Below are 53,947 nucleotides of genomic sequence, written 5' to 3'. Positions count from 1 at the left end.
ACAGTCTCAGACTTAAGTAAACTAACTAGCTTAGATTTTGGCAGTACAAATTGTTCAGCTATTGTCCAGCCAGTTAAGCTTTAAGGTGTTTAGGCTGATGAGTCTCAAGCGGACACCAGACTGGACTTAGGCCAACTCACAATTTATTCACTAAGCAACAATCCAGACTGTCTGATGGCTTTAAGTACATTTATTGTCAGCCTGAGGTCCAGCAGCCGGACCCAGAGAGGGAAACCTCCCTACATATTGGTCGCACTCTCACTAAACATTTCACCAACTAATATTGTAAAAGAGGTGGATGGATCATCACTGAATAATTATCTAGGCTAACAGATAAAGTAAATTTAAGAGCTAAAAGCAGGCTTCTCACAGATTTAAGTCAGTGCTAATTTTCTTCCTTGAAATAATTCCTTGAAATTCCCTCCATAATCCCCCTGTGAAATGTTTCACCAAGGTGTGGTATTTCTAAATGGAATGAGCAATCATTGGAAGCACTGGGAGATGAGAAGACAGACATATTGGTTAGGTTGCGTGTGAGATGACCTTTCAGTTCATCTAAGATGAAACGAGGCTGCTGAACCCGAAATGATTCAGAGTGTCTAAACTGACAGGCGAGGGCACGGCCACAGCAGAGCGTCATCCGGCTGCCTGGCCTCTATAGGCATCTCTCGTGATTTATTGTGAAATTGCCAGGGACTCAATGTGGCGTGCAGGTGAATGAGTTTTGCTAATAAGAGAAGCATTTCTGCTCCACAGAGCTCTTTTTCTGTTTGAGCGAGCGTGTATGAAATCAGTGTGCAGCCTCCCAGTACCACATGCTCTGGTGGAGGCGGCTAGCTCATCAGTCTACAGCTTATCTGATGTTTTAGGTGGGTGGAAAAGGTTGGGAGTGAGGCGAGAAAAGGAGGATAAAAGCGTCAACTGTGAGTTCCTGAAGGTACTTGTGTTGTTAAACATTTAGATTGGGTTCATGTTGTGTTCCTTATCTTCTTGTATAGTGAGACCATGTCTTACTGGAAAAATCCTACCGAGAAAAATAATTTTTTAACAAAGAAGACAACATATTTTTGATGGCTTGATGTTAGAATATAGACCAGGGATCTTCAACAGGGGGTCCAAGAGTCAATGCAGGTGGGCCTCCAAATTATTGTTAATTAATATGAATCCAACATATTATACATATATGTATGTTCTATACAAAAAAGGTATGTATAAAGGCTTTAGGTCCCCCTACATGTTATTGTAGGCCCAGTTTATTACGCAACTTCAATCTATACAATATACGTATGTAGTAGAGGGTCCCTGCTCCGTCTCTATTTTAGTTAGGGGTACTTAGCTTAAAAAACTTAAAAAAGACTCTTGATATAGACTATTAATGGTGAAATTAAAATATAATGCAAAACTAAAGCACTAATGTAGTTTGTTAGTCAGGTTAGTGTATTTTTGGATGAGGCATATGGAGCAAAAGAGTGTGAACTGCAGTAAGAGACAAATTAACTGTGCTTTGTAACAAATTACGTTAAGATAAACTTATCGTATGACTTAAATGTCCAGGATTCAGAGGAGAACATCAAGTCTTGGCCACAAAGCAATTTCTTTAAATCCTCATCCAGGAAAAATGTCAATCATCCCAACAGTATAAAAGGATACTGTGGGTTGTTTTCCAGTGATACTTTGAGGCCTTACTGATCCCGCAATACACTGCTGCAAAGGTGAAAAAGGTCAAGTGAGCAACAGGATTGTAGAGGCCGGCATATGGCGGTGATGTGCAAAGTGAATCTTAAGACTAATATGCTTACCTTCATTACAGTAAGGTCTCGTCCAGAGTCTTAAAAAATGTTTAAGACGATGTTTACAACAAGGGACAGAGAAGAAGAAAGACCACGGATGAGTAAAGCAACAAAAGAGGCATAGAAGTCATCTGCTTTATTTACTTATGTCAAACAATAATACATAAGAGAGGAGAGGTAAAATGAAAACCAACCATCTACATTAAAATAAAGACATTTTAGTCCTGAGATTGACAAAAAGCAGGGAACAGACAAAATATCTACTGTGGTCATTGGGATGGAGGGGGAACAGTGGCAGTTTCAGCAAATTGAAGATGATGGTTGTGGGGAGATTAGGGGCAGATTACAGAACTGGAGAGGGGTAGAAGGTAAGCAATCACTGGGATGCTTGGCTGTAGGCACGTTCAAAAGTTGAAAACCCCACGACTAAAGGATTTTACAGCTCTCTTTATATTCCGACTTCTTATTTCGAAATCTAAGACTCATATATATAATTTTCAAAAAAAGCAAGGTATTCTTTACATTTTTTTATCCTGAGGAGACAAAATCATTTTTTAAACATAAATACAACACTGCAGGGAGAACAATAAGAGAGATGCTTAATAGATTTCCCATTTCCATATATATTATTTTCTCAAGGTTGCGGCACCCTCAGACTTTGGCAGGGTTGGTGCATTTGAGATCATTTGGGAAAAACAGCCCTGTTTGTTCACAGGAACATTCGGAGAGCCACACAAACAGTAAAAGGAAACAGGAAGAAAGAAAGCAAAATCCCCAGACTTTTGTGTTTAGATTGGATACAGCAATATACCCATCGCATAAACTAGATGAATATTTGGAGGCCATAAGCTTTTTCAGCTGAACATACATAGTTGTGACGCTGAAGCAATAAAAGCTGTAAGCTCCTGGAAGTACGACCTGCTGCATTGCCTTTTTTGAATAAAAAAGGGCTCTGGGGCTGTGCCTTTGGAAAAGATCCTGATTTATTTTGTGATCTGTGCTGATTTTTACCTTGTGTTGTATTTAATAAATGCTTAAAACAACATTTAAATTGTATGGTGCTCATATGCGACCCATCCAGTTTTATTCAGTAGCAGAGATGGCAATGTGCTGTAACTCTGTAGCAAAACAACAAATCTTTTAGTGATATTGTGCAATAAAGCTATAAGGCTGGTGGGTTAACTATACAAGCCTCCTCAGGACCAACCGTATTATTGATTAAAGTATTTTCTTTCTAGGTCCGGACTGGCCTCATGACTTTATCTTCTGCAGACGGTGATGAGGGATGCTGGGAAGGACTCTGAGATGAGAGCACCAGGGGCCCAAGGGCAGCCAGGGGACATGACTGAGGTTGACCAAATCGGTGTGGAGAGGGACGTCACCCCCCTACTCACCCCCCTTTGTCATCTGTAGGTTAGAGAAGCAGCGCCAAGACTCGACAGAGTGAGCAGCTGCCTTTATTTTCTCTATCCCTCCCTACCCTCCCGTCCCTTCTGTTTTGAGAGTGAATGAGCTGGTCTGTCCACTCTCCTCCCTTCTCAGCAGTTTTTAAGGCGCATAATGTGTGACTTGACCTTTCCACTGGGTAAGTGTCTTCATGGACTTACTGGGATTTACTAAGGGATTTTTACAACCAGCGTACGTCAATTCCCCTCCACTTTGCCCTCAGGCCATCCTTGTGAGCGTCTCATTGCCCTTGAAAATGTGTTAACAGTCGATAGTCTGTATCCACAGAGATAAGTTATAGATTGAAATGTCCTCCCTCGTTCAGACAGTGTGTGATCGATGTAATGTATAATTTCCTGGGCAGCTTAACTTTAAAAAGTTAATTTCAAATGAAGATTTCACTTACTAGAATTTAGTAAATTGAGGCACAATAAGTCTTTCAGGGAGGAATGTGATTTCCTCAGAGCTTGAATCTGAATGAGGCCGCAGAGCCAAAGAGGGGACGCTGAAACTAGCAACAGGAACATGGCAATTATCCTGATTACTGATGCTTCGAGGCTCCTCTGACCCCAAAATCCCTCCCTGTATCTCTTTCTTTCTTTCTTTCTTTTGCTGAGATCTGTCATATTGCACAGGGCCCCTCAGCCAGGCAGGGAGCAACCATGTATAATCCAACAGAAAACAAATCCCCTCGATCAAACACAGCCCAGCTTTTTAAAGCAGGCCTCTGAGCCCAGGCGCCATGGTGCGGTGCTGAGGCCCTCTGAGACGCTGTGGAGGCTGTGATTTAGCAACCCCCCTCAACCCCCCCCCCCCCCTTTAAAACCCTGCTGTCCTCCCCTTCAATGCCAGCCAGCCAGTCCTAACCTTCAGTTTGTTTAAGCACTGCTGAACCCTGTTGGCCCCGGACAGGGGGAGGGTGGGCTTAGATAATGACATGCCATATGCCACTCTGCCTCTGCAGCTGAGTGAGCCACGCATGGATCAGCTCAGGCACAAATCTATTTGAAATTTAATTCTATTATCCTAATATGGGCTAAGCGTCCATTGTCCAAATCGGGAATTGTGGAATGGACCAGAGTTGCAGGGCTAAGATGCAGCCCATCAATAGGAGCTCATTAATGTGTGTAAAGGCCCAGGGGGGGACAGACAGTTTGGAGCCTGTACAGTAAATACAGGTATATTTATCTTAATACCACCTTATATTTAATGCAACATGTGAATTAACATTATATTCTTTTATATTTCTGCTAAAAAGGAAAGAAAAATGCTTCATTTTGTGTTGTCTTTTCTCTGTTTCACTCAGTTGAACTTAGCTCAAAATGGCCAGATTCCTCGCAGTGTCTAATAGGAAATCCCTTGCTATTTGAAAAGGGTTTGATTTCAACCCTTTGAGTGAATGAATACTCTCCACTGGCAGTGTCCAGCAGCCAGGCGTCACCCAATATTCCCATTAGCAGAGAGGCCTGGTGCCTCAGACCTCCACTGGTGGGAAAGGCCAGACACCAGAAACTCCACTGCCTCAAGTGTCTCCTCTTCACTTCAACATCATGTGACAGGGTTTAATGCTTGGATGCAGAAGCCAAACGGAGGGGATTTAGGGACGGGATGTATCTGAAAATCTGTCAAAATATTTCTACAAGACAGAAAATATGCTGGAATCACAGTGTGGCTAGGGTATTAAGCTGTTGAAACAACATGAACATTTTTCACTGGAATGTAAAGGAGGCTTACTGTGCAAATTTAAGCCAAGGGGGCTTCGTATTCTTTCCACTGAAATCTTTGTCAGCCTTCAAAGACAGTAGCGGGTCTACAAACACCATTAGCTCAAAATTAAAGGCGCATAGTTAAGATTAAGCAGGGGTTATCTTAAGGGGAAAATGGGTCTATTTATGGAGTGCAAATGATCACGGAAACATTATTTCCTGCTTATTTCCTATTCCTAATTCCTATTATTTCCTGCTTTAATGTCTGTGTGTAAGTCCTTTCTTTTTTCAACAATGCTGAATTAATTTCCCTTATCTTTAGATGGCCAAAGTCTCAATTAAATATAGTAGGTTTTTCTCAATGGCAGAGGTACAGTACAGTAAAGGGTCTACGACACACATCACGCTCCACTCTGGATCTCACAGAGCTGCTGCTGAAACGAGGGCCCAATCTCCCGCTGACTTCTAGAGGACATGCGTTAAAAAATAATGACAGACTTCAAAGCCGAGATGTGGCTTCTGAATATATTCTTAAAGAAATTTATTTTACACCTCAAAACAAAAAAAGGATAGGGATTAGGGATGTGGTACATTGGGAATGTATTGACAACTGTAGTTTACATTTTTTTGGTGTAAGCTCAGAGAAAAATGTTAATACAGTCATAATAATTGCACTTCATAAATCTAGACTGATGCCAGTATTTCCCCACAACAAAGCTCCGGCTCCTTCTCTCCAGTTACTAAATTCAATTTACCATTGAAATTTGACGGACAAAAGAAATGCTAATTTAAGACCAGAGGACTGCTGCACTGATCCAATTTTTCTCTTTCACTTGGGTCCCACAAGGCAATAAAACATCGCAGTAATTTAAGTGCAGTACATTCAAGAGAATCTCACAGTCATAATAAATATTTCACTGCTCTGAATCATCGATTTAAGACTGGCCCTGGCTAAATGTATCCCAACCAGGGGCTGAAAAGGACAAGGCAAAGCAGTGAGCCTCGTCTCATTTCATCTGATACCAGAGGACAGGGCATGATTGTTTCCATTTTGTATGTTTGCAGGATCAGAGGTGAATAGTACCCCCAAACTTCCGTTTGTCCCCATGTCTTTCTGTCATAATGATAACATTTGACAGAAGGGATGTAGCACTGTAACTACAGGTAGAAAGGAGTCACGTGAGAACTTGATCTCTACTCTAGCTCCAGAGAATATCTAAAGCCTCTGAGAAAAGGGAGCGAGATTTGCAAAATATCTCCTGTACATTACTCAGATATGATGTTGATGGGACTGGTTAATCAGTTTTTCAGTCTTGATGGTAGTATTCTTATAATGACACAATTACAAAAAAAAAAGTCTGAGGATTTTGATAAACACAAACTAAAATGCACACACGCGCATGCACCCAGCCACATACACGCATAAACATACATGTAAGGTTATGTAAATAACCTCCCAATCACATTCTTCATTGTAACATTTCTTTTTCATGGTTGTTTTTTTTTGCGACATTTTCTTTTTTAAATAAGTATTTCAAGATTTATTGTAGATTCCAGTGTTGGTTAGGAAAAAGAGCTCTCCGACCAGGTTCTTACAGAACCAAAGCAGCGACTATGCCTCACACCAGGACATAAGAAACTGCACATCAGCTTGAGGAGGAATTAGTAAATCATAAAAACAAAAGTGGAAAAAAAAAATGAAAAAAGCATTTGAGAAACTTTTCCCCATAGCAGCCAATGCATATAATATACCTACAAATATATAAAACAACAAAAAATAGGTTCAAGTTTTTCAAGTTTCTTAAATATATCATATCCAATCTACCCAATTCCAAACTTCAAAGTTAACAAGATTCAAGCAGTGCAATTTATGTATCAATTATAACAGCAATCATAACTAATATTGTACTATCCTTTTAATTCAACCTTATGATCCTTGTACATACACACCCGAGTATTATTGTGTATACATTGTGTATCTGTATGTGTTTGTCTATGTGTGTGTTTATTTGTGTATTGTTACAGAGTTTTGGATTTTGAAAGCAGCCCTAAACGTCGGCCCTTTTAAGACCCTTTCAGTGACAACCTACACAGTAGCTTCATCCTTAGTATTTGGAAGGTGGATACAAGTGCCATATGCACTTCATGTCAAGTTATAATTCTCCTCACTAAGTTCAGGCAAGTAAAACAACAGCAAAAAAAAAAAAAAAACGAAGAAAAAATAAATCAATCCAAAATTCCTATTTGCAAACCACACAATGGAACATCTGGAGAATCTTGAAATCCCTTTTTCTCTCCCATTGGCAATCACTACCACCTTTCATATGGGGATTGCCACAGCGTGCCTTGAAACCACCAAACCTAGGGTCACATAGCACAACAACCGCTCTTCTATAAGCTCCCACACTAGTTAAAGCAGTGCCACTCACAACAATCTGTTCCCATAAAAAAACATCTCTGTTCTTTAACTTTGATTTTCTTCACAAATTCAAAACTCTTGATTCTCTTCCTCCTCTACTTCCCCCTCTATCTGTAAACAGGGAGGCGGATGTGTGCATGCTGGTGGTCTAACAGACGTGGCACAGACACAGTCTCGTAGCCTTTGCCAAGCATCTGCTCCTTGATGCAGGGTGGGTGGATTTCGTTGATCAGGTACTCCAGAGACTGCAAGCTGCTGCTCAGCACTGATGTGTTGCACAAGCTCTTGCTGGGCAGGCTGCAGCATAAGCCTCCCCCACTGTCTATAGCAGGGTGATGATGATGGTGGTAGTGGTGATGGTGGTGGGGGTAGCCCATCTCTCTGTGCCCCGTGACCGGCCCTCCTGTGGAGGTGGCCAAAAGCTCCTGGGGATTGTAGCAGTCACTGTCAGGTGTCACCAACACACTGTTCCACGGAGGGGCAAAGTATTGACCCACTGAGAAATTTCCATGCATACCCACACAGTTCAAAGGGGATGAGCTGACTTTGTCCATCCCGCCTCCTCCGCTGGCACTCGCTGTCAGGTGGTAAGGTCTGGAGGAAGAGGAGGACATTTGTGCCGCCATAATCCCTCCCCCCGGAACACAAGTTTCAGGGGACTTGCTGATGGCGCCCCCTCCTCCGCTACCTCCGCTGTACATGCGGAGCACAGCCTGTTGATGATGATGCTGCTGCTGCTGCTGCTGCTGCTGCTGTTGTTGTTGCTGCTGCTTCTGCCAAAGAATGTAGTCCATACTATCTGCGTACACACCAGACTTCATTGCCTCTGCATTTTGAGCCGACAGCCCAGGCCCTGTGTATACCATATTAGCCTGGGAACCCATTCCTACTACGTAGCCTCCTCCTGAGGAGCTAGATGAGACCCCCATGACAGTTGTGCCCTGCTTGGAGGGGCTGGAATTTGACGGTGCAGCGGCAGCCCCCTGGCACACCTGCTGCAGAGCCTGGGCCTGGCAATGCTGGTTGATCTGGTAGATGATGCTCTGGATGGAGGGGAGGTTGGACTGTGCGGGCAGGGCCAAGCCTCGGCCCCCTGTTACAGGAATCACTGAGCCAGCTACAGTGACATTTGGGGGAACTGACAGTACGGGGCCTTCTGGAGGCTTTGATGGCCCAGTGTGGTATACCATTTGGCCGCGGCCACTGGCTAAAGTGCTACTACTAGGGGGAGGGTATGGGGCGACAGCTATGTGGGCTGGAGAGAGCTTAGTCCGTCTGCCTTCGGAGTTCTTGAGAACACCTTTTGAAGGGCCAAAGGTGGCTGTTGATAATGATGATGATGAGGAGGTCTTGACGATAGCGAGCAGGCCCTGGTTGCCCCCTGTGTGGGTATAGGGACTGTAGCGTTGCCCTGTGGTGTCAAATCCATTCACAGTCCGATTAAGGTGCTTGTGCTGAGGAACCCTGATGTTGGTGGGGAAGATCTTGATGGACAGAGGGCTGTTGGCCGTTTTCTGAGCGAAAGCATTAAGTTCTGCTGCAGTGGGGTAGCGTGGGGAATGTGTGGGCACCACCAGCTCACCTGCAAATCAAACAGAGAGAAAAGTATGAGTGAACTGACAGATTGAGATAAAAAAAAAAAAAAAAACCTAGCTGTAGTGTGTTACAGACCAGGAGTTTAATTACCAGAAATATCAAAGGAGCCAACAGAAATGGCAGCCACAAAGTCAGATCAATCAATCAATTGCAATAACCACCACTCTGCTGCAACAGTAAAAGCTGACAGCATTACAGTGACTACATCTAAAGCAGACTAAAAAATGAGAGTGTTCGACAAGAATAGTTGAATGAAACCAGATGCAAAGAGCGGACACACTGCAGAACAACCCAAACAGAGTTTGCAAATAGTAAATCAGGACTGACATTAATTTATGTTCCATCACTCCCCTCCTTCATTTGAGCTTTCTTTCCATCTCATTTTCACACCTTCCTGTGGAGGTTCATCCCTAGGCAAATGGATCTTTTTTAAAAACTCATTCTGTCAAAGCCTGGTACCTTAGGCGCTGTTAAATCAGTGCATTGTGAAATTAATTCGGACCCTCTTTATCATTGAATTGGGTTAGCCTTGGATACCAGTCAAGCACGGACGAAGGGGAGGGGATAAAAACTTGTTTAATTGCAGTGGCACATTTGAGATTTAAAAGTGGTATCACTTACTGGGTCTTACCCTTGGCCACAGAATTTCAAAAATTTTTACTACAGGTGTACGTGGAGAGGCCCTCACAAAAAAACATCTACGAGGAATTACAAGCCTGGTTAAGGTGAACTACATCAGACCGGAGCCAAGTCAAGAATGCTACCATGTTGCTATCTGCAAACTTGGTCAAGGATAAAACTGGAAATTGGTTTGAAGATGAGCATATGCTGAAAAGCATTTAAAAAGATGGAAACACATCATTGTTGACATTCAATAAATCAAACATAAGACATGCCAATGGTTTGCACTTGTGTGTCTATGAAATATTTCAATGATGAACACAGAGTAGCAAAAGGTTTGCTTTTGTGTTCATGTAATAGAGATGTTGTATGTTATTGCATGTATTTATTTTACATTTACAGAATAATACATACACAGACAAAATACGTTGCTATAGATGCACATGTAAATGCTGTGTATTTTGCCATATGAAACCAATCCAAACTCAAAATTCAATTCTGCAGTAAACACGGCGAGTAAGACTAGCAATGGCCCTCGCTCAATGAGCCAAGGCTTGGCCATTGTGAATTGAGGTGGCAAACAGGAAAATGGCAATTTCTAAAAACCCCACCATGTGTCATTGTTTGGGGGCTGGGCATGGAGGTGAGAGGCCGCAGTGAGATTGGATTTAAACGACATTATTCAGGCAATTTCATGGCTACTTAGCTCAGTGTAACAAAAAGGGTGGAGGGTTGGAAAAAGAACTCAATTTACAAGCAATATATCAGCTGCCACAAATGACTTGCAACACTTCTGTGCCGTCCAAATGTTCCGCAAAGGAAGTCTGCGGTGCACGCTAGGATTCACAAAAATGACTAGGACTCATTTCTCCATTTTTTTCAAAACATTCATCATTTTAAAGAGACTCCACAGCCAAGTAGTCACAATTCTCATTTCTTTACTCCCATTACAGATAGCATGGGGAGTTCATTTCAACAACCCTATGGGTCTCCAACTGTGAAAATGATTAAATCTACAAGATCCATATCATAAAAGAAATAAATTGGGAATTTAACAGCAGAGTGGAGAGACTGTGAATATCCCAAGCCAAATTAAGTGCCTATTCCAGTCAGTTTGGTTCATCCTGCAGACAGCATGCTTTCTAAATCAGAAACACTCTACTTCAAATTAGAATTTAGATTTGTAAAAATGACCTGGGTTCAATGACTTAGTTTTAATCAGAGTGAGGGAACCTGGTGCCATCCTAATGGGCAAGGCTGAGTGTGCCAGGCCAGCCTATCTAAGATCTTACCATCCTTACTGAGGCAAAGCTCTGCTTCCTTGGTGACGGCAGTGCCATTTGCTTTGATGTTCTGAATTGCGGTGGAAAACTGACAGAAGACTTGTTTCATTTGCTCAGAAGATAAAAAAAACATGCTCATTTCAAAGCACATTGCTGGTCCACATGCAAATGGAATGGCAGCATTTTTTCTGATGTTCTTTACATGAGGGCAAAAAAAGATCTTTGATCATCACATGGTCTAAATGAGGAAAAATACTTGTCTTTCAGGCATATCAAGGGCCTGTGCCCTGCCGTCCCTACAAGCCCCCAGCTGCAATATGCCCATCATTCCACCTAATTACTGCCACATGAGGGGAAAAAAAACTATAAAATCAGCCAGGAAATTCATTAAAGGGTGGCTAATTCTATTCCTTCTCACTGACTGAGTCCATATTTTCCATGCCTGAGCCTGCATTTTCTTCTGAGAGAGACGAGAAAGCCTTCTCCCTCAGTCCTTTCCCAGCTTGGCCCTTGTTTGTCAATAGGCAGAGCCTTTGGCACACCAACCTGGCATCAAAGGGTTTCACACTTCACAGGCCACAGGGATTAGAGGCCTTTCAGGCCTACAAAACCCATCTCAGCTCCACAAAGGCTTCCGGTTATTAGAACCCACAGGCATAAAGGAAGAAGAGGAGGAGGAGGCAAATGAGCATCTGGATGCTTCTGATTCCAGCTTCCTCAATAAAAAGTTCCATGGTATAAATTTTATAGCAAAGTTGATTACAGTTAGTTTGACCAGAAACTGGGGTGTAATTTCACTCTCATACATATACTATTATACATTCTGTGTCTTTGATGTGCAGGGTCTCCACATCTCTCTCCTCCAGAGCAGTAAGTCTATACATGTGAGTGAGGACATGGAGGTTAAAGGAGAGTCTCTTTTTAGGCTGGCACTCTGTGACTTATTGGTTTAGGCTGCAGTAGATCATAGCTATGAGCAGCAGCATACAGATGGTGCTGGCTGATAAACACCCTCTGAGGCAGCCAGCACTGCCTCCGTTGTGTGAGCCCTCACCTCCTCATAAGGTAGGGGGTTTCCTGCACCTGTGCACACTCTCCAGTGTGGCCGTGCATGCAAAAACAATGCATGAAAATAGAAAAACAGGCATAACACACACACACACACACACACACACACACACACACACACACACACACACACACACACACACACACACACACACACACACTTGCATCTGCAGTTGTGTGTCTCATTTGCCATCAGTGGAGCATGTTGTTATCCTCTGCTCAGCTCTCTCTCATGAAATGTAGGGCAGGGACAACAACAGGTGCCTGTGCGGGCGACAGCCTGCAATGCCTCCTGGGCTAAATGCCTTACACTCGCTTCATTTCGACATGCGACAGCCTTGTAAGGATTAATTATTTCCCTGGGGATGGAAGAATATGGTTTTTCCCTTCCTGTGAGCAGGAGGCTATGTGCGCTCACAAGCACATGAAACAGCTTATAGTAAATGAACAGGGAAACCTGGGCTAGCACTGCTTTAACAATAAGCAAGAAAAAAAGTTTTGCATGAAAGGAATGTAAACAAACCAAGCATATGATTGAACTGCATTGCAGATGAGATAAAAGCTCAGGCAAACACATGCATTAGTTCTGAGAGATCAGGCGCCAGGGAGCGAAGATGGCAGGGAGGCAATTAATGGGCTGACCTTCGTCCTTAATCACCCAGTGCCTGGCACACAATGCCCATGTGTCAGAGCAGCACATCTCTAAATGCCACCCCTCATTAGTACCATGCACGTAGTGAGAGAGGCTATCTGTGCAGCGTTACACTCTCCAGCGGTCAGACAGTGATAGCAAGGCTGAGATAGGATAACATGGCAGCCCAGAGCCGGACTGAGCTGCAGTAGGCCATGATATGATCTAGAAATCCCATTTCACTTGGAGGATGGGCACTCTCCTTTCTCTCTATTTTTGATTGGCATGAAACTCCCCATGCGCAACGTCCTTGGTGTACCCATTGCTGTTACTGTGATTGCATGTGTGCTTATGTGTATGCACGTGTGTAAGTGCGCGCGCGCGTTTGGTAAAAGGGGTACCCAATTCTGAACACTCAATTAACACTCCTTTAATTAGCAAGCAGTACATTTTGAATTCTGATGAACTAATTTTCTTGGTGTGAGGGGGGAGGGCTGTTAAAGATGAGGTCCACTGGGTACAAAACAGCAATAAAGAGGGAACTGGTTAGATTAGACTGTAAAAAATCCATTAAATTCTGTGCACTTCTTCCAAGTGAGAGGTCAAATTGTGTTGATCACAAGAAGCAAAGGCAGACAGAAAGAATATGAGAGCAGGGAGTTAGGTGAGGTGGAAAGGGGAGGGGGGTCAGCAGGGGAGTGGAGAAAAAGGGAGAGGAGATAGGGAGTCAGAGGCTGTGCGAGAGTGCAGCACCAAATCCAGAGGACCATGAGAATGCTTTGCATTTTAATTAGAGGTTTAAATGAATAAGCTGAGGGAAAAGTCTGAGAGAACCGCCTGAAATGCCCTTGCTCCCATTTATTAGTGTTCCAAGTGTTCTAAAATTACGAGCAGGTTGGAGTAGTTTCTTCTTATTAGTGGAAAAAAAGCTCCAACACATCAAAAAGCTCTCGCCGTTTCCTCACTCACTCCTGCATGCCCGTATCCCTACTTACTGCATATTTTGATCCCCTCTGACCATGTACATTGGTGAGCAGTGGGGAAAAAAGTGCTTGTTTAAATGAAGGGAGAGAGCCGTTTGGTTGAACTGCAATTAAGTTTTCACAGAACGAGTGCAAAGTATACATAACTTTGGCTAAACAAACAGAGCCGTCTGTGATGAGGTTAGGGCAAGCAACAGGAGCAGAGACGAAAGAAAACATAGGGTCAGCCTCAGTCCAACATCAACCAAGTTCACTGGGAGCCATTTCCCCCTGAGAGGGAGAGTTTAATGTGTGTGAGCCAAGAGGGGATATTAGCTGCTGAGCTCATCATAGGTCCCTTCAATCTACATGCAGCATGCAGTGGGGTAATTGCATGCAACAAATCATCCTCACAGGATTCAAATTGGGGATTTCTGAAATATGTGGTACACGTTTTAGCCCACTAGGCCAGCAGGTTGCCCCTTTTATTCACATTCCACCACTAATGGACACTTTTCCCTTAACCTCATTGTAAATTATTCAAATATAATAATAATTCATGGCTAAAACAGACTTCACCCCTCAGCTTGGAAAAATGTCTGACCTGTCAAATGTGTTGCAGCCTAGAAAGGGCAGATACGACAGCATTGTTCCATGGAGGAACCCTTGACCTAAGTCTATTGTTTAGTTCTTAGCAGATAGGATCATGGTCTATGACATCCTCTCCCCACCTCCGTTAGCCTGCTGTAAAAGGATGGGCAGGCGGGGGGAATCCAGAAGCAGCTTTGCGTCCTGAACAATACCTGCCTTGTGCTAATGGAGGTGTCATCTGGCACAGGGCTGATTAGTCAGCGATTACAGCCAGGCCTCAATTGCCGTGACAACTGCTGCAAACACAATGGGCCCTGATAGAGCCAGCTGTTTGGTCCTCTGCAATTAACCCTGCATCCCACTCGTCTCCGGCAGTGCGCTGCCTCTAATTGACTATCGGGCACACAAAGCAGGGGCTGTCGGCCAGACCCCCTGGACCTAGCCCCCCACCCCTCTGCCGAGGTAGAGATGATAATAATAGAGGCGTCCTGTGGACTCGGCCATCAGTCAATCAAAGCCTCAGTGCCCCACAGGAGCTTCCTGGGGAGAGAGGGAGCAGAGGAAGCACGTGTATGAGCCAGTGATGAACAGGGTACAGCAGCGTTGCAGGGGGGCAGACGTGTTGAATATGCCCTCAGCCGGGGTACTAATCAATTCAAGTGCAAGTGAGGGGAAAGGGAACCCTGCTGCTTGCTTGATATCAGAAAAGCCATTTTTAGGAACACTCATCTCCCTCTGTTCATCTCAAGGTTGATTTTCTTGTGCAACAACACAGCGAGAGGATAAATCAAGGCAATTATTTGTCAGGCCTTTGCTATCTATAATTGCAAAGATAAAAATCAAACTACAATGATTTCTCAGAGGATAGAGCTGTCTGAATTCACAGCTGCTTGTGTCATCATAATCATTAAACAACTGCATGTTGTCTTCACCAAACTCCTCTGTGTCGCCTCTAAATTCTTCACATTTATTTTAAAATTTTGCGAAGTGAACAACCCGTATATTTTACAGTTACATAGTGTTACGTTTAAATCAAATGTTAGACACTAAATAACAGGAAAATAATGTAATCGAATGAATCACTATATAAATAAAATCAGTAGTTGGACAACATTTTTCAACAAGCGGTGGCATGCTGTTATCACATATTGGGCTTTTAACCTGCCAACATGTTTCACGAATAGCAAAGAGGATAATGAGAATGTTAAAGCAATCTGCACACTGATCCTTCCAGGCACACAGGCATGGCACAATGTCAAAAATGGATTTATTCATTAAAAGAGATTAGAAAAAACTTGGACAAAACTCCCAAATCTAATCTTTCATTTCATTAAAACCAATCTCATCTCAGATTTAATCTGTTTAACCTATTTCCTGCACAAGCAGATGGAAGAAATACCAAATTGAGAGCCTAATTTGGGCTTCCTCCTCACACAGACTGCAGCATGAGGTCATTTAGTTAGCCTGCAGTGAGGCAGTCCACGTGTGCAGTTAATACAGTACACAGGTACAGATAACACTAGGAAGGAGCAGAGGAAAAACAAGATCCGTTTTCCCTTTCTGCACGTGTTTGCCTATCAATATAATTGCTCTTTTACAGTTTCACATATATGTATAACGTGATGGTGGACAATGTGTCCGATCAAAACAACTAATTAGGTTTCTGTTATAAAGGCTTCCTCCCAAGAAATGTGAAATATTATACCACCAGGACACTGTTGTGTTTTCATTTTCTTGTTAGAATTTATCTCTAAAGCCAGATGTTCCTGAATCAGCCATGAAAATTAATTAGCTGGTTTGATGTGGCAACCTCATGCTCTTTCCAGACAGACCTGGCTTTTATGAGCTGTAGGGGAAATGACTGAGAATTGATTGATCCTGAAGGACTCTTCTGTACAGATGGCATGGCAGACACACACACACACACACACACACACACACACACACACACACACACACACACACACACACACACACACACACACACACACACACACACACACACACACACACACACAAACACACACACACACACAGACACCCTGCTACCAACAGCTGACCCAAACTATTTACCCTGCTGTTGATCCTTTCTCTTTAATAGCTACAACATCAATAACAATTAATCGTCAAAATCCATTAATCGAAGCTCCATACATGTTCTTTATTTTTAGTTCTAAGTAGCAGGCAAATAAATGTGATACACAATTAAAACCAGGTTCAATTTCCCTCTATATATGTCTCTTTCTCTCTTCTTCATCCTCATTATCCCCTCTCTATATTGTGTATGTCTCTTCTCTTGCTTCATCCCCCTCTCTGTCTCTTCAGTCTCCCTCTCTGAGTAAGTGAGTTTCATCTGGGGTGCTTGCCGGGCGAAATCACCTCAGGGTGAACACTTTATTATCTGTAGTCAAAGCGTCACCACAAATACCATTCTACACACACAAGTGTCACTTTCCATTTGTCTGCACTCTGGCTGCATTAGCGGAGCCTAGCCGGCCCAGAGGCTTGTCTCAAACACGCCCGGCAGAAGAAAACTAACAGCGTGGGAAAGCACTCGTCCTGCATTCCTGCCCCATTAACACCACTGGCATCACCAGAGGAGACCTACTGCCTCTCCAAAGTATTAAAAACAGTAGCACTAACCTTTGTATAGATATCATTTGAAAAGGCAGAAAGATAAAGATATTTAGGCAGACATCTTACAGTCTTGGCCTTTTATGTTATGTTTAACACAAGAAGTCATAGCATGCATGAAATAGAACTAAACCAAGCAGAGCACTACACATACACACACACACACACACACACACACACACACACACACACACACACACACACACACACACACACACACACACACACACACACTAATTGATCTAGCTGACTGTCCAGCAAAAACAACACCAGTGAGTAGTTTAAGTCCTCTTTGAGCCACAAAGGAATGCAGGCCAGCAGCAGCCATGTCAGGCCTTTTGTGGGACACCCGTGCACCAAACAAACACAGAAACTAGGGCAACATGTTTACCCAACACTACACACTGCACTCCATAAACAAAATGGACAAACAAAAAGAACGGGTTTCATGTTTGTTCCAATGACGGCCAAAAAAAAGAAAGAAGCCATTTCAATAGAAAATATCAACCCTGAATATTTCACGGAGCAGCTCACAGCCACGACCTCATTTCAGGCACGACTTTCACCAGGCTCTTTCCATTTGCAATAATTTATGGGACTGGATGGGCAATGTAATAGATTATAAATGGAAAAAAAATAACTATATTCATCACAGAACTGCTCTCTGTTTAATAATCAAGTTTGGCCAAAGGGCTTAGTGGAGTGCAGTGTTCTGTTTAGATGGGGGGACCTAGCCCCCGGTTGGTTGGCTGCCTGTGATGAGCCAGCCCTCAGGCCTGCCTGGGCCACCCTCATTGTGCATACAGCATGGTCTAGAAAGCAGAGCTTTATCAGCAAATACCCCGAGTCAGCACAAGCAGCGGGGTGGTTATGCGTTGCGACTGGCACACCAGCCGATATTGTCATGTGCGATTAGGCCTGTGCTCATGGGCCTGTGAAGTTATTCCTATGGCATCTAAAAAGTCAACCCCCCCCCCCGACTGTCCTCCATTTATATCCCTGCCTCTCTGCTGCCCTCTCCTTCTCAAGGTTTTTCCATTTTCCATTTAACCCTGCCACTTCACAATGTACCCTTACTGAACCTTGTGAAAGGCTGTGCTCCAGTACAAACAGATACAGAGTTAAAATACATCAACAGGTAAGACTGGTTTAATTTCCAAAACAAATCTCTGCAGCTTAATTAACTCGGCCCACAAGGGTCACCCACAAGTTAGAGCTAGCTAGTGCACCAAAAAAGCAGCCGGTGCCAGTTGTTTTGTCTCGGTACACCTTTCCAGATGACAATGCTGATAAAGAGGAACAAAGGCCGGCTCACGGAAGAAAGAAATTCAAAGTGTGAAGCGAAGGAAGAAGAACTAGAGATTAAACCATTCAGTGATGAGGCAGAGAGCAGCGCAGGGCATAGAGCCAAGAAAGAAATACAACAAGCTAAAATCCTGACCTGAAAGATTTATGTCAAGCCTTCCCTATCCTGTTTTTAAGAGAATATGCCACACTGTGACACTATTTTCTCAAAGGGCTACATGTTCAGCCAAAAGCAAGCAGCATTCACAGTGATGCACAAACTCAAATGGACACAGCAACAACACAAACACGCACACACACAGGTTTGGAGTATGGGACCCCAGAGGTAGAGATTGTAAGCGCATACACAGATAAGCAAAGGAACCAGTGCAGAGAGCGGAGAAGGAAGAAAAAAGGGAGAGAGTGGGAGAGAGAGATGAGGGGAGGCTGGAGGCGCCTGGGCAGGCCTGTCAGACTGGAGGAAGTGCTGGTGCGCAGGCCTGCAGGTAAATGGAAGAAGAAAGGCGCCTGCAGGCTGCCTGAGGCAAGCCTGGGCCCTTCTGTTCTATCATTTAGGAGACAAGTCCTCCACTGATTCCCAATTAATATTTAACACTGCACAGACAACAAGGCACTCGGCTGCAGTACACATGGAGAGGAGAGGAGAGGAGAGGAGAGGAGAGGAGAGGAGAGGAGAGGAGAGGAGAGGGAGAGGAGAGGAGAGGAGAGGAGAGGAGAGAGGGTACATTTTCAGCAAAAAAGAAAAAAGATTTCAAAAGATTTAATGTCAATAGATTTGTGGAGGCAGAGATTTAACAGAAGCTATGTGTTATATTTTAAGTCTTGCTGTTTCTTAATTGATATTCTTTCATTGTATCCATCTAATGGACTGAGGTGAAACATAAAAACAGACATAGCTTGAATCACTTCATTAAGTAACTACTTTTGCTTTCATGTAACCTAGGTAGGTCGATAACATTTTTAGTGCCTAGCAACATCAGAAATCTAAAAGCAACTTTATGAAGTAGACACTTTGGAAATCTGTTCAAAGGCCTAAAGGTCCAGTGGAAATTGTTCAGAGTTAGAACTGGCAATCAGAGGTCAGCAAAGAACACGCCCTGCCTCTGAACCTATAACCAAACAAATGTGATTCAGCATTTCTCAAATCTAAAATGATGATGCAGCCAATGCATGAGAAGATGGCCTTCATGAGAATGAACCCAACAAGCAAACTACAGAAGAAGATTGGTTTCAACACTGTGCTGTGGTCAGTTTGCCCTATACAGGGGCGGATCTACAGGGGGGCAAGGGGGGGCAGCTGCCCCCCCACTGTAGGGCCTTGCCCCCCCAGCTGCCCCCCTAACTTTGGCATTCAAAAAACTTTGCTTGTAAAAACAAACTGCCACTATGTGCACAGGCTTCTTAAAACATTGAAAAAAACAATTAATTTATATTAATTCATAATAAATAATAATTGTAGATGTAATCTTAGTCCCCTGCCCCTCAAATACTTAGCTACGTCCCTGCATCAAACGTGCAGAGCAGCGTTCGCACATTCAGGCTCGCACACAGCGAGTCTGCTGCGGTGTGGGGCCCTGCATCCCGGCAAAGACTGGAGCGACTGAGCTGCCCCCCCTCCCCGAGCCTCTCAAAGTGAAGTCTGTTTCCCAGGTGAAGTTAAAACACACGTTTCATCTAAAGTTAAATTTGTAATAATTATAATGTCTGCTAAAGGCGAGTCAGTATCAACAACAGCGCGTCTGTTAGCCAAAAGTCAAATTGCTCCCTCGTGGGTTGTAAGCGCATTCTGCTGTTTGATTAGTTTGATTTCAGTAAAGACAAGAAGAGCATAATACAGAATATTACAAACTGGCATGTTTGAATTCATAACGTTTACAGAGGGTCGCCGTTTCGGTGGCGTTACGTTACAACACAACACAGTGCTTGCTGAGACCGATCATTTGTATATGATTAGTTAAGGAGTAGGCTACTATAAAATCCACTTCCTCTCACATATCACGGCAATAGCCGCGCAGCCAAATTAAACCAGGCAACATACTTTACTGTCAAACTGGGAAAACAACAAATACAACGGGATTAAGAAGGCTAGTCTAAACATAACTGATGTGTGCATGTAATAAATCTCGTCTGATGTTATGTTTTTTAGGCTACTTATTAGCTACAGGGCCATACAGTGTAATGTAATACAATAATAACAAGAGCTTTTCACATCTTGACTTTTGCAGGCCAGAGTAGCTGGAGATATTAGCTGAAGCCTAAAAGTGGGGATATTGCCAGCCAAGAAAATCTTGAGTAGTGCACAGGAGGAAGAGGAGGAGGGAAATGAAGAAGGAGAAGACAGTAAACTGGAGAGACCAGGCAGGTCAGAGCAGGAGAAGACCACAGAAGGAGATGCAGAAATGAGTGAAAGAGAAGAGGGAAAGGGAAGAATTGACTGTGAGGGATGAAGAGGAGGCTGCAGGTTCAGAGAGAGGTACAGAGGCAGAGAGTGATCAGGAGGATGAAGATGACAGAGAGGAAGAGGAGGCTGCAGTAACCCCTGGACCATATGGTTGGTTTATATTCTCCTTACATATAAATTGCAGTACAGTAACATAACATGTCCTGTGACATGATGTGTTTTCAGTTTTTGGCTATTTCCATTCTGTTGTATATGTTATAGGGTTAGATATGTAAATATTTACATATACAACAACAGTTCACTCTTCTCAAGACACTTTACAGATAGAGTAGGTCTAGACCACACTCTTTAAGTTACAATGACCCAACAATTCTCCCAAGAGCAAGCATTTGGTGCAACAGAAACATCAGACATATCCAGGGTCTTGGTGGTCGCTGGTTACATACAGATGGATACAGATATAGAGAATTATGATTCATAATAATGGTAATTATAGTAACAAAAAAGATAATGGAACTATGAATAGAAATAATAGTTGTAGCAGTTTAGGGCGTAGCAGTTTAGGGCATAGCAGGGCGTTGCGGGGCGTAGTAGGGCATATCAGTTTATGTATGAGGGTTTCCATGTACCGTCTTCCCCTGCCACCCTACCAAGATCTCTTGCTACCCCTTTGCCCCCCCATGTAAAATTTTCTAGATCCGCCACTGGCCCTATACACTATTAGAGTGTACTGAAAAACCACAGCCAGGGATGCAAGTTCACAACTGGTTCGGACCAAAACACCTAATTCTACTGCTGTCGGCTCTGTAGTTTTAATTTTGTTCACACAACACTTTTCCCAGCGTAATGGCACTCTTTACAGGTGACCCCTAGCAACAACATACTGATCAATATTCACCTTCTGTGAATTCAATCATGGCCGAGAGCTTAGAATGTGTGGGCCAATTAACTAAATTGAAATTAACAGATTCAGCTATGGTTTATCTAACAATAAACTGTGTGCGAGGGTGTAACCCAGTGACACAAAGTACAATGTTGCTGAATGAGGACTTTTTTTGAATACTTATCAAACAACATAACAACATTATACAATATTTATTTAGCAGACATATAGATATAATGAAATTGTGACTCATACTTTTAAATGTGCTGTAATTTCTTCACGATTTGGATGGAGTGACAGGACAGAAATAGAGTAAAGGCTGGAAATCTAGTTAAAAAGGTAATACAACCTTTCTTCCTTACTTACACACTTTGTTAGTCCAAATCTTGGCCCAAAACTACATTTTTATTTTGAGTTTTCTATCGAAGAGACCACTCCAAAACACTAAGAGCGTGCCAGGAGCGTGCGACACCTCCTGAACACCTCTCATGGTCAGTCTGTGGTGGGCTCAGCACTGAGATGGCACAAGCTGTGTGTCATTTCCTGTGGGACAGCAAGGGACTGCGGACACTCTCTGTACACTCGCTCACATCCCCCCAACCCACCCCCACTCTCTGGCAGGCGAAGACAGAGGGTGTCAAAGCCTTGCACCTGGGATGCCCAAATGCCAGCTCGAAGGCTTTGGAACCAGGAACCTGTTTTTCAACCCAAGTCCCGCTGTGACAAAACTAAAGCAGAGCCCCTCTTCCTCAAGCTCACCTCCCAAGGCAATAAGATTGCTTCGCCCCCTGTGTTCACAGCAGAAGGCAGAGGGCAGAGAGGGAAGGCATGGCACCGTGGGATGCCACCAGGCGGAAATGATCCTCTGTGTGCCAGCGCTGAGACGCCAATGACAGAAGAGCCAGTAGTATGCATGAGGTAAGTAGTACTAGTACAGCCAATATCACAGGGCTGTCCCTCAGAAATAAAGTGAAACCTGATGAATGATGATGATGAGTGAATACTCTGGATTTTGCAATATAGCAATGTGATGAAGGTGTGAATGACATATTTCATGTGGCTATGAAAACCCAGTGATCCCCAAAATGAGATTGCATAAGTAGGCACCCAGGAGGAGGCAGGCCATGGATAGCTGTCAATCACCTTTCACTATGAAAAATACCTCATGACCTCTGCTTCCCTGCTGCAGACTGTGGAATAATGACAGTCTCTGTGGGCACTCTGCGGAATTCCAAATGGGAGTTAGGAACGAGGTAGTTCAATCAGTGGGAAAAGGTCAAGTGCATGCATAATCTCTCTCCTTCCCCCGTCTCCATTCGTTTTCCCCAAGTTCCACTTTATGCCCTCCACCTCCAGGGTACTGAGGCAATCAGGGGAAAGGTTGTTATTTCTGCTGCTGCTTGTGACCACATTTAAATATTCAACAGAAAACGCTGCCCACGTTTTTTTTCTTCCTCCCCTACCTAACAGCCGTTGGAAAATCATGCTGCAATTTGATACAGACAGCTAATTCCCCTGTTATGTCTCACACTGCCTCAGACAACAGTGGAAGAGAGGTGGCTGGAGGTCATTACCTGAGCATATTCCCTCTCACTAGCTTACGGAAGGGAAGCTGCTAGAAGCAAAGCAAACTAATGGCTCTGGCAGCTCCGCCTGCAGAGGCACAGGGCTATTAGGAAAACTACAATCCCCAGGTGAAACCCCATGTCATGTCCCGAGGCGGTGTGTGACATGGCCAGGTTGTCTCTGTCGATCAAGCCAAAAAAGGGCTGAACCTGGCCTGACATGGCATGAACCTGGGATATCAGGCCTTCTGGGAACTTCTCATCTCCACCCAGATGATTGGCACCTCAGGCCTCCTGGGTGGTGTCACAGAAAATTACGGCTTCAGGTGTGCTTGTGTGTATGTGCATGTGTGTACATGTGTGCACTCCTCTGTTACAAGAAGACACATCCTGAACCTCACACCAGTTGGTTGGAGACATTCAACTGGGGAAAAAATGGTTTTCTGAACTTGTTTTCACCGCAGTTGCATTCATCATGATGTGAAATAGTTTATCTTAATTAGGGTTACATAAATCATTGCAATGCAACCAAAAGTATGCTGAATCACTGTGTGTGTGTGTGTGTGTGTGTGTGTGTGTGTGTGTGTGTGTGTGTGTGTGTGTGTGTGTGTGTGTGTGTGTGTGTGTGTGTGTGTGTGTGTGTGTGTGTGTGTGTGTGTGTGTGTGTGTGTGTGTGTGTGTGTGTGTGGATTGCAGCCAGGCCCTGCTGGGGTTAGAGACACAAGGGAACACCCAGGTTTAGCCCAAAGTCTGATCCAATCACAGGACAAATATGGGAGAGGCAGCGAGCTGTGTGGTTAATGAGGGCAGAACCTGCAATGGGCCAGGATAAAGAGCACAAACACGCACACAAAGTGTGACAATGACAATCTCGTAAAATGTCATGCCTGGCTCAAATGTAACCACTAAGTAATGAATAAACAAATGAAAACCTGCTGAAATCTGAAAATATATAATTTTGGAAAATACCCAGGCAGAAATATCCCCATCAACCAGTCATGTGAGGGATTCTGGACCTGTTATACTTTAGCTGACATGTGGCAAAGTAATTGCTGTCTGGGCCAGAGAGGAGACAGAGTAGTGGTGGGGGCTGCTGGGCCTCCTGTCCAGCCATCTCAGTGTTACTCGTCACTGGACTAGTGCACCTCCCTGTTCCCTCCAGGAGCAGTGCTGTTACGCTCACCCCTGCTCCCCGGACCTTCAGACCCACAGTGGAGGACGACGATCAAGAAGAGGGATGGGTAGCGAGGGAGGTTGCCGCTGGCCGAGGGTGGCCAAGGTCAGTGGCATTCATTGAACCCTTTCCCCTTGCAACCCTTTCTCTCTCATCTGTCTGGATGGGTGCCCTCTCTCTGGGGCACAACACGATGAGAGGCCCTGGCTCCGCTGCAGTCTCTGCCTTTCATGTCTCCATCTAGGGCAGTGGTAGAGAGACGTGGAGGGGAGGACAGAGGAGGGGGCAAGCTACAAATGTCACCCATAAGGGGGGATTTAATTAAAAATGACAGGGGCTGGCGCTGGAGAGTTCAGCCACATATGTGCGGAATTTGGGTGCAGGGAAAGCAAGTGCCTATGATTTATAATTCAAGTAATGCTCTGCACTCCTTTTAATTCTAAAAAAATATTTAAAAAAAATCAAAAGCCGCCTCTGTGAGGCTAATTCAATATGATATTTTTAAGGGCAGGCGGTCCTCTCTCTCTCTCTCTCTCTCTCTCTCTCCCACTTGTCAGTCTTTCCCCTCTGCCACTCCCTCCTTTTTCTCCCCTGCACTCCCTGCTCTACAGTACCTTACCCAACCCCCCCGAGTCCAGACACAGAGCGGGCTGTGATAATGGAAACATCCCGGTCTCCGCCTCCCGTTTCTCCCGCTAAGCTCTGTGCGCTTGGGGGAAATTGATTGTCTGGCGAGCCGATCTGAACGCTTCCAGCTGATGGTAGAGCCAGTTAAGTCCTTTTTTATTGAGGGTATGAGGGATTTTTAATGGGAGTCGCATCAATGATCTGTGCAGCCACTCGGCATCTGCATGCAGGGGCTTTTGCTAAAACCCTCCTCGCCCTCTCATCCCAACTGCTCTGCCACCCTAGTCCTCACACACATGCACACTACTTTTGTGTAAAGGACAGCAGATGCAAATAACACACCTCACCTCTATCTCACTGCCAGGTAATCCCCCTCCTCTGCTCTCACTCACTCGGTCTCTTTGAGGGGTGTATTCTAGTATTCAGCCTCGTGTTGAGAGCCCAGGTCACCTTACCCACAACCCCCATTCCACGTTGACACAAACTGGGCCACAAACAATCAATCATGGGGACCTGCTCAGCATGGTGACCTGAGTGTGCCCACTTCTGCAGCCAGACCCACTGTCTGCCTTTCTGCACCCCTTCTGGGCCTGGATGAACAATTGCCTTATTGAGGCCAAGAGCTACACAGTGGTGGAAATCCAACACTTGCTCCCCCCGCCCCCTCCAAGGACAGAAAGGAGGCTATTATGTTCAAACATCCTCATTATGAACCTCAAGTCAGTCGCTGTGGTAGTCTTTCAATCAAAGGGTTTAACAGGTGGAGAAAGAGAGGGAGAGGAACAGAGAGGGTCGGTAAGAGGGAGGGCAAAGGGAAGACTGGAGACTGTTCTTTTTCTCTATTGATTTGAGTCCTGACTCCCCCTGGCTGCTCCTCAATAAAGGACCCTGAGAGGAAGTGGGCTAATCCTGTGAAATTGGAAGGAGGGAATCGATTAAGACGACTGTTGAGGACTCCCTCCATTTCCCTCCCTTCCTTTCCATATTTACCTTCTCTGATTCTATTTTGTTCAGTTTCTCTTGTCCTCCCTTTCACTTCACCTCTCTCTGAAACCTCATTAGTGAGCCCGGTTGAACCCCACTCAGCTGAAGAGCTGCCCCTTCCAAATGCACTTGGAGCTCTGTTTATGTCTCTTGTTTCTGTTTCATAAACATCTATACAGCTCCATATGAAACCTCCATACAGCCTAGCAACATACAACTCCGGATCTGAGGACAGAGGCAGCACCTAGTCACCTTGTTATTTGTGACTCTCCTCTCCTCTGTAGGAGGCGACTGGAGTGTGATGTTGAGCTGAGAAGTAGCTAATTGGCCAGTGAGAAGCTGAGAAAGAATGCAGGCAGTGCTTTATTTCTTCGTCTTTCACTGGGATGGTTACAGGCCTAATACAATGCCCCACTGATGAAGAAGCACAGAACCTGCCATTTCCACTAAGCCTCTCTAAGCGGAGGTAAAAACTGGTAGGTTAGTGTTCCCCTGCCGTCCTTTTAATCGGCTTGAGGTAGCTCGTAGGCCTGCCATGTAAACAAAGGACACTAAAGACTCTTGGAGCATTCAATAAGGAGGAAAGACCTTTCTTTCCCACATCGGAAAACATACTCTTACTGTAAAAGGCTTATCCAAAAGCTTCAACAAAATTAGGGAGAAATTCACCTTCCAGATGCCTGACTCCCATAGCTCTCTCTAATCTCAAACTGGTTAGAACTAGTTTCGCCAGCTCTGTAACAGTTTTCAGCTCCTGCTCATCTCTGTCCCTTTACACCATTTTGTGAGTGGACAGAGGGTGCTGCTCGGGGAGCAAACAGAGCAGCTGTCATGCTTTACAGGCGGCCGGCACAGCCAGGGCCAGACACTGTAAATGTTTACAGACCCTCAGGGTCACCCAGGGCCAGTGAGGCAAGTTAAACACTGTCTGTTCAGCCCTGTTGCCACGACTGCACAATCAGCACTGCTAAACAGCCCCCCTCACAATGAGTAGCCAAACAACATGGAAATCCAAGGTCTAAGTGCAGAATGAAACTGTTTAGAATTCCTCAGAGTAGCGAGGGAACACAGTGACAAACAACAGAAACCGGAAAGTCTATTTTCCTTTGCTTATTCAGAGTCAGGGTTAACTACCCGTTTCTATCATTCACCATGACCGATTAAATACAAACGACAAACACAAGCCTCTCTCATTCCTTAGCTTTGAGCGAGCTGAACACCTGACCTCCAGCGCTCCCTGTCACTTTGTAAACTTACATTTCCGTCCAAGGGCTTGCGGGGGCTCCAGGGTCTTGCTGGCACACACCGGGTGCTGGGGTGGAGGGTTTTGCCTCCTCTGCAGACAGGCCAGCATGGCGAGGTGGGCACAGTACTATAGCCGGGGGAGTTCTGCGGCAAACCTGGAGCAGAAAAAGAGAAAGAGAGGAACGCTGAGTATGTTAAGCAGGATGATTCGAGGTCAAAGCTACATGGCTGTGTCCGGTAAGCCGGCAGGAGCTGGCCCTGGGCTAGATGGTGTAGGTTTCTCACCCAAGCTTTAATTGGGAAAGCATGCCTACAGCTGCCTGCCTCCCAGCTCTGTGTGCTGAATGATAAACACACACCTGCACTGGGGCACCACGGTTGACACGGGTTCAGAGCACAGTCCAGGCCAGTCACTCTGCAGCTTCAAACAGCACATCCACACAGCCATTCAACCGCATCTCCCGTCTATGAAACCATCCTCAAAACAAACACACAGGCACACACAGAAAGTAGCAGCACTCAGGCACATTCCTTCCAGGGCAGTGTGTACGTGGTGATTGATGGCGTTATCTATGGACAGCAAAAAAATGGTAATGCTGAGAAAACAGCAGTCTGTCTGCTACAACTTAACATGCAACAGCTCTGGGGGACTGTCAGGAAAAGCCTGGGGGACTGAGCGGTGTCTAGATGTATGTGCAGGTGTGTGTTGAACCGTATGGTTCCATGTGCGTGTGTGTGTATGTGTGTGTGTGTGTGTGTGTGTGTGTGTGTGTGTGTGTGTGTGTGTGTGAAATGCGATGGGTTGGGAGGGGGAGACTGCCAACCGTACATCAGGGCTAGTGACGGCACTAATCAATCTCCCTCTAGGCCATAAATCTCTAGCTCTACACTCCCCCTTTTCCCCACAGCCACCTTCACTCATGAACAGGGAGGCAGTTGCTGCTAGTTTCCTCTCAAAAAGCCCATCACAGCCCCAGTGGAAACACAGGACACAGTTATATATATATATATATATATATATATATATATATATATATATATATATATATATATATATATATATATATATATATATATATATATATATATATAAGAAATCCTACTTCTCCCTCACCAAGGACCGTCAACAATCGAGAAGCATTGTAGGTATCATTCATCAGCAACATACCAGTGTCACATAGCACAATGATGACTGATTACTAAGTCTTCTACTTGGATTATGTGTCAGATGAGCACAGCTAAAGCAAACCATTTAGGTCCAGAGAGCGTTTTTATGTGATAAGGATCGAGATTCACTCTTCTATAGTTCACTTAATGGATATTGTTCGGTTTGAAGGAAACAATGTGCCTTCTGCAGACGCCCAGTCTCACCTAAAAAGCATGGCTGTCTCTGTATAAAGCATTGCTGCCTTAATCTTAGCTCTGCATGTCTCTTGTCCAAAATGCATCGATATGAAACACTATCGTTTCCATCTGGGCCGTTCTCCTCCCATATTAAAACAAAGAACAGAGGCAAATATTTCATCTGTGCTGTCAGCGCCAGCGTCTCCTGCCATGATGCGTGGCAGATTATTGAAAAATGATTTCTCATGCGCCTGTCACAGGCTTGTCCCCTGTTATTTATTTTCTCAGTGAATCACTAAATGAACATTTAGCCACCTGCCATCAGTCCATTACTTAGTTTTATAGATTATCATTTAAAGAAAGCAATTATAATGATTACGAGATAAATTAATGACAGTCCATAAAGCGCCTGCTCCTGTTCTTTCCCATTAAAGGAATAAAGCAAAATATAGATCACCAGAGAAAAACATCAACATATTAAACCACTAATAGAAGCATTCAATCAAACTAACCTTTACACAACATGTTCCTGCAATAGTTGTTGGTGGAAAACCACCATTTAAAAGTAAGATGAGTTTAAAAATACATCTATACAATATATGTATGTGCAGTTTTATGAATGTTAGTGCTGAAAAGGTTTAACAGAATCAAATAATTCACACATATTCAAGAAGGTTATTTTAATTTAATAAATGTTTACTTTTTAGACCATGCTAAATCATCTGACCATTAACAAAAATAACGATGATACAGTCTTTTGTTTTAGAAAATGAGTTTGACAAATTTCTTCTTGTGAGTTCTTCTTCTGAGACATTCTGCACCCACTAAATGTGTTGACTTGTAAAATGTAGATAGTACCATTTAAAATATACTGGATTTTCATTAACAGGTGCATGTGTGTGGACCTTAACTGCCCTCCTTACACAGATGGTGTGTAAAGTGCTAGAGTTTTGATGAGAAATGGAGGAAGGAAGCAAGATCAACAACCACAACACAATTTACTGCCTATAATTAAGGTTAAATGCTGTTCCTGGTTTGAATAGTTAGAAAGGATTAGAAGCAGGTGTTACAGAAAAAAAACACCACCCCTGCAAAGGATTCAGTCTATCTCTAATTAAAAAGATTTTATAATAAAACATTTTTTACAAGACATTTAATTTGACCTCCGACCCTGAGGCTTTCACAACACACTTAACACTATAGGTCAAAATAATTTATTTTAAAAAACATGTCAGAAGCAGCACAAAGCAACACTTTTAGCACAAACCTGACGGTGTGAAAATGGTGTTTCACAAAAAATGCTTTTCCCTGATAAATGTAACTATATTTCATCTTTAGACTCAGAATGTATTGTTAATTACGCAGTTCACTGTTTCTCTCTGTCTCTCTCTCTCACACACACACACACACACACACACACACACACACACACACACACAAAACACACAAAACACACACATTGCAGATGGAATAGAGGGGCCACTCTATTTCTCGCCAGGTGCTTGAGCAAAAAAGGTCGCTTGCAGTGCCATTTCCTCTCGCACACAGGCAGGCCTGGCCCAGACACACTGGCACTTTGAGCTCATTACTGGCCATTCACATAATCCTTTCTCTGTGTCCTCTCTGTAAGGATACTAATTTCACAACGAGCCCATCCTCACAGCCAATTTGTTAAAAGATAGTGGTTGAGAGAGAGGAAAGGGACACATGGTGTAGATTGAGACTAAAAGCTAGTCTTAACGGGGGGATACCTCCACAGTTTTTCCCTCTGAAATGAAAGACAATCGTGTAACCACCCTCCATTTTTCTCCATTTGCTGCTCACCAAATGTATTCTGAGGCATTATACTTTGCTGAAAGAGACCCACTTTTTTCAATTCAATTTCAAGAACCAATTTTCTCCTATTATTGACTTTAAGAGCGAGGCAGAAGGAGCAAGTCTTTGGCTTGTTTGTTATGTTACCCCCTTTCCCCTCATCTCCTCCTATTTAGGTTATTGTACTACTTAGCAGATGTCTATCAGAGGCAGGAAATTATCTCCAAACCAAAAACCCCTGTGACCCATCATCCAGCTGCCCTAAAAACATGCCCAGGTCATGAAGGTGCTGGTGTGCACACATGCACACGCGCACACACACACACACACACACACACACACACACACACACACGCTCGAAAAACCACCTGCACTTCACTCACTCATCAAATCCACTCACAGGTCTCCTATTACACCAGTGCGGGGATATCTCAAAAGCCAGGATGTCTATCGGCTCTTTGCCGTTCTGCTAACGCTGCTGCGGGGTTTGCAATGGGGGCGGAAGATCAGTCCCATGAGATGAGCGAATAAGCTGGAATCAAGAGGCAGTGGGCTTGGCAGAGGGCTATTTCTAAGTTAAAAGGTTCTTAAACTGCAGAGGAGATCAGAGGAGATGGCTCCACGCGCCCAAAGCTGTCTGCCCAGATAAGCTTCCTGCCGAGTGCGGGGTGTTACAGGGTGGTCATGGGTGAATAAACAGAATATGTGTGTGTTTTGAGCTAAACATGTCAGGTGAAAGACAGAGTGAAGCAGTTGATACTGGGTATTAAAGCTCAACATGTTTTTGTATAGGCTGAAATGTGTCTGAGTATCAAAAACTGTACCAAATGATGGCATTTAATGATGGCATTTAATGTTTGGTCAAATTCATTGTTTGCTTTTGATCAGATGGTTCATGTATGCAAAGTTCTTGTATTACTGCTTTTTTTTGAAAAACATTTAACATTTGTGACCTTTGGCTTCTTTTGTCAACTGAAATGGTTTGGTAAAAAAAAAAAGCTTAATATCCTAGGAATTATGTTCATATTAGGATTTATGTGTAGTGTCAAGTAGCGTGCCCTATATGTAGCGAGGCTAAAAGCTAAGGTATGGAGGTCGCAGCTGGTAGCTGGGCATGTAGCATGTCTGACAGGAAACTGGAGTTCGCCTCCCGTTACAACCTGCAACTGATGTCTGCCTTTTTATTAACTTTCCTAACCTTAACCATGCTGTAACCTCTAACTGATTATTTGCCATAACCACAAACTTTACATAGCGTTTACCATACCGTACATACATGTACAGCTGCAAGAATTTCAAAATGTTATTTTACGGTTATATTTTATATTATTATACGGTTTTGCAGAATCGTCCAGTGCCAACGTTCTTGTCTGGCAATAAAGGTGTTACAAACCATGCTAATACTTCTCAAAGTAACATATCAGAAAAAGGTATCATGTTGGTATTGATTTTGAAACTCAAGTATTGTATCAGCATTAGTAGCAAAAAAATAAATATTCCCAGCCTTACCTAACATTATCCCTCAGTGATTTTGATAGAGAGCAAATCACCAAGCTTCTATAGATGTTTGACTATTTTGGTTAAAGTGTCCCCAGTGAAGCTCCCCCTTCCAGTGGAGGACCAGCCGTGGTCCGGGAGCCTGGCAGACAGCCTCCACAATGAGTGAAGGCGGGGCTTCGACCTAATTGAATGGTGACCCTGCCATCTCTCTGTGGGACGCCCCATGCAGTGCTTTTAACAAGCTGCTGTGTCTCCCTTCTTAATAAGCCCAAACAAGTTAATCCAATCGACACACTCAAACCCTTTCTTTTTCTTTAACAAGGCACTGCCTCTACCCCCTTAATCCCCAGCTCCCCCTTTTCCGTCACCATACCGTCACATGAATAGAAGGAGAGTGAAAGGCTCCATTAGGAAGGACTGGCAGTAAACCCCTACAGCTTGGCACTTTTAACACATCCACACTAAATAATTTGCACTCATACTGTATATTCAAAACACACACACACACACACACACACACACACACACACACACATACATACACACACACACATACACTAATACTAACATGTGCCTGATATAAAACTGGTCTACTTGGACGTGGCAGACAATGAGAGGGCTATGTTCGCTGACCCTGATCCACACACCAACAACAAAACAACACACAAACAAAAATTCTGAGGGGACGATTGCCGACAGGCACGCACTGTGGGACATAAAAAAGGCATTGTTAACAAACCCTCCCAGCTCCACAAACAAGAGCCACTGATTCCCTAACAATACAAGCCCCTGGATGCACTCACCCACCAGCTCTGCACAACCTCAAACCAGCACAATAAATAACCTGCACAACAAAAGGCCATTGTGTGTAAAAACGTACAGTACAGTTTATGTATTATTGCCATGATATACTGCGTTGGAATAACATATTGGCAGCTGATTCTTATATATATATATATATATATATATATATATATATATATATATATATATATATACAATGCAGCATATCACAGTTATTGGGACTTATACAACATTGTATGCCGTGCAGTCGTATTTTAAGAGGTTTCTCTGCAGATTAGGGGCGTCTTGGCACTCTATACACTTCTATATTCCAGTCAGCTTCAATAGCTTCACCCATGGGATGAAGAGTGAGGAATGTCTGGCAATCCAATAGCAGCGAGTCGTCTGTCATCTCTAATCAAAACACGCCTGCCTAGACTAATGTCAACCCTGTAATAGCAATGACGACTAATTGACTTCACAGCCAACTGCTGCATCTTTGCACTGGGCTAGGTTTCATTAATAGTAAATAACAGGCTCAGAAGGCAGCGAGCCTTCATGACTGTGTGGTAACTACATTCAAAATTTTAAAAATGCAAAGAGCTGAAGTCAAGCAAATGAAAGTCTGGGGTGGGGACTGATAGAGCATAGTATGGAAAAAGGGTAATAAATTGCAATATATTGCAGAATATCGCAATATGTTTAAAATCGCAATAATATCGTATTGTGACAAAAGCATCGTGAAAATATTGAATTGTGGGGCCTCTGGCGATTCCCACCCCTACTAGCCTACAGGAGGTTATTGTGGATTGTCTTTTTTTTTTCTTCTTTTAGGTTTGGTCAATGTTAGTGAGCATCCCCACGGTGGTCCAGCTCACATGGCACGTGCATAGGTTTATAACATACTCTGCTTCCTTGTGTAATTTGGAAAAAATAAAAATAAAAATCTCCATATTTGAAACATTGTAGCAGGATTGTTCCTCTATGGCTACCCAAGCTAGTGAGGAAAACACTGCAATCTTAGAAAACAACCAGGGATGGCAATTCTCTAAAGTATTACATGTGCAGCCTTTGGTGGAGCTTACCACAGAATCAGTTATGTAAGTCTCTGCATACTGTTCTTTTTACACCTACACTATTAGGTGAGCAGTGCACAGGGGCATAAAGTAAGCTAAGCCCTGATCAGCTTGACCAAGACATGAGCTGATCACATCATTCCCATAAAGGTGCCCTGAGCATATAAACTCATTATGCTTGAAGCTCAACAACACTGTACAATAAAAATAGCAGTGTGACAAGACATGCACAGTACATTACAAGAGAAGAAATTGAATCTGCCATTTGTAGCTTTAAAAAGCGGCACACATTTTTTTACATTTCTCAAAAAATAAAATAGAGCAAAGTGCAGCAAGATGAAAAACACCACGACGATAAACAAATCAACAAGTCACAATTGACATGTAGCCTTGGCTTGTATTTCTGATTTTTAAAGCTGTATATCCTGTGCACCAATAACCATTCTGGAACCCAACACATGCATGCAATCCCACGCTGGGAGAGCCCCTTCGGTAAAATCTGTTGGTTTCCAGCACAATATAACCAAGGTGCACTTACAACATGACTGAGCCTCTGTGCTCCTGCGGATGCCAGGGAGGGACTTTGAGCAATGAGAGCGTGGCTTAAGATTGTCAGACAAACCACAGGGGAAACACATCTCCTTCTCCTCTTATTGCCTCAGCCTTTGTTGCATTGTTTTGCGAAGCAGCACCATCAGTTGTCATCTAACACCACTTTCACACAGAAACCCTGCGAATGTTGTGACATATTAAACAGATGTGGAGAGTAGCTGTGGAGTTTAAACTGAACTGTTGAGCGCAGACACGCCAGAGTGTGTGAAAATACCTCTGCAAAGGACAATTTAGATCAAATCTGGCTGCAATAGAAACTAAATATCACTATTTAAAACTGCTGTAGATGCAACCTCACCAGGCAGGACTTCCAAACATAAATCACAAACCCTACACACTAACTTCAGCCAAATATGAAAAATTAGCTGTGCCAGCTTGGTTTTAATGCTAGGCAGTAAACCTTATTACACACAATTTGTAAAGCATTGTTGATATTGCAAAATTTCTTATCCCAATGTGACACAATCCTTTATTGTCTCAGACAGGTCCATTCACAGCTTAACACACCAACAATAAACAAGGGTTCTTTTTTTCCTTTCTACCCATCCTATGGTGGCTAACTTGAATATTCAAACAGTGTTCATTGTCTTTTTGTGTTGTGTTCATTGTTTGTTGTGCTGTCATTCCTCAGCTTGGCTCCTGAACTTCAAAGAAAGGATTATGTCAATGTGTGATGAAATGGAGTGAGCAGGCGAGAAAAATGAGGGAGCGAGAGAGAGAGAGAGAGAGAGAGAGAGAGAGAGAAAGAGAGAAAACCTTCACGCAAAATGGCCCTGCCTCGAAATGTATGCTTATTAATGGGTGTTCAATAAATCAATGGAATATAATTAAATTCAAACAATGTGATTTCGTCTCTCACTTGCCGAAGCCTGACTCCAAACATCGCTCTCTGCAGGGCCTAAGGTGACCCCAATTCCCATGGTCCAAAGGACGACTCCGCCGTCTTTCACTGGAGAGTGTCATAGATCCAATAGTCAGTCATGCATAACATTAGTGTGTTGTGAAGCCCACAAGGCAATCAAATAGTGCACCGTTGAAATGTTGACACTGATCTCATTTGATATATCTGAAGTGTGACAAAGCCATTTTTGCTCTGCTGTATATAAGGGACTATGAAAGAGAAGATGACACACGTGCTCACAGCTAAGCTTGCTGGAAGAGGAAGCACATATTTTCTCCCCTTTGCAGTTTCTGTCTTTCCCTTTACTCCATAATGTGTGCTATCCAGCTGTTGTCATCCTGCTCCCTCTCAAAACCAGCCCTGACCATGCCAGCAGAGGGAATCCAATTGGACAGAGTGGGAGGTGAGTCTGCGGTTGGTAATCACCTGCTGGCTAAAAGGCACAGATGGCACAAACACCAGCAAGATGTTGTCGTGCAGCAGCAATCCAAGAAGTCTTTCTGACAGGCAGATAGACAAACACAGAAACCTGAGAAACTCACAGCGAGCTGATGCAGATTTGATGCAGAAACCTGGCAATCTGGGAACCGGCGAGCTACCTCAAGTGGAAAGAGTTAAAGCATCGATCTTGTGTTTTCACAGGCAAGGTCTTGGTGTCACTGCTCAATGATTGGGGAAAGTGAAAAAAATGGGCAGGTTGTAATGATTTAAAATGCTAGATGCTTTCCATGACAAAAGCAACCGATAAGGGCTCCCGTTATCAGCGAGTTTGACCAGCCACGGAGAGAATAGAGAAGCGAGGTCATCGCAGAGATAACAGCACATGTGCAGACTGATTATCTTTTCCCTCTCAAGGATTTTTGATACATTTCGTCGCTCCTGTGATTTATGTGTTAGACCAAAGACATGCCTTCCTGTTTCAGGTCTCAGAATTACACTTCAAGGAGAACACTGGCTGGTCTCCACCTGTTAAGATTTACTCTTGAGCTGCCGTGACTTTAAATCTTCTGACACACGTGAGACAGTCAATTTAAGTTTCCACCGGGATTAACGGAAGATATACGCTGATACATTTAACTACAACAGTTTGAGCGACCGCGCAACTGTCACTGAACTCAGCTGCAGAGCCTGTTAGCTTTTCTCTCTCAGCTAGAAGAAGGAAGTTGGACCAAGTCATTTAGTTTATTGATGTTGCTAGCACAGATTTGTTATGGTAGTCAAGGCTCCCAACACATCAAACATATCAGAGTAAAAACACCCCGGAGAGTGTTACTGCTCGGTGCCTTGGTTTGTCCTTCACAAGAGACAGGTAACACTGCCAAGACCCAGTAATTAGTGCAGATGGAGACTGTAATACTCTCTTCCCCTCCCTGCAGAAATGCCAAGGGAGGCAATCTATAAATTCCTGCATATTAATGCAATTTAAAACCACTCCAGACACCTTGCTGGAGGCAGGTGATAAAAAAGGTGAAAGGCAGACTACCTGGCACACAGCTGCTGATATTTCAGTGACATCTGTCCTTTGATAGCAACTTCCTGGCCCTACAACCCCCCAAAACACACACACACACCAAAATAACTTGATAGTCTATCTCTTTTATTAGAAAATGCTCTCCAAATCCTGACCTTAAGCCTTACAACTCTCTCTATCAATAATTAAATGGTAATCTAAAAACCCATTTTAGTTGGGTCATCTTTCTGCGCCATTGTCCTTGCTTCTCTTCTTCCTCCGTCTATTTTTTCCTCTTTCTGTAAGATCTAGTTAGAGATTCCATTAGCATGAGAGAGCAGGCTGGTAATTGTCTTCACCCTACTGAGTGATCCCTGGATAGAGGATTAGGCGGAGAGAAAGCCCTATTTCAACTCGGAGCACAGATGCTGCCCAAAGCCACCCACTCCAGATTAGATTAGACTGCAGAGGGATGAAACCGCCGTGACTTCAAGCAACATTAAACAGAAAGTGTGGACAGGAGGTTAAAACCAATACACTTTTGTTCACTTTTCACCACCAGCTGTGACCCCGCTTGTTTTCCTTTTTCTGTCCTCTTTTTGGAAATTTTCTTTTTAATCTACTAATATGCTTTTCTGTTGAAAATAGGGATTGGACGAAGGCAGTTTATAATTTCTCTCTCTCTCTCTCTCTCTGATATACACAGAGTATTTAGAGCTGAATCTCCCTAAATCATCCCCCTGGGCCACCCTGTCCGTCACTAATCTGCCTGCCGCCGCCCACTCATAAGGAGGTGTCACATTTCTGGCACTCCTTCATGGGATAAGCACTTCAAACACCAGAGCTTCTCCTCTTGACCTTTCCACGGAGATGATCGATTAAGCCTGTTGGATTTATTCCATAAACAGGCAACCATTACATCAAGAAGGCGAGGAATTTACCTCAGAGGCAGAACTTAAAATCCATATAAGCTTCATGAGTGTTCCAATTTTTATTGGCTTTTTCAATCCTCTTCTTGCAGCACATTAATAAGCACGGAGCGTTTTGAGAGGCTGTTTGGTATCTGAATCACTGCAGTTCTCTACCTGTAATTATTGAAGCAAATCACAATGACAACAGAGTGAAATTCAACTGCTATCTGTACTCCATAAAACCTGTGATGCAGAAAAACTGTTTAGCCCACTCCCCCGCGAGATACAGTGGAGTACAAAATGACTGAAAAGTTTGAAAAGTAAAAACAGCACCGTGGAAAATCTTCACTCTGCTTTTCAACTGTCCAGGAAGCTCTGTGAGGTAAACCAATGAACAGTAAAAAGGTATGCTGCTCGCTTGATGCATAAGCCATTAAGTTACAACACTGCAGGCGTCCTGTTTTCATGCTTGAACACTTTCCACATGCTTTCAGCAAGGACAAGACTAAACAATCTTGAGTGAAACACCAGGGAGGAGAAACCCAAGAAGACAAATAGCAGCGCAACGACAGAATGCTTTGAACCACAACAAATCACGCGTCACTTCGAATCCCATTTGTGAAAGTTAAAACAGGAAATCTTAAACCAGTTTCATTGAACTAAAAAGGGAGAGCTCCCTCTGAGGAGCCAAACCAAACTCCCCCTGTGTGTGATCACAGTAGCCAGCGAGCTCTGCTTCAGCTCTGAGGGACTCCTGCTCTATGGTAATCATATCCTATTTGAATAATGAGGCAATACCACCACTCCTGCTGCCCATTCCCCCTGCATCCTTGACTGGAGTCTTTGATAGACACTAATTCTAGCTCCATCTATAAAGCTCCTCTCATGCATTTTTAATAGAATCTATTACTTTAGGATTAAATTATAAAAGACTGTCCTCCTTAAATTTTTAATAGTTTGCATAATTGGTATCGGGGCCTGAATGTGAACCTTAAAAACCCAGTTTGTACAGGACTGCGCTGCAAAACGAGCACCGCACAGCACCGTTGCACAAAAATGACACACGTGGCACGGCACTATCACAGACGAGCATGTAACTGCACACGCTTGTGCACGCACATACAAGCAATTGCCATTATTGCTTTTGGGTTCATTGCCGTGGAGAATAATGTGGTGTGAGCTCAGCGCTGTGAATGAAGGGGACAATAAGGTCAGGGACCATGAGAGCTGCCTTTGGCTGCTGAGCTTCTGCAGGAGCCTGAGGCAGGAGGAGTGAGCTGAAACAGGAGACACAAACCAGGTGTCCATAGACACCTGCTGCCACTGATGTCAACTGTGACCACAACACTCGCCGTGGCAAACAGCAAAAACTACTTAGCAGGTTTACAGCCTCCCTTTGTCCCTACAGTCACCGATAACTGTGTTCAGTTAGCTTAAATGGAAATGTATTTCACTTCGCTGTTCCAGGTTCCAGGCAGATCAGCCATGAGTTAAATGTCATCTGCACTCTCTGCATCTCCAGTTCAGCTCTTTCTAACAACAGACAGAGCATACTGGAGAGCAAATGTGTCTGAGGCAGCTCTTATAAACTAAAGCCCCCTTAGAAATATATATGCATGTCACCATCCCCCAAATTAGCACCGCAGGGACACCCCGCCCCCGCCTGCTGGCGGCAGCTCTTTGGCATATCTGTACCGGGGAAAATATTTCACACTGTATGAATTATTAAGTCTGGGGCCAGTGCTAAGCAGTGTGGAGATAGACCAGTTATTCACAGCTCTATTGGGACAGATGCGTCGGAAACCCGGGCCGCTTGCCTATCAGATCGTTTGTCACGAGCGATAGACAATTTACAATGAGAGAGTTTTTCAATTTATTCATTCTGCTGTCACTGCAGTTTTCTACCTCCACTCATTTCACTCAGCAGCCCCCTCTTCCTTTAACTCTGTCTCGTCTGGTGAGGGGGCTCCACGCCTGAACCAACCGCTTCTCTGTCTGATAATGTTGCTCACTTTGTCTTTCCTCAACCTAAGGAGAAAGGTGGAGGTGGAGCATTTGTGCAAAAGACATGAGGCGAGCAGATCCTGATACTTTTATCATCTTAACTGAGGTAATGGTGTGTTGGGGACATCCTGTGACAGCTGAGGGGTCCAGGCCCCAAGTGGTGAAGCTGTGGCTGACTGTGGCTCTGTTATAAAGGAACAGAACAGGAAACAAGACAGATGAGGGTGCTTGTAGGACCCCCCCACCCCCTCCCTTTACATACAAACAAAAGAAAAAGAACTGAATTAAACTGCTGCTGAGTTATTTACACTATCAAAAGCAAGTTGCAGCATGAAAGAGAGAAAAAAAGTTTATATAAGCCTAGATAATATAATGATAAATAAATATGTACAACTATTTGTATCTGTATTGTAATAAAATAATCTTTCCAAGGGCAAAATCATCCCAAACATAGATTATTCTTTTAGTTCATGGGAATTTTTATACAGGAGAAAGAATAGGATCTCAGAGGGCAGCATACTGCTAATTTTCACTTAAGAGGAAATGCAAAATAACATCTCCCACGCAGATAGACAGAGGACCTCAGCACAAATGTCTGGCAGACTGCAATTTCAACATTAATTACTGAAGGTGAACCAGCAGTCAAAACAGCCACAAATTAGTTTTCAATTCACAATAAAATTCACGAACTACGGAACAGACCAGCCTCTAAAGCCTAAGCAGTGCTCTTCCACCATTTCAAGAGATGGGGACTCAAATTCAGGAGCGACAAAACACAGATAATGTATGTTAAAATGTAGATGAATTTACAAGAGAAATAGAAAAAGACATCAGCAGCTTCGTTGGTCTAAATGTTCGGTGAGAGCAGTTTGACCTGTAAAGCAGCCAAGAGTGTTTCTCTATCTGTGATGCCCTTTGAAAGCCCGACGCAGACGGGTTGCACTGAATAGGCCTTGATGTGAAAGGCAGAGATGTTAGATAAATGTCCTCGCAGCCAAGGCCTCTGCCCTCTTCGTGATGATGCATTCTTATACTCAAATACCCACTCCCCCTAACACACACACACACACACACACACACACACACACAGACATGCGGTGCCAACAATCCCACTGAGGGCAGCATTTGTTTGGAGACAAGGTGACCCTGTTGCCTAGGGGCCTGTGAACAGGCACAATGAAGGCCTCTCATCCTGCACACACCCAGCCGGCTGTGTTGAGCTGATGACGGGTGGAGGGGTGGGGTGTGAGGGCCATCACAACACCCAGCTACTGCAGTTTTAAAACCCTATTCAGGAAGCCCCCTGAGATAGCTCCTTTCACACCCTGCACAGACGGAGCAAAATCCCCGCTTGTAACCCAGAGTCAGGCAGTCAACAGATGGAGCAGCTATTGAGTGAAGGATCGTGCCGGCAGAGGCGGCTCCCCATCCATCCCTGCTGGAAACAATGGGGCAGCAGGTCAAGAGTGCTGTCTCCAGAGGGAGGGGTCAGGGAGGAGGGGCAAGCCTCGACATAGTTGAGCTATGCGAGCGCTTTGAAACTGGAGGAACTGAGAGAATCTCTTTTGGGTGGCGGGTGGAGGGGAGGAGGCTTGTCGCTGGCTGCCGGGGATCAGACTCAGGTTGTGAGGGTTTGTGTTTGAATCTGGGGCAGCAGTGTTTGTGTTTAACCTGCAAACAAGAACAAAAAGACATCCCTGCGTGCACACATTTGCATGTTCAGAGGAAACAAAGACTCGCAGTTTACAATCACTTGTCTTTGTGCACAAAAAGAGAGAACTTCATTGTTGATAAAAAAAAAACCACTGCAGTGAGGAAATACTCACAGAGAATAGAGAAAACCTTTACTACTGCAAAACAGTCGCAGCGCCCTCAGGATATTCTTTCAAAAAAAAAAAAGAAGTGGATACGCTTAAAACTGGTGTCAAATATTACACAACAAGGCCACAATTCTTTCTAGTTATTAAAGTCCATAATTTAAAGATTATTTTTTGGGCATTTTCAGCCTTTATTCTGATAGAACAGCAGAAGACACGAAAGGGGAGAGAGAGGAGGGATGACATGCAGCAAAGTGCTGCAGGTCGGAGTCGAACCCGGGCCCACTGCGTCGAGAAGTAAACCTCTACACATGGGGCGCCCACTCTACCAACTGAGCTTTCCGAGCACCCGAAGTCCATAATTTAAAAAACAAATGGTTCATTCACTCATTCCTTATTGTTCAAACTCTCAAGATTCTCCCAGCAGCACCATGTGAGATTACAGGGAATTGCCAGAATAAGGCATAGTGTTTTTTTTGTTCTGAAGTCGTTATTAATGGACCAATTTGCTGTGTTTTTAAAGTGGAGGAGCAACTGTGAGACAGAGGGTGAACAGCTATAGCTAAATGCTCAAATGTTGATGCATGTGTGCGTGCACGGGTGCGTGATCACACAGATGATCACAAAGCAGTCATAGCTCCCTGTAGGGGAAAGTATATCCATTTCCAGTGACCAGCAGTCTTGCTATCATGTGGCTCTGACCTGGAGTCAATTAGTCATCAGTTGCCCTGCCTCACTGGGTTTCCATGGCCAGAGACAAAGACAAAGACACGAGGACAGTATACAATGATCCCATAACTTCAGTATCTTTATATGCCGTAAATATCCAAACTACTGAGCTGCTAAATACTGCTACCACATGTTCCCTGATCCTTAAAATGTTTGGTTTATGTGGCTATTTTGCACAGGAAGGCTCTCATTACAAAGCAGAAGGTGTCAGGAGCATTGAAGCAATTCTACATTAACAACCACTTGACAAGAAAGTACAGAGACTCAAAAAAGACCACTTGGGAAATGTTCACAAATCACACCTAATTAAACACAAAAGCCTTGTCCATGAAATCAGAGTGCAGAAAGCCTTTTCAAGATAGAGGCGAGTTTTTCTGGGGGTTTCTGGGTTGTGCTAAACATCCATTTGTGCATGGACACTGTTATTTCATTCATGTTTGGGTTTCCATCCAACAAATTATCAGCTTGGTACAGAGGGACAAAGGGTTGAGCTATAATTCATCCTTCCCTGGGTCAGATCACAATACATCAATGGTTTGCCATTTCAGAATATGATGCTGTTATGCTGTTTGAGCCCAGAATTGAAGAAAAAAAACAAAGCCTGGTCCAACCACGCTGAAAGGGATCAATAAGTGCATAGAAAAAGAAAAGGGCCACAAACACTGAGGCTTTTATTCAGAGTGCCGCGATGCAGATGCAAGCACAGAATGCACCTGGAGAGCAAAGATGAGAGCGGCAAAAGGCGAGAGAAATCCCAGAGTTATCAGGTGGGGCCAGAGAGTGCTGGCTATATTCAGACCTTAGCACCATCCATCTCCACAGCAGCTATTAGATTTGTAATATTGTTGGTTTTAAGGAGGATCGGCTTTCCTGCCACAATGAGGCGGATTCAGCCCCAGTTGCCCCCTTTTCCTTTTCAGTGTGGTCTCACAAGGTCCTCTCGGTTTTCTGCAAACAATACAGCAGGGCTGCGGTCCTTATTTGAAAGATTAATAGGATGCCGTCTTGGCAGAGAAGCAATCAGTGAGGTTTCTGTGACAGCAGAAAAAGTGTGAAAACAAGGCAAAGAGGAGAGACCATTGTCACGGTTACCAACTGGCTGCCACAGCTCAATTGAGATAGCTGTGGCTTTCAAGCCCAGCTGTCAATCACAGCAGCAAGCATCAATGGGGTAAATTTGAATGATAAAACGATAAGTCATGAGCAGGCGATTTCCCTGTCATTGGGACAGGGGCTGTTTGAGTGTAACTCACTATGGGTGGAGAGATTTCACTGCAGCCATATGGAATTTGGTTTTGCCTCGAGTTGCTGGCTTCACCCCTCAATCATGACAGAATGTGTAATCACAAAATGTCTTCCTCTCAATCCATGTTACAATTGGCAGCACGGTGCTGTCACTAGAGATGGGGGAACAAAATGGAAAGCTGACTAAAAGACAAGCTTTAAGTGACACTTAATTTGAGACACCCAGGCATTCTCTCAGCTCCAGTAAACAGGATCCATCAAACTTCGCCCAGAGCCTGTGTGAGTCTGCAGCTGTCTGTGGGGAGAGGCACAGTATGCCTGAGAGGCCCTCAGTTACCAAGAGGACTGATGAAGAAATCAAGTGCTTTAAAAGTTCCTAAAAACAACAAGAAGGGGCACAGGAGTGATAATGACACTTTCAAAGAGCACATTTTCATCTCATCCATGTCTACAGTAACACTCAAAGCATTTCCTCCTTTAAAGACAAACCGAACAAAAAAAAGAGCATGACAGAAGCTAATGACAGCCTCAGAGAAGAGGGTAAAAAAACACAAGAGAAAAACACTGAACAGCTGCTTTTTCCCTTCTTCCCTTTGCTCATCCCAGGAGAGAGTCCCTTGCGATCTCCCTAATCCTAGTTTGTGGCTGACAGAGGGGACCGCAGCTCTGTTGATCTCCCCACTCACATGGCTCTGTGCCCCCCACGCCCGCCTCACCATCGCTCTGCTGCCAGGAGGAAAAGATGGTGGGGAGGGGGAGCGGGGGGCTACATCAAGGAGAGACTCTCCCAGTGGGTTCTCGTCAGTTCCAGGCCATTGCACCTTGCTCGCTGGGATTTTGTTTACACACACACACACACACACAGACACACACACACACACGCACACACACGCACACACAGACACACACATATCCATGCAGAGGCAGATGACTATTAATGGATACGATAATGTGGTGTGTGTTTTTGGCTGTACAGTCACGTTTGGGTTTTAAGAATTGTTGTGATATTGTGAATCCCTTCAGTGACAGATCACTGGAAGTTGGTGACATAAAAAGAAGTTTGATGCCTCACAAAGCGTATTTAAGTGGCACAGGAGCAGATAACGTTTAATCAAAACCCAGTGATACGGTTGATATGGTCAGTGGTAATGTGCAGCCAAAAGGCCTGACACACTTTCATGGTCTTTGGGGACGAGCAAAGAACGGCAGGCTGCCCTTGTGCGTTCAGTCTCTACAGATGTTGCCTTGGAGAGCGGCTGGCTGCGGTGACAGCTGGACAGCTGTTCCTATAGACGCAGCCACAGAAGCATGCCACGGAGATGGGGGTGGGGGATAGCGCTGTATGTTTAGTTTATCTGTATGAAGTTCCCAGGACGTGCAAAGCTGTCACTCTTAGCAATGGTGCATGAGCCTGGATAAGGAAAGATGGCACTGAACAGGATATGGAGAGAGAGCACAGATGGGTAAATATCAGACACGGCTGACATTATTTGAAGAAGCTCCATTAACAAAACAGACTTTTTGCGATTTGAAATTTGTCTTTCCAAAAACGAACAGTCTAATGTAACACCAACTGGCTACACTGGCATAAGTCAAAACATTTAATTTGATCCATGAGGTCTGTTTGAGCAGCCGCGACTTTTTTTTTTTTTTATCATCGTAAACAAGTGAAAGTTTGATGTGAACTTCACAGGGAATTTCAAATAAAAAAAAATTTCTTCTTCATAAAAGAGGGACCAAGAAAATCTATATTCAACAGCAGAGAGCATAATTGGCTGAGCATTAAAACGACTCTGGACTTTGTGCCAACATCAGTGACTGCTGGTGATGAAAGGCAGTTTAAATTGGGGTCATGTTCAGATATTATACCTTTATCCTGCCACTTAAAAACACAGTTACCTAAAGTTATGGAGACCTGCTGGAAAACAGTGCAGGTTAAAGACAGCCTTAAGATTAAGGTCCTAACTGAGGAGTAAGATAAAAAAAATAAAAAAAATAAAAAAAAGCAGTTGAAAAAGCATTGAAATGTTGGAAAACACTCAGCAGTATTAAATGCTGTCACCTGCTGAATAAACACACTGCAAATCATGAGTTAAACAGCTTGGATTGACGCCAGTCACTTCCGCCAAAACTCTCTTTTCCTAAGAAGGCCAGGCTATTCATTATGCCACAAAAGGTCAGCAATTTGTTCAACTCAATAAAAATGTTAATAAAACTAAGAGCTCACAAGAAGAAGCACTCTGGCCATCGAAAAATGTGAAAATGTGACTGTGTGCAGATGCATCTATTTTAATGCGACGTTGCCACTGCAGCATTACGTGGGTCAAAGGTTGTACAGCAGCAGCTATCAAGCGGGAAATATAGCTTTGGCCTCGTCGTAATCCCGGTCAAACTCCACCAACTACTCAACACAAAGCCGATATTAACACATGCTGACAAACACACAAACAAATCTACAATAACCAGGAGCTGATAAGCACCCCCCCTCCCCAACACACACACACACACACACCAAAATCTCCAATTTCAGCTCGCACCCTCAACCCACTCTGCTAAATAAATGAAAAGACCCATTACGCAGATTTCAAAGGCCGGCATTTGGTTTATAATTATATATGAAATTTTTTAGAGGAAAAAAATGATTACTCTGGATGCAAGTCTGGAAGTGGGTGGGGGTGGGTTATTGCTAAGCAACCAGTCATTATCCTCCAGAGTGGAGTGAGGTGACCGGCCATCCGTCTAACTCCGGTGGCCTGCCTGGCTCCCTGCCCCCCCCCCCCCCCCCCCCCGCCTTTTTTCTCCGCCACTCTCTCTCCCTCTTCCGCGCTCTCTCGCTCTCTCCCTGCCGTCTCTCCGTCCGAATACAAACAGAGATAAAGAACGCTGCAATCGCTCTTGACACACAAATAGGTTAACACAATAAAGCCGGCTTTGCCTGGCTCACTCGAGGGAGGAAAGCAATTCCAGCAGCAGGCAGGAGGTAATAAAAACAGGGCTAGGAGTGTGTGTGCGTGTGTGTGTGTGTGTGTGTGTGTGTGTGTGTGTGTGTGCATACATGTCCTCATGTCAATGTTCCTATGTTTTTGTATGTGAGTGGAGGCAGGCATACATAAGCTCTTTGGCCTCAGGGCCTAATATCCCACAGATTCCCAACCCTTTCTTGACACAAATAATAACGACAAAGAAAATGACGGAAATTGCAGGCTACTCCTCCATTTAGATTAAGGAAATGGTTGCTTTATATTAACAATATAGCTGACCTGCATCATCCCTATACAAACACATAAACGTTTCCCTGTGGGTTATATGCCGGCTCTCTTGTAAATGGTCTCCGGCTTGGTTAAAATTCAACAAGTAAATTGAATGAGTTTTATCTGTGCAAGCCTCAGCTTACTCTCCCTCTCCTGATGCGGCTGCCAGGCCTGGCAATAACCGATAAAAATCTCCAGAGTTTTATTAAATCGTGTTGCATTCACGCTGAACTCAGGAAAATGGTGAGGTGGCTTCTGCAATTACAATCCAGACCAGACAACATTGTTTTCTCCAGTCAGTGGAAATTTCATTACCTTACAGCAACCGCCTTAGAATTGGGTAACAGCCTCTTGTTGTCACAGACACAAACTGTCTGTGTGAGGTGTGGCACTCCATAAGTGTTATCCATTTGCAACAATATGCATCTAGCCAGTCACAATGTGGATGCTGGTCAGCATAATGTGCACCATTATTCAGTGATATGAAGGAACTGAATTGAGGAAATAGCGGTCAATAGCTCATTCCTGGATTGACTGTGGTGTAATCAAACACATTGAACCTTAATAGATCCATGCAGCTGACTGTATCTCACCTCCAGGCTATTATAGGCAGATGACGTGGGTCACACATGGCCTCATCTCTCGCATGTCAATAAATAGAGAGAGGGTGAGCATGTTTTTTTTTTCCTGTGGAATGACTGTGGGGAAAAAAACTCAATTAAAGCTTGTGGAAAAGTTTCACACGTTTCGGTCAGGACAGGATAGCCATTTGTAAGTGTCAATCAATTTCCCTGCTTTTACCCCGCTGTTCCTTCAACCAGGTAATCAAACAGCAGAGATGTAAAGTGGTGGTCATTGTCAACAGGGAATAAATTACCAAAGCATGACGAGAAAACACCTTATCGGTCTGATGTATTTCCTGCTTCTGCAGAAAGCTACAAAGCCCGAGGGAGAGCAGTCAACCAAAATGCAGGGAGATGGAGATTAGGATGATGTGCAGTTCCTTGTTCCATTAAAGTTTGATCTTCCTCAATAGCCGAGGAGAATCAGATATCTCCCATTCAAGATTAAAGTACACCAGCATAGAGGGAGAGATTAATCAGAGGCCTGCATGAGATAAAACAGCCTTGCTTCTGGCATGGAAAACAGTGGCAATAAAGAGTTCAGCTGATAATGTGAAACATGGCGAGACAATAGCAAATCAAACAGCATGCACGGGCCTCCAAAACAAATCAAAGCGCAGACTAGACTGCGATACAGTGGCTGAAGATGTACAGCAGGGGCTGATCTGATAGTAACCGAGGTCATCATTTTATTACTGGTTAGGGTTGAAGAGGGCACACTGAGGATTTTCCCATGTTGCTCACTGTCGCCAGGCTCTCATTCCCTCTTCTCCTCTCCTTGAGATCAATAGCACTGGGGTGATTTCACAGCAGCCTGCACTGTCACCCAGAACAAATCAATGTGACCATGAGGAAGGCAAGAGCGGCATTGTTTTTAAGGAGAGCAAATTCGCTGTTGGAGAGCTTGTCAGATTTGCTTTATTCTCTTTCTTCCACCTCACTTTTCTGGCTGGGTTATGGAGCAAACTATAAACTGCACAGCACTCAGCCTCTCTATACTAGTGTACTCATTAACCATATATAAGTTGCACAGTTCCTTTGGACTATATTTCACACGCACAAGGGCATTTAAAAAATAAAAGAAATGGACTGACGGCCCTAACCTTTCCAAATTAAAGGCTAAACATTAACTGCAGGGGCCTGGTGAGACGTGACTTCCACTCAGTCTGACAGGGGGTGAGAGGGGAAGAGAGGGTGGAGGTCGGAGGATCGTCACTGTCCGTCATGCACTAAGTGGCTGCAGATAACCCTGATGAAGAGCTGCCAACATCTACCATCACAGCAGATCGGATCACATTAGCAGAGCTGTGGTCAGGTGAACATTTTACATTTTACTATGCGTGCGAGAACCACACGGCGTCTCGCTAACAAATAGCACTCATCAGAAACACTGCAGGGGTTCACGTATGCAATCACATGCCTGTAGTCTATTTTTGTGTAGCTAGCCTACTCCACATCAAACACAAACATGCTTGAATTGAAATGCTTAAGCTGTTTATGATACCAAAAGGCCTGCACTGTTGTAGACAATCACTGACACGTCTCAGTCAATTTACTGAAGATTTTTGTATTCATCGGTGTGATATGAAGCTAATAAGACTGAGGGTCAATCGCCCAGCAGTAAAATAAAGTGTGCAGTTTGATGAATTGTAGCAGCTAACTACATGAAGCCTAAAGAACTGCAAACACTAACAAAAAATAGACAAACAGAAGCATTGCTACTAATCCTGCCTGCACATTCAATGTCAAATCCTATCAACACCACTGCTGGAAACTGAACGTCGCTTTCACCTCTATTCATTCATACTGACTGGCTGAAGGGTGTGTTTGTTTCTCCACAATCATTTCTGTGTAATGCTTTCGTTTCATGTCGCTTTTTTTTCATGCTCTGTCTCCACATCCTGAGTACTGATGTGCAAGACAAATCTCACTGCAGGGACAATAGAGTTTATATTAAATCATGTAATATTGTAAAGTACAAGAAAGGGCACGTCTATTTTGTTTGCGTGCACATGAGAAGTGTTAAAATAAGGACTGTTGTAGACTTTTCAAGAAACTAAACACTTTGATCAGCCATCTAATGAGCTGCTGGTGACATGGCTTTGAGAGAAAACGTTCATGTTCCTTAAAGTGTCCGATGATATGGGCTTTTCAGATAATCTAAGAATTATTGTCTTTTTTCTTTTCTTTGACAGGAGAAGAAAATGTTTTTCATGATTATTTACATCGACATAGATTTACACATTTGTGTAAATAAAAAAATAAAAATCACTTTTATTAATAGAGCCTGCAAAAGAATGAACATGCATTGTTTAGACACTTCAGGGGTGGGTAGATCTAGAAACATAGGCACACACACACACACACACACACACACACACACACACACACACACACACACACACACACACACACACACACACACACACACACACACACACACACACACACACACACCTGTATCTACTATTTTAGTCATCTTAAGTGCCAAAATGAGTTTTGCTGCCTCTGGGTATGTGTTGAGACAATCAAACCATGCAGGGATTAAAAAAGATTAATACACAGCGCAGGAAATTAAACTTCAGCGACTTTAACGATATTCATGAGTGGAGCTCACTTATTCACTTCAGGCAGGCGCTTTAATAAGCAAAGAATACAGTAAGGAACCCGAACGCTATCAATCAATCAAACTGATATGCAATTTGAGTTGGAAATTTATTTAAAAAAAAAAGAAACGCCGGGCTTCTTATGGTGCATTACTTTTATTAATACTGTCCTAAAATATGTTCTCCACCTCCCAGCTGTTGCCGGCATAATTGAGTAGGCTAGCGTAGTAGTAGTTCAGATTTGACTTTAGTAATTAAGGGATCGTAATTTCATCAGCAAGTAAAGTAGAAAAGAATAAATTGCTGATGTGATCAGGATTTATGAGACAAAAGTTTTCAAAATATTCTTTTAAGATTATATGTGGACATTTGCCTTTGTCAGACAGTCAATAGCAGTGAGCAACAGGAAACATGGTGAAAGCGAGAGGAAGATGAAATGTGAGTAAAGTCTTGCAGCAGGACATTAGGTCCAATGTTACATCTAACAGCAAGCCAGAAAATAAAGAGGCAAAAAAAGAGCTACAAACTCCAAAAGGTAATTCAGTGACCTAGATATTAAAGCTGTTCTGCCATTCTCTTCTCCCCTACCTTGTCCAACCTTCATGTTGAGTTAAGGCAAGCATTATGCTGGGAAGACTATTTGTTTAGGTGAGGAGCAGCCGCAGAGCTAATATGAGCACAATTTGCTCAGCAGGTCATAGGCGCAGAGTGGAGGAAGTAAATGAGGCAGTTCTGCCCCCTCGGGTGCAGCCCCTGCCTCATACATCACTGGATGTTTTATTCAATACAGCCAGGAAGGCTCTATGGCAGGTGCCCTAACTGTGGGGGCGCCTGCCCTGCTGTAGGGGCCCATATTACATTCAGTGAGCTGCCTGTCTGCGGTGCTGCTGGAGAGAGAGTGACTGGAGCCAGTGAGGAGGATACATTTTGAGGATGCTTGTAGTCTAATGATAAAACATACTGTGTGCAGTTTTTTCACTGCACAGTCAGCATAATGTGCAAGCTCATTTATGTGCAGTGTGAGCGATGAAGCTAAATATTGCAAAGCAACCTCAGCAACCCATGAGGCTCAAAGTTCACAGGAGTGAAAACCGCCTGGACTTTATCAGCCAGCATTCATATTCAAATAAAACATGGACTTCAGTTACATTCAAGATAACCAGACCTTTCTATTTGCATTCAAGACTCTGGCTGCAGAGGACACATTTGCTGAAGAATTCACAGGACAATGACAAATTGCCTCCAGATCTCAATGCAGCACAGTGCATCATCCATGTCGCCGAGCACAAAGTGAAAAGTTTTACAGTGTTCCGCACACGTCTCCATGAATTGTATGAGTTCCTTGATACAAGCCTGTCACAATATGCAGGCACACTATAAAAAGAGATTGTATATCATTAACCCACCGGGGCGAAAAATCACTAATTGCAGCAGTCACTATAGTCACCCTCCCCACACGTGACGCACGGGGGCGTAGAGGCTACAGATGAGAAATTCGCACCTTTTGCTCTGAGCCGCAACTCCTCCAGTGCCACATATCCCTGCCTGTGGGGCGATACCCTCGACAATACACTTAATTGCTACCCATACTTGAAAAGACCAATATTACACATCAAAGCAGTTCCTAAAGCCATTTGGGAGCGGCTCTCTAACAAGTCGATTTTACAACACTTCATTTATTGGGTCACGCATAGAAACAAAGGGTTTAAATCTGAGACATCGTTATGTGTGCAGCATCCTGGGGAAAAAAAGGGAGCATTGACAAACATTCATTATTTTCTGCTGTAGGTCTATTTACCATCTCAAAAGGATTCAGCGAGGCTTGACAGTAACTACTACGTTTATGGTTACAAAGAATGACCCAAATCACTCTGAATCCGCAAGACTTGGATCAAAATAAATAACAAAAATATATATTTACCATAAATTGCTCCGTAGTGCAGACTAGAACTCCATGCAGATTGTAGCATTCACTGAGCAATCTGCCTCATACTTCTGTGGTCCAAATTAAAAAGGATTCATTCTGTTCTCCAAAATCCAGCAGCCGCTTAAGTCGATGTCAAATGTTGATTAAGTTTATCCTCCTCTTCCAATTGTATGCAAATATACCGGTAGCCGTGCGAATTAGATTCCACACTAGCCTCTAGCATGCGAAGTTAATAAGATTTGCCTTTTCTCTCGATTTGACTGCCAATTTTTGGCGAGGGCAAAAGCGCAGGTCGGCAATTTCAGGAGCGTCTTCGGAAGGATTGCGCACCAAGTGCGCTTCGGGTTTTCAAGGTTTAGCCTCCGGAACAAAGTAAAAGGTCCTGGTTGCTCTTCCTTTCGCTTGTAAATACCTCCAAATAACAGAAGTGACAATCGAAAGACTGGATGGTTGAACTGCTACGCAGTATTCCCAAATCCACCGCTGTTACGCATGGGTTTAATGTGGTCCGCCTGCTCACTATAGACGACCTTAGGTGAAATGTATCATGCGAATGTTAGTAATATTATCTAAGCAATAGTGTGTGAAGGTACCCTTTGGCTGGGCCAAAGCAGCTGCCTGGAATATCCTTAAGTGACGCGATGTAAAATCCCGGTGATGAGGCTCTGCTCCGTCCGTCACTTTCTCCGTGGTGTCGGCAGCCTCTCTGAGATGACTTGCCTCCCGATTCAGACTCAGATTTCCAGCTGAGGCTGTGGAGTAACCTCGATAGCAATGCTCCGAGATACTCTCTTTGGTGTATTAACCAAATAAGCAATGGTTAGGTCTGAATAAAGAGCTAGCTGCTTCAGGCAGCTCCGGGATGCGGTCCTGCCCTTGTGCCGAGCTGCCGAGACTGACAATAACCCGGAACGCTGCAGACTGTCAGGCTGCACAGACCGCCCACCGACCAATCACTGTACTGAGGGAACACAAACATTCCCACGGGTTGGCCAATCATCGGTAATTGAGGACTGTTACCATAGAGATGCTCGGCGTCCAAGCGTCTGAAACCACGTTGTTTATTCGCGGAAACAGAAAGAAAAAAAAAAAAAACCGTCTGATATAAATTGCCGTGACAGAATGCAGATTGAGATCTTTAATCACTCGTTTATCCTTCTCATCAGCAGCCTAGCTAAAGGTTAAAGGCTCCATCACTTCATGGGAAGAGCTGGGCTCAAACCTGCAGGTAGACGTGCCCTTGAGCAAGACACTGAATCATTTCCAAGCTGCTCTGTAGCTGGTCTACAGGGAGAAATAAAGTTCTGTCATGCAACCCGAATACAATTAAATGTGATTAGCATGCAGAATGAATCTAGCCTACTGTTTATGAATTGGCGACTGTAAACTGTTTAACTTAATTGGTTTAAAACTCCTATATGATACATATTCCATACATATAATAAGCCTGGCAATAATCATATTATTATATATTTATATAATGTAATATCAAAAGTTCACCTTCTGTGTGGTTATCAGAGTTTATTGTCACTTATGAGCTCAGATTTATTACATGATATATAGGCTACTGTAGGATGCATCACATGCACTTGCACTCTATACTTGTATTGTTCCTGAACATTGATCATTTCTTTTAACAACTTTTTCAACTCTTTCAGCAAGACAATCTTTTTTTTAAAAGCATGGCATATAGAGTATGTGACTGTCTACTTAACTTTGCAGATTTCCTTCACTGACACCTCCAGCTTACGTGAGTCACAGGAAACCTTGCAAAACACCTAATTTTGTGAAATGTCATTACAATAGTGGGAAAGTGGAGGGTTTACTTTGACAGAGGCCCTTAGCATTCCTCTTCTTCTTCTTCTTGTCAACTGTGTCCGGTGCAGACAAACCCCGGGACACACAAAGGCAGTACAAGCAATCACACATCATGGACTCTCATAATAAGCTGACGCTGGGAAGTGGGTGATGCAGCACTCAGCTTATGCCAGTGCTGATAAGAGCCTGAAAGTATTACCTCGGTCTGGCAGCCCGCTCCAAGAAATCCATCCTGAGCCAGGTCATCAATTCTGCCTAAAAATCTATTGCTATTAAGTTCTTTCACAAAAAAATAGGTACACTGTATGTACATGGGGTCTTTTGTGTGCTCTTACACCTACATGACAAAAAATAAAAGTGTGTCTGGGGAGGTAAAAAGACGATGCCTGACTTAGTAAATCCCTTAAATATATTCACTGCAATCACATCTCCCCCTTATTGCTGCAGTGGACCTATAGAGCATACATTAAAGCCTGTGGAGTTCAATCAAATCACCTATGCCGTGCGGCTGCATAGTCAATCAAACAGATGAACAATTAATTGAAAGATACTCAACCAGAGCTGTGTTGTGCTCCAGTGAGGCAGGCAGGCAGGCAGGCAGGCA

At 43.8% G+C, this 53,947-nt stretch overlaps 1 protein-coding gene across 1 annotated transcript; it reads right to left on the bottom strand.

Annotated features, from left to right (window-relative positions):
* Window positions 1–5,466: 5,466 nt before the first annotated feature.
* On the bottom strand, window positions 5,467–52,419 carry fam222a (family with sequence similarity 222 member A). The gene is made up of 3 exons (XM_039803256.1): window positions 51,520–52,419; window positions 26,944–27,086; window positions 5,467–8,943 (listed from the first exon to the last, which is right to left on the bottom strand). Exons 2-3 carry the CDS (start codon window positions 27,038–27,040, stop codon window positions 7,469–7,471), a joined length of 1,572 nt encoding a protein of 523 aa, XP_039659190.1. The 5' UTR covers window positions 27,041–27,086; window positions 51,520–52,419; the 3' UTR covers window positions 5,467–7,468.
* Window positions 52,420–53,947: the final 1,528 nt, after the last annotated feature.

The sequence above is a fragment of the Perca fluviatilis genome, chromosome 6 (assembly GCF_010015445.1).
Source record: "Perca fluviatilis chromosome 6, GENO_Pfluv_1.0, whole genome shotgun sequence".
NCBI classification, from domain to species: Eukaryota; Metazoa; Chordata; class Actinopteri; order Perciformes; family Percidae; genus Perca; species Perca fluviatilis.
The sequence above is the reverse complement of the archived record's forward strand: the minus strand, read 5'-3'. Positions and strand labels throughout refer to the sequence as shown.

Coding starts and splice junctions, on each gene's coding strand:
- fam222a (XM_039803256.1), bottom strand. CDS start 27,040: ATGCTGGCCTGTCTGCAGAGGAGGCAAAACCCTCCACCCCAGCACCCG. Junction 8,944..26,943: donor GCAAGCCCTTGGACGGAAAT/GTAAGTTTACAA, acceptor TTTGATTTGCAG/GTGAGCTGGTGGTGCCCACA.